Source organism: Lacerta agilis, chromosome 7, assembly GCF_009819535.1.
Source record: "Lacerta agilis isolate rLacAgi1 chromosome 7, rLacAgi1.pri, whole genome shotgun sequence".
Taxonomy (NCBI): Eukaryota; Metazoa; Chordata; class Lepidosauria; order Squamata; family Lacertidae; genus Lacerta; species Lacerta agilis.
This window is the reverse complement of record NC_046318.1, coordinates 25,955,622-26,027,710: the sequence shown is the minus strand read 5'-3', so window position 1 is coordinate 26,027,710 and position 72,089 is coordinate 25,955,622. Positions and strand designations below refer to the sequence as shown.

General features: G+C 41.8%; 2 protein-coding genes across 2 annotated transcripts in view; one reads left to right on the top strand and one right to left on the bottom strand.

Moving 5' to 3' along the window:
• Positions 1 to 2,983, top strand: part of ADTRP (androgen dependent TFPI regulating protein) — a 15,365-nt gene extending 12,382 nt beyond the window's left edge. Inside the window, exons 5-6 of the mRNA XM_033154565.1 lie at positions 976 to 1,127; positions 2,113 to 2,983. Coding sequence (XP_033010456.1) covers positions 976 to 1,127; positions 2,113 to 2,159 — 199 coding nt within the window. The 3' untranslated portion in view covers positions 2,160 to 2,983. The remainder of the gene's footprint in view (positions 1 to 975; positions 1,128 to 2,112) is intronic.
• Positions 2,984 to 29,886: 26,903 nt separating this feature from the next.
• TMEM170B (transmembrane protein 170B) lies at positions 29,887 to 41,437 on the bottom strand (the record flags this gene model as incomplete). The annotated part of the gene is made up of 3 exons (XM_033154659.1): positions 29,887 to 34,012; positions 36,387 to 36,557; positions 40,987 to 41,437. Coding segments are annotated over 3 exons (753 nt in total), but the record flags the coding sequence as incomplete, so codon positions are not given.
• Between the last annotated feature and the right edge of the window lie 30,652 nt (positions 41,438 to 72,089).

Sequence of the window (72,089 nt, the reverse complement as noted above, 5' to 3'; positions counted from 1 at the left end):
CGGTCCTTGCTTAACCCTGCTGAAAGAAATCCCGACTATGCAGCTACAATAGACTCCTGATCAGACTTTAGAGAAGCTTTGGAACTGTTGAACAAGTGCATTATACAACCATACATTAGGCCTCATGAGGGGCCTTTTTAGCCTAATCAGATCCTAAACTTAATGAGATTATTTATGCCGCTTATTGAAATTCCTTTCCCATGCACGGGTTTGCTTGCTGTGATTTGTGCTGTCTATTAGTTTGGCTGTTGTGAGCATGGGGCAAGGCCTCTTCGAGATAACCCCAGAAAACTTGCTTTTAAAAAGGTGTCCGTATTCCAGAAGGAATGGAACTTCTGGACCATAGGTGAAGCTCCTCCTAATGCAATGTGGCAAACAGTGATCATGGTGGGGCGTTGAATGTTATACTCTGTACCTGGATGGAAGGCCTTGAATATTCTTAGCCTCCGCTGGTACCCAAGCCCTCTGCCATTCAAGTCTGGTGTCAGATCCCAGACAAGAGTATTATGGGGCTGAATTACCTCCTCAGAACTACCTCTTTACCCCATCCCCCTTTACCTAAAATTTACCATGTCAGACGACTCACATTTATGTTTTTGCTATTTCCTTTCACTAAATGGTGTTGCCATATAGAGATCTGCATAACAAAACATCTGGCTACCCCAGGCAGAAAAAAAAATCTTTTAGGTGTTTGTGTACTTGTGAATAAATGCAGGTGTGTTAAAAAATAATAATAATCTCACCCAAGCTATTTGCCCCTTAAAGTGTCTTTAAGGGCTCAAAGTAGCTGGGGCATGGTAATGGCCGCAATTTTGGGCAAGAAACTGGAACACCTTCTGAGCTAGAACCCCATGACTGCATTTCTTCTTCTTCAATGTGCAGTTTGAGCAAGCCTTTAAAATGTTTGTCCTAACTTGTATTTGGCCCTTAGATGCCACATTCTTTCCAAGGAAACTAAAATGCATTCTTTTCTAGGCTTCTGTGGATTTACTCGGTGACTGGGAGGTGGGTGTACCCTATATTTGAAAAGCTAAGTGTACCCGGCATAGCTGCCTTTTTTGTGTGGAACACTTTCATCGCTCTCTTTTGCTACAACACAGGAGAATTCCTTTGCCGCATGATTTGGGGTGAGTCCAGTCTTGTAAACAAATCCTCAAAAGTTATCAGTCTGACATTTTTTTTTAATTAGTTTGCACACGTTCTTCTCATATACATTTGTGGAGCATTGAAAGGTTAAAAAGGGAAGGGAGGAAAGAAAGAAAATAAATTTCCTTGGCTTCTCTCGGTTCCCTGCCTGGTCACTTGATTCTTATTCCTCACAGTTAAATCAGGGCTGGTAGAACTTGCACATTCACTTGTCAGGCCCTAGTTGAAATTCCGCCCCCCCCATGGGTGGTGGGTGGGTCCAGTGCTATAAATGATAAGAAGACATTGCACTGAGGCTAAAAGCAGAAGTGAACTAGCAAGCAAGGTTAGTAATAAGCAGAAAGCCTATAGTCACCATACATGCAGGTGCATATGTGAAGGGCCAAGTTCCAGTAATTACCATTTTCAGAGGGAGGCTATCCCTGGTCATATGTTCCTATATACATGATAGAGATAAGATGCATGGAACAAACTTCAGTCTTTCGCATGGTAAGTAAATGTGCAAAATCACCCTGAAACTAGATTATTATGGGCCATGGGCCAGGGAGTAAATGGGACCCCCCCAACCAACATGGGGGTGCTGAGGTATGTAGTCTGTCTCTCAGTTGTGGATAATGTTGCCTGTTCATGGGGGAAGTGAGACCCCCCCCCCACCTTGGTTAGCAGATAATCTTGCTGCAGAGCTACTCTGAAACGGGAACAAAGGGCACTGCCTCTCCCAGTCTCTTGTGGCTCACCAGCAACACCTTCTCCTGCAGCTCACTCTTACTTCTAGTTTGGCAGCGCAGAGAGTGGCTTTTGGCTCTGCTCAGAGGCCAGATTTTGCTCCAGGGCTGTCAGCTGCTGGCCCCGAAGTGAGTTCGCTTCTTTTTCCCCAGTATGGAACAAAATCAAGTTGTGTTTGGATTGTTACCATTCATCTCACCAGTAAGCCATTTTTCTTCTTTTGCTTATGCCATTGCACAGGTGACTCCGTAGTAATACTTGACATTTACAAGAAGAAAAGCAAATGAAACTTGGATGGTGCCAGAGCGAAACCTAGATGAATTAAGAATGAAGCCAGCGAAGTCAAGCAAGAAGATATCTCTATGCAGAACCTTCTCATATGCTTGTTCAACACCTTGTGTCTTCCAACGAATCTAGATTCTAAAAATTACTGGATTCTGGGGATGGATTTGAGGGTCTGCCTGGGCAGATCCCTTTCAGGATTCCAGAGGATTAATTTGATTCCAGAAAGCTTAAGATGGATCCCCAGGCACATCAAGCCACAGGTGTGTTGTATGCCAATTAAATAAGTGGTACATACCTTAGGACAGAATCCTCCCAAGGCTGCTACAAACTGTCTGGAGTGGATTGCGTCAGTCCTATCAATGAGCCTAAACTTCACTGGGAGAGCCACAGCAGCTCCTGAGGCCTTGGACCTTCACACTTGTGTGTTACATTGCTATGGAAGCTGCAGTCATCACAATGCTGTGCAAATCTAGATGCCTGTTGCAGCTCTTCTGGTGGAGACTGGGCCCTTCTCCCCTCTCCTGAATAGAGAGAGAGATGGGGGAAGAGCCTACATTGAGAGGAGTGCTGCAGACATAGGTTTTTGGCTTGTGAATGACTGCACCAATGTGATCAAGACGCTTGGAAACCCCTGTGTAGGAAAGGCTGGGCTCTAGGCCCGGGAATACCTGATTCAGAGCCAATAAATTCAGACTGACAAGGGCTGCCTATCTTTAAATGAATATTTTGTACTACATCATGAAGGCTAACCTGATGGCATCATTTCAGGTGATTAAGAAAAAGAATTTACAGTTGCAGATTAATGAAATGCATAGCATCCAGTGCTCAAGCTATTCATCCTTAATGATCCAGTGCTCAAGTATTCATCCTTAATGATCTAAAAAGCAGATCTGCTAAGTGTCCAGTGAAATCGGCATGGCTGCAGCTTGAAATATGAATTATTAATAGGCGTTTACAAAAAAGGAAAAAAAGTTAATGAGATTCCTGACATTTACATGGTTTCCTCTTTTGGGTTTCAGATGTGAATCAAAATAATGTAATTATGCTTAACATTATGTTAACATGAGGGTTAACACAAATCTCTCTGCCACATTTTCCATTCATTTACTAATCTCACTTGCTAGTTTATTTCTTCTTATTAGCCTCGGTGTCTTATTAAGTCTTATAGAACTGGAGCAATTCTTTGAAAAGATTAATAAAATAATTAAATGAATATGTCCCATCGTTTCCTTCAATGGTCAGCATTCTCAAGCATAAAAGGCAGTGCCGTTATTTTAATGGTGTGGTGATTGTAGCTTTTTCTTTTTTGGATTAGCATAAATGGGCTTGTCATGGTAAAAAGGGGTAGTTTAATGACCTGCAGTTTCTTTCCTACCTTAGGAATGTGAAACCCCTCAGAATTTGGGAACAGGCACCTAAAGTCTGCGGCAGCTTTGAAAATGAGACAGACAGAAGTAGAGACAGCTGAGAAAATTTTAGCTAGCCTGGAAATTATGGGGAATACACTGTTGCTTCGGAAAATCTGGTGCAGAATCAGCAGTTTAGCTGTCTCTTTTCACAAGTCTGCTTGCTTTCATTAGGCTCTGCTGGTATAATTCCAAATAAACCAAATACTCTGTAAATATCCACTATGCTCTCTCCCCCCTCCAAAGGAAGTGAAACCATGAAGTGTTGCCCTGTATTTCTCACCTCTTAGGTAAGTGGAGAATACTGGTGCTTAACCATATTGATTTTGTTATGTGTTTTCTCACCGCGTGACAGTAAATATGTAAAAATGCACACACACACACACACCCTGGACCACAAATTGGCTAAAGTCACTGGAACAATTAAAAAAACATTCAGTATCTCTACTGCAGCAGAAAAGTAGGTGGATCTGAAAACATATATTACAAGAGTTTCGTCCTGTTCCACAGGATTTCACCAGGAGGGGAAGTTCAACCGAAATAGCACAGAGATGCCATAATAACAACATCAACACTAATAAAAAATTTTAAAAAATCAGAGAAGTACCAAGAAAGTCCAACCACCATTCAGGGGGTTCACATTGTGAATCAGGATATTCTTCAAGAAAAGCTATAGGGTGGGGGAGATCTAATTATAGACCACTAATATTATCATCTTTTTTTAACCAGCCAAACAACAACTAAAGTTAGGATTCAGAATTTATATCAGTTCTGCACTTCTTTACATTTATTTACAGCTGTATTCTCTCTGCCTAAGTGTGGAACCCCTGTATAAATTAGAAGTTTTTTATTGAACAAATGCCCACACACTCACAGAGTCTAGAGCTGGGCATGAATGCTTTCATGATACTTGACTGCTGCCTACAGTATGAAATCTGAGAATTAAAAAAAAACCTGCTCAGTAATTAAATTAAAAATGAACAACATAGGAACATAGGAAGTTGCCTTACACTGAGCCAGAACACTGGTCCATCTAGCTTAGTATTTTGTCTACACTGACTTCCAGTGACCTTCCAAGGTTTCAGACAGGACTCTTTCTCTACCTGGAGATGCTAAGGATTGAACCTGCGACCTTTTGCATGAAAAGCACTTGCTCTGCCACTGAGCTACAGCTTTGCCTCTTCTCATTACCTGAACACAGGGCTTTTTTTAAAGGTGGTGATTGGTGAAAGAGGAAGCGTTGGGGCACCAATTATGGAGGGCAGGTGGACAGGCTCCCTGCTTTTCTCAGACCATGTAGACTTCTCCTTCTGGAATACCAACATTTCTGGTTACTATTATGTATATAACATGCGCCCAACCAAACAAACGCTGTTAAGAGAGTGGTGCCATTTTGCAATGTACACCTGAACATTGAATATATATTGAAACACAGACCTTGGATTTTTGTTGAAAAGAGCCCCCCACATCTCTTTGTCCTTCTACTGGAAAATCAGCAAATGAAGGCCTTCAAAATGTCAGCACAAAATAATTCTGACCCTAAAAGAAAATGTAATGTCATGAATATTATGAAATGAATGCTGGGGGAAGCAGAGTGAGTCCAGCGAAATTACTTGGTGTTATTTAGCACCATCTTCTGGTGAAATGATCGTATTGTGGGGTTTTCGTTTTTGTTTTGTTTCTAATGCAGAGACATCCTATTTTGCTCTCAGGCTACGGTATTTAAATGCAGATAGCTACTTAGGCCAGGGAAGGGAACCTGTGGCCCTGCAGCTGATGTTCAGCTTGAACTCTGTCCCAGCCAGCATAGCCAATGCTCAGGTGGTGGCAGCTGAAGACCAACAACATCTGGAGGGGATTAGGTCCCCTTCCAACAGACTAAAAACAGCACAGTCCTAACCCAGTCTGAAAGAAATAAAGGTAAAGGGACCCCTGACCATTAAGTCCAGCCGTGGATGACTCTGGGGTTGCGGCGCTCATCTCGCTTTATTGGCCGAAGGAGTCGGTGTACAGCTTCCGGGTCATGTGGCCAGCATGACTAAGCTCCTTCTGGTGAACCAGAGCAGCGCACGGAAACGCATGGAAAAAAATAAGTCCTATTGAATACAGGCTGGTTTACTTCCAGGTAAATGGGGGAAGGATTACAGCTTTTGACACTTTATACTCCCCTCCATGAATCATATAATCTGAGATCAGGTAATAAGTCACTTAAAATAATAAAGCAACACATCAAAAAACAAAACAAAAGGGAGAATTTAGAAAGCTGTGCATTAAAAAAAAAGCATGCCTGCTATTGTTTGAAGACAAGGCTGCTGTTAAAAGCAAAGCTTCAACAACAACCGATGGAAAAAGGCTGGATGCATCTTTTCCTTTGGACTAATTGACATGGAAGTAGGGGGTGTGGTGATAGACTGCAGCCAGCAAAATGTCAGAAAATCCCATCTACCAATGTGCTTCAATGCATCCAGTTGAGCAATACCTATAGAGAAACTAGCAGCTGCTTTCACACACCAGACACCTCTAACAATTCTCCAGCACATAGTGCTTGCCAGAGATTGCTCCACTTCTGGATTATGCTTTATCTTGAGCTCTCCTTCCTCCGCTCCTCTCCTCTCTTTCCCTTTTATTTCTCTTCCTCCTGGTCTCCCTACCCTTTTTCTCTCTCTTGCTTTCTCCCCTCTCCTCTCCCTGCATCTTTGCAAACACTGAGGGAGGTGGGCAGCATGTCTACAGTGCCATCTACAGGCAAATCTGACCTCTGCAATAGAGCCTCTGGAGTTTGAATGCTTCCAGACTGTGGGCGCTTCCAGACCGTCACTGTTGCAGGTGGGATTCAGTCCCATGCTGGCAAGTTCAGGTTGTATAATTATGGTTGATTGTGAAGAACCGACATGGATCCTGCAATCATCATCCGAGGCCTTTGTTTGTGTGCCTCCTCCACAAAAGGTTTGGAGGGCGGCAACACAAGAAGGGGCCTTTTCTGTGGTGGCTCCCTGCTTGTGGAATGCTCTCCCCAGGGAGACTCACCAGGCACTTTCATTGTAGATCTCAAGGCGCCAGTCTGTATAAGTGCCTGCCATCAGGTGATGACTCCGAAGGCAGTTGATCATTCAATAAACAAAAAATGCTATTCTTCAAAGAAACATACTTTTAAAAATACAGCTACATTTATGTAGTCATCATCAGAGCAGCCACAGAAACTAAACAAGACTGCTGTCCCTTTTTTGCCCCAGGGGCTGAAATGCACCTCCTCACCTAATGGCCCTCCACAACAAATCAAGAGCTTTAGCTGATTCATCTACTAAGCAGGGCTCCCCAAACTTGGGTCTCCAGCTGTTTTTGGACTACAACTGCCATCCTCCCTGACCACTGGTCCTGCTAGCTAGGGGTGATGGGAGTTGTAGTCCAAAAACAGCTGGAGACCCAAGTTTGGGAAACAGTGGTTGAGACTAAAACCAGACTTGGCCCAATAAGAAACATCTTGGACATTCGCAACAGCTACATATTCTAAACAGCACTCTGCTGTCAGTAAGTGGAACAATGGCCCTTGTGCCTAGCTCAGAGAGCTGCCAAAACCAATATTTGGTGCTAATGTGTGTGCTCCCACTCCTGGCTCAGGGACAGCTCTCGAAAACAAAAGGCTTCTAGAGCTGTGTAGTCCTTTGTATGCCCTCCCCCATCCCGTGCATCTTAATCCACACACAAGCCTCTTTTTCAAAACCCTGGTTATAAATATTCACAGAAGCAAGGGCAGGAGGAACAAGGTAACAACCAAAAATCTGTGGAAAATTTGTGGGAAATGTGTGTGTGTGTGTGTGTGTGTGTGTGTGTATGTATGTATGTGTATATATATATATATATATATATATATATATATATATATATATATATATATGAATGTTCGACTCACAAAGACCAATGGAAATGCCTTTACTTGGCCCAAACAATTCTGGTCTTGTGCTCAAGCATATGCAGTCATTATTGCCCTGCCTGCACATTCACTTGGCACTTGATGCTGCGGCCTCCCGGTTGAGATCTGCACATCTAATCTGGGCAAGCCTTAAAGCATTTGTGCTGATCCCAGTATTGTGACCAGGCATGCAGAATTCCCTGGAAATTCTGATGGCAGATGGGAAAGATAGGAAGCTGTACTGTCTATTTTCTGACTAGTGGCATAGCGTGGGTTGGCCACAGGGGTGGCTGCCTCAGGTGCAAAATTGTTTGGGGTGCAAAATTTCAGTTCCATCGCCGGACTCGGTTGAAAACTGCTTCTCCATGCGAACCAGGAAGTGATCTCTCCAGACAACAGAACAAATCTTTTAATATCTCTGTGGCTACAGTCTTCTGGGTGATAAAGGCGCCGTTAGGCAGTTGAATGCATATGCATATTCCATCCGTTCCCCTCCCTCCCACCCCTACTCTGCAGCTCCAGGCGCTAGCAACCCACGCTATGCCACTGTTTCAGACTACTTGTCCACCTGCTCCAGTATTAGGGGGCAGGCATGAGTCCCACCATCTGTGTTGTATCTGTATGGGTGAGGATTTTTTCTACTCAGAACAGACACACTGAAATGTGTGGAAGTGGCTAAATAAATACCGTGAGTAGCGGAGGACTATGAGTTTCAATGGGCCTGCTTTCTTTGTTGGTGGCAACACATAGGTCTGTTTCTGAGTTGCTCTGTGCTCTCTCTGTGTCTGAGTTTTGGGCTTTGAGCCTCCCTGTATAAAACAAATCTCTGCATTCTGTTATTCGCTACAATGGGAAATATACAACTGTCTAGTATTCCCCACCCCATTGGTCAAAGTGGATGAAAGTCCAGAAGACGAGCCCTGTCTGAGTCATTCATTCTTAACCTGAAGGTTCATTTCCACTGGAATGTGCATGGTCGTCCTACAGATACATCTTGGTGTGCAGCTTCTTCCTGTTTGAAGCGGTCACCATCTGCTGTTGTGGAGAAACATTTCCTGCACGTTAGTTCCAACCACCTGAGTTCATGCAGTGCTGCCTGCAAAGCTAAGCAAAGGGGAAATGCTTTTGAGGAACCACATCATACGTCATTCATAGAATGTAGTGTCATCTGTGATGGAAATGAAGTTCTGGCCACCTGCAGATAAAAGAGTATTCCCTGATCTTTTTTTTTTTTTTTAATAAACCTTCCATTCCACTGCCATCTTTTAAAATCAGAGATGGAGAATGCTGCTGGACTCCTTTCAGCCCCAGTCAGCAAGGTCAATAGTAGGGATGATGGGAGTTGTAGTCCAACATTCAGATGCACCACAGGTTCCCTATCCCTGTTTTAACTAAAAGATGTTTGAGGCTGCCTAACTACACGATAACATGTCCCATTGAACACAATAGACTTATTTCTGAACAGACATGTATATTGCAGCAACACCAGGAATATATGTGTCATGAACCACTACCAATCTCTTTCCTGAGTTCGTGCACCTGCAATAGCTTATGTACTCTCATCTGATGGGTTGTGCGCAAACAAGCTGAGGCTTCTCCTACAGAGAAGCTGTCGCTGCTCTTTCTTCTTCAACCCCCTCCTGGTCCTACGAGACAGCGGGTAGGGGGTGGGAGGGATTCGACTGGCCCATCCATCACCTGAACAGACTCCAACATGTCCTGCTCACCCATTTCCAACAGCTCTGACCATTCCTCTTCCCCTTCGCCCTGCCTCCTGCTGCCCCCACGGCTGGCACCAAACCCCATAAATAGCTGGCCGCCTCCCCTGGGTCAATCCCCAGGCCTCCTGCCTCTGCAACAAGCTCCTCAGAATCACTGCCTCTTAGCCTAACCTACTTCACAGGGTTGTTGTGAGGATTAAATGTGGAGGGGGAGAGCCATGTACACTGCCTCAAGCTCCTTGGAAGAAAAGGTGGCCTACAGATGCAACAAACGAAGGATATAAATAAATAAATAAATAAATAAATAAATAAATAAATAAATAAATAAATAACTTACTCAAGGCCAGAGGAATTATTTTGGTGCCTGAAGCAGAAAATAAATCCCGGAAGCATCTCTTCCCCTCCCAGTAAAAAGACAACAGCAAAATATTAAACAATTAGCAATTTTCTGCTCTTTCGTGACACCCAAAACCAGCCGCCTGAGGCAGACACAGCACTCTTGACTAGTAGCAGGGCTGGATTGGCAAGCCTACTTTGCTCAACCATTTTATGTTTCCCCCAAACACTGCAGAAAACTGATTGCATGAACAGGATTTGCCTTGCCCAGTATACCTGAAGGAGCGTCTCCACCCCCATCGTTCAGCCCGGACACTGAGGTCCAGCGCCGAGGGCCTTCTGGCAGTTCCCTCGCTGCGAGAAATAAAGCTACAGGGAACCAGGTAGAGGGCCTTCTCGGTAGTGGCGCCCGCCCTGTGGAACGCCCTCCCACCAGATATCAAGGAAATAAACAACTACCTGACTTTTAGAAGACATCTGAAGGCAGCCCTGTTTAGGGAAGTTTTTTAAAGTTTGATGTTTTGTTGCTTTTTATATATTCTGTTGGGAACTGCCCAGAGTGGCTGGGGAAACCCAGCCCGATGGGCAGGGTATAAATAATAAATTATTATTATTACAGTTGCAGGCGCTCTGGTTAGGTGGCGCTACTCACCTGACCACCATGTTGCTGCTGCTGCTGCTTACCGGGAGGTAGCGGGAGAGGCAGCGGCGAGATTGCCTTTGCTGGTGCATTGGCCTCCATGCTACCCTGCCCCTCCCCTTCTACCTCCCAGTAAGCAGCACCAACGCAATGCATCTTGAGGGAGGTCCAACCGCCACTTACTGTGTGCCCGTAACCGTGCAGTCAAACTACTGCCCCTTTGCATTTCAGTTGCTGGGTGTGTAAACACTAGCGCAGACAGTCTGAAGATCAATCAAAACATTCACTGTCTGTTCTTGCAGGGAGCAATTCGGGGACCAGTTTGTTTATTTATTTTTAACCTGGGCCTATCTGCTGAGCAGGTTGGGGGAACAGATTTGCGACCAGAAGGCTACATTTGCATGTTCTTTTCAGGCCAATGTAAATAACGCAAGGCCTAAGCAAAATGGATCTAGCCATCCCTCCCCTGTGCCGACCCCCCCCCCCCAATTATAAAAGGAGAAGTTCCTGTCATTTTGCTTTGCTTGCCTTGGACCCCAGGTCTTCCATTGTGTTTGGGGAAAATCACAGCATTCCAGTACAAAGAAACAGAAAGCTGCCGAATGCCAGCCAAGTCTTTCAACAATCCTCTGCAAGAGACTTGCTGGCAGAAGTCAACCCAAGGAGCTCCCCCTCGCCCCTCAGGTTTCCTGCCATTGTTATTGCAGAGAGACTGGAATTCCACCTAAATGGATTTGACCCTTTTGCTAAACAGCCAACACATATTTCCCTGATTACTATATTCCCGTTTTACGAAGGGGACACGCTGCGTGTGGAAGAGGAGGAGGCGAAGGCAGGGGGGAGAACCATAACCTTAGTATATTCTTAGACCTGGGCTTTTCCAAACAGGTCATTGTTGTTCTTTCTTCTTTGCTTCAGAAGAGCAACAGCTCGCCCATCTGACCAGGAGGAAAAATTTCAGCCTGCCTCTCAACAGCGGACCATAATGCTGTTGCATAGTCCTGTGTATGGTGGAAAATGCAGTGGCCCTCGAAGATAGGAACATTTCAGGCATGGATGCTTGGCCACAATCCTGAAAAAGGGAGGCACCTGCCCATTGATTTCAAGGAGAGAAAGCTAAGCAGTTGCCTACCTACTCTCTGATTTTAAAAAGAGTCAGTAGGAAGTATCCCCCCATTCACATGTGTGTCCTGGCTTTCTCCCACCATGGAAACATAGTAGGAATGGATGGAGCTGTCAGTTTCAGTGAGTTTCTTATTTCCCCAGCCTTAATTCAGTTCTCTATATTCCAGGGGTTAAAAAAAAATCCTCATGGAAATTCATCAGCCTTTCAGTGCAAATTTCTTCTCATAAACACATTTTTGTATGATGTTTTGACTATGATGCACATTTTTGCAAGCAATTTTCCCTAATCAAACACATTCTTGTATGTTGTTATCGCTAATATATGCAATTTTGTGCACATTTTCCCCAGTATAAACACTTTTCATACATACTGTTTGGCTGAAGATCTGCCTTGCAAAATCAGAGACTAGTAACTCTTGAAGGATAGCTGGATTTCAGTTCATGTATTGGTTCGAGAAGTGCAAATCAAATTAAATTTGGTTTTCATTAAAAAAAAACCCCAAAGTGAGTTTCTTCTCCATCCCTAAACCCGAGGAACATGATTCCCAAGCGGTCTCCTGCACTGGTTCAAAAGACTACTTGCTGGAGGTGAAACCACTGCTTTGCCCCCAAACTGAACCCCTCACTGAACCCCCTCCCCCATTAAATGCCATTGCATTATTAAACTGTAGCAGCACTGTTGTCTTTTTCAGAAGTGTTGGTTCAAGAATCCAAACAGCTGAGGTTGTAAAGGCATTTCAATATAAGAGAAGTGTTTTAGATTTATGATATACTCACCCTCAAACTGGCAATGAGAACCAGAAAACCAACTGAAAGGGGTTTCGTGTGTGTGATAATGCTGATATCCAAGTGAAACAAAATGTAAGGGGTCAACAGCCAGTCATGGCACAGCATGAAAAATTCATTCTGAGGTCGATGACCATTTTCTCCATTTCCAAGGTTATTAGTAGCATGGAGAACACATGTCAGAAAAACCAATGCTGCCAAGTCCCCTTTTTCTCCTTAGCCCTGCTGAAACCAATAAGATTGCAGCGATAAAAATCTGGCCCATTTAAATAATTTTTTAGAAGCTATTTTCTTGTCCAGCTGGTGGAAGGGATAACGAGGGTCACGTCCTTTAGATTCTCTTTTATTTTCCTTTGGTACAGGATGAGTTCAATCAAATGTGAAATATTCAAACATCCCATCCAAGGAATCTGAAGAGCTAACACAATGCACTTTGAGCCAGAAACAATGCCGCTCGTCCGTCTCTCGGGTGCCTCCTCTCCACAACAAGCCTCATTCTGTCTTGGCAGGGCGCACCCTTGCAACTCCCTTGTCAGAATGTCAGATTACATGTCGCTACAGAAATAAAACTTGATTCAGCCGGCCAGATGGTATACTGGCCGCAACAGTCCCATGGTGCAAGCCCTGCCAAGCTAAAGTGACAACGAACTTTCTCCTGTCCTCTTTCTTTGTAGTGTGTGCAGTGAAGCTGCCCCTAATGCATTTGCTCGACCTGGTGAATTTTGTGATCAGGTGATGGCTTCCTGCAGATACCACCAGAAGGTCTCTTCTGCTCAATGGAGCAATTGGGCCTTCAGTGCTGTGGCATCTGCCCTTTGGAATTCCCTCCCCTTGAATACCAGACTGGCATAATCTCTGTGGGGTTTTATTGGCTCCTCTTTCAACAAGACTTTTAAACTGAGATCATTTAAAATGATTATTATTTTTTAACGCTTGTTTGCCACCCTGGACTCCCTTGGAATAAACGGCAGGATATAAATTCTGTAAAGAATCCTAATCATTAACCTGTGTGGAAGTAGCTGTTAAATCTGAATGATCTCCCTCCCCATTTAAGAGCAGGCTAGCTGCAATTTTTCCTCCAGTATTGCTGCGACTGCATTGGTCAATCTTAGCCTGAGTTTGGAAGAAGGAGCTCTCTTCACCCTGCGCATGTGTGAAATTCATCATTGTCTCCCCAATAGTTCCAAAACCAGGAACATAAGCCTTTCCCCCATGTGTCTTGAACCGTGCGTGCATGTGTGTCACTAAAACTTCCCAAAATTAATGCCATTCTTCCTTGCCAGCCACCACACAATGCTTTCCTGAGCAGAAGGGATTTTCTCTCCCCCACTTTTCAGCAGCTTGAATCTCTGAAGGCAGAACAGGATGTCAAGAGGACAAGAACTCAAATGGTGCTGGCTGGTCAGGAGAGGCTGTACAAGTCAAGAATGCAGCACCCCCCCTCCCCAGGGAAATTATTTACGCGCCTGGACCATAGGATAAACCAAAGGCCTGGCTTTAAGCAACTATAACAACAATGGGTCACATTCCAGAAGAGCCAAAAACAAATGCTGCAGCCAAAGAACGAACGAACGGATGAAAATACACTCAAGCATACAGGCAAGCGATCGAGGATCTCTGTCTGGTGACCATGTTTGCCGCAATCCAGGAAATGAAACCTAAACCCCGTGCCAGGCCTTCCCAACAACTGCAGCCTTTCAGTTGTGTGTGGCAAAGGTCCCAGCATAGCTCAGCAATTTGTAAGCACCCCTGCTGTAGCCTCCATGTGCTCAGCCCAGGAGTGAAGGAGAAAACACAATGTACAGAAAAACTTCAGCATCCCTGGAAAACCTGGATCACCCACTCTTGGGACTATTTGTGTTCCTTTGGTCATGTGATGCCCGTTGAGTATTAATTTCCAAAGGGGAACAAAAATATTTTTGGGTTTGTTCCAGTCTTCCAGGAAAGGGAAAGAGCAGAAGCACTTAGAGGTAATTAATGTAAACTTATTTCTCACTTCTGGAGCTGATCTGCGGTATCTCCCTTTTAACATTTCCATCTCTGTTTCTTTTAATGGTTAATCCATAACTTCTGCAGATGCCAGCTTCCTTTTGTTGATTATCTATATGCTTATAATAAACAAAGGCTTGATTCCAACCCAAGCTTTTTCTATTTTCATTTTTGCAAAAAATTATTGGACACCGCTGCTTCCCTTGAGCATGCAGACTTGGATGTATTATATTAGCAGCACCTAAATCAGAGAAGAAGGGCTGTGGCCTTCTGGACTACAACTCCCATCATCCCTCACTGTTGGCCATGCTGGCTGGTGCTGATGGGAGTTGGAGTCCAACAATATCGGGGAAACCACAAGTTTCCCTTCATTGACCTAAATCAACCAGCTGTGCTGATCTTCTCAAAGCCTGTGATTCAAGAAGATCACTCTATAATGTGGTTGCCATGTCAAATTGCTGGATAATTATGCCTCAGTATCTTGGAATGGGACTGTAGGACTTGGCTAAAACAGAACTTGTCATTTAGGAGGTCAACCTAGAGTCCAAAAGACAATCTATATCCTGAAGAAACTGATTGTTCTAGAGGATTTACATGGATCATAGAATCATAGAATTGTATGAAAATATGCTGATGCTGTAATTATCACCATCACAGTAATTGTTACACCAATCTTGTGTCAGAATTGTGGCATCTTGCCTGATACAACACATTCAAAAGCATCCCACCATTCTATCGATCACCAGGTCCCTGATGTAGAAAAACTATTAAGAATTTATCTCTTTCACTACTGGGAGAGAAAACACCTTAGCATTATTTTGTCCCTTTTTATCTTTATTATTCACTTTCTCAATGGAGGAGAATACTTTCCCAAAGTGAAGTGGGTGAGTTCACCATCTACTACACTTGGTGGATAATCAAATCCATTCAGAGTATGGGAATTCTTCCTGAAGAGCTTTAAGCACTCATTCAGTATTATAAACATATGGCGCAATTGATAAAGCAAGTGTGGTTTCCTGCTGCTCTTACACAGGTCATCCAGATGTTAGGGAACAATTGCAGTCATCTGTCAAAATGAATGACTGAACATTAAAAAGAAAAACTGTGGGGCAATGGCAACATATTTCTGATGCACAAAATTATTATTTTCTTGCACGTGGCAGCAGAATCTAAAAGGCAGAAAGCAACTCATGTGTACTTCTGAGCCAGGATGCTCACTAATTCCAAAAAGACTAGTGACAAGGCTAGGAAGAATTTTGTGATAAGTTTTTTTTGTAGGATGAAGCTCATTTTGTCCAAGGCAAATACTCAGGTGAGAAAGAGATCGTGTTCATTGCTTGTGATATGAACACTCGATCCCACTATCATCTTTGTCGACAACCTTTGCGAGGCTACAGAGTGCATTTAAAACCTGAAATATACCTGTTTGACCACAGTAAATCCATAGCGTGGTGGTGATGAACTTGTCACTCTCCAGATGTCACTAGACTCCAATCTGGGACTGGTGGGAGATGGAGTAGGACATCTGTATTCTCAGCACCTCCTGGAGACATTCTTATTTAGACAAGACTATCAAGGTGTTTAGGAAATTTGTGTGCATTTTTAATTTGTTTAAATCTATTCTATTGTGGTTGTAACTTTCTGTATGCTTTAATTTAGGGCTGCAAAATTTTTAGTGAAGATTTTATTACAGTATTTTATCTTTTTTTGTAACCCGCTTTGAGGTTTTGTTTACAATCAAGTGGCATATCATTTTATGAAATAAATAAAAAAACTGAAGGGCCACAAATCCCCCCCACCATAGAGGGGCAAAAGTAATGAGGGTTCACCCCTTGGTCACTGATGGCTTTATCGTTCCACTGCACATATTTTCCATTGTACATCATGGAAGAGCAATTTATGGGTGTAGCAATTACAAGATGCAGTGATGGCCAAGATGTCTTAGAAAAGGGAATTTGACAATTTCATGGAAAATAGGTTTACTTACAATAGCTATATGGGACCTCTAGACTGGGGAAATTACACTGCTGAATACCATTTTCTGTGGGGGAACAGCTGAAACACTTGCCTACATGCCCTGGTTGTGAGCTTCCCTGAAACATCTGGTCGGTCACTGTAGGAAACAGCATATTAGGCCAGATGGACCTTTGATATGATCTGGGGGGGGGGGGAGAGGTTTGAAAGAAATAGGTGTCACAAACCTGTGTCAATATTATCCAAGACTTTAGTCCAGGATAGCAACACCATGAGTAAAATACTGTACGATCTTGCAAATAAACCTTCAGCAACCATCTCTCAAGAAAGTTATTCAAATTATTGTTGTTCTATGGTGTCTGTTTCTGTGTGTTATATGCTTGCCATGAAAAAAGGATGATCCATTCCAAATCAGATTAAGATATTTACCTGGTATATGATTAGTTTTCTTGTTGATTTATTCATACTATTTCCCATTGTAATGATGATGCAATATGACTGACTGTTACTTCTTTCTGCCCAATTTCAGCTCCTAGCTTCCTAACAGAGGGATGGATTTCTTGGACCTTCAGTCGTGTGGGTGGGGTATCTGACAAATCACCCCAGGCAAGGCTTCTCTTCCACTCCTGTCTGATATTTTGTCTTATTGGCGAGTTGACCATAACTGACATCTGACTTGCTCCTGCCTGATGGTCAGTGTCTGGGTTGTGAGAGCTTGTGCTTCTGAAGCATCCTTGGCATATGACCAAGTAAGATGGTAAATCCAGCCATGTCCCCCATTAAGTAACTTGTTTTTGACATGTTAAGATGGAAAGAGAAGGTCAGTTTTCAGTTCTTATTCTATAGTTGTCAGGAAAAGATCAATTAGTTTAACCCGGTCATGACCCATCTCCTGTTTGCAGGAAGTAATTGGACAGATAGTATTACAGGCATTCCTGCTTCCACACAGGTGTTGAGCCAGCTGCTGCTGCTGCTCCCCATCTGGCAAGGGACTAGCAGACTGAAGTCTGAATCACCCACTACAGAAGTTGTTATACCTTAGGAAAAAAAGTTTGATATTTTCTCTTTCTATTAGGACAGCAACAAGAGCTGTAGCTTAGTATCGTGGCCAAATGACACATTATTACATCAGGGAGAGTCAATGGGGTGCCCTCCAATTATTGTGGAACAACTATCGTCCCTGACCGGTGGTCATGTTGGCTGCGACAGACAGGAACTGGAGGCCCACACAGCTTGCGGACACCATGTTGGCTGTCCCTGCATTGCACACAGCCATGTATATATTTTATCTGTTTCCTTTTTCCACCTGAAAGCAGACTCTGTTGTTTGACTCAAAGTTGTCCCTGATATTCACATTTGGATAACCCTCTCGAGACTGTAGAAGCTCCAGAAAGATTTGCCCATTTAAAAAATCCAGTACATTTAAGAAGAGGGCTCTGGGTTCTTGAACACCCTTCTGTGCTATGTTCCCTTTCCATGGAGAAATCTTATTTATTTTTTACACAGGGGAGCTTTCAACAAGGATTGAAATGGTGCAGAAACACTTCCGGCGGCGACGCAATCGCCGGGTGGTCGAGGGCTGCTTCGGGTCCGAAGCGCCCTGTCCATCCCGGGGGTTAGGAGCCCCGCCACCGCAAAGCGGGGCTCCGGTTGGGGTGCGGGAAGAGCGTCCCGCACCCTGGGCTCCCCGGCAGCGCCCGCGGAGGCTCCGAACCCTTCCCTCGCTCCCCCTGTAAAGGGGGAGCGGGGGTGAAGGGACAACGGAGCCGGGCTTCGGGGACATGCCCCAACCGGGATGCAAATGCGGCGACAAAGCCCGCGGTGAGCGTCTAAGTTCTACCTTTGAAGAATGGAGCTAAAGGAACCCGGTGGTCGTGAGTAAAGAATCTGATTAGAAATCGTGCTTTTGGAACGATCCGGGGGGAAGGAGAAAGGCAGCCTGCCTCCCTCCCTTCGAGCTTAAGAATCTAACCAATTTGAGTGATTACTGCTACAGAACTGGCTACAATGTATTTAAAATTGACACATGAGACTGGCAAACTCTTTTTTCGGGAAGCTAACTAGAGGAAAATATCTCCATTTAAAGTTGCGGTATTTGCGCTCCAGCTCAAGAAAATGGCGACGAACAAAGAGGGGAGCAGAAATATGATACCCACTTCCTCCTCCTCTGCCAGTATGCTGGGTTTCGTCCTTGAACTGGTATTGAACTCTGGACTAACGGATGAACAGAGACTCACTGCCTTGAAGGTGGAACTGCTTTGTAGAAAAGTCAAAGTCTTGTGTGGGGGTCTGAAATGGAACCAATTGCCCACAGAGGAGGCTTTTAAAACTTTTGACACTTTGGAAGAAAGCCTTGCCAAGGAGCTGAGAGGGTGGATGGAAAGATGGAGAGAAATGAGTGAGCTACTTCGGAGAAGAAATTCGCTTTTTGGGGGTGGCAGCCCCAAGGCGACGTCAAGATTTCTTATATCCAGTCCCCGAGGTGTGAGCTCGGGGGCCAGGGACAGAGAATTAAGGTATTTACAAGAAGAAAAGGAATGTTACAAAGAACCGAAGAAGCTGAGAGATGATGAGATGGACACCTCTGAACTCGTGGCAAGGAGAGGTTTGGACTGTGCCTGGATCTGTGGACGTTTGGAGAGGAAAGCTACATGGAAGTTCAGTGCTGATGCCACCAGGAGAAGAATAATGGACAGAGGGGGTGTGGGGTGAAGCATTAAGTAAAACTTAAAGTAGCCTGATATGGTAAATTGAAATCGGAGGGTGAATACTGTCAACAATATTTTGTTATATTTTTTTTATTTGAACATGAAAGGAGATATTTCAAGTTTTTATGTTATTAGCAGCAATCTTAAGGATAGAAGAGATAGATTTGATGCGAATGATTTGCGAAGATCTGTGAGGTGGAGTATAAGTAAAGTGAATTTAAGTGGATTAAGTTTATGGATTAAGAGGAGTAAGATTAAGATGTAGATTAAGATAAGAAATCGATAAGAATAACGAAATGGAATATAGCATGTTAAATTCAAATATAGAAATAGAAGAAATTGAGCAGATAATAAGCAATCTAAAAGTCGGAAAATCTCCCGGACCAGATGGTATCTCAGTCTCTTATTATAAGAGAATGAAAGAGATAGTAGCCCCCAAATTAAAATCAATTATGAATGACATTTTAGAGAAAGGGGAAATCCCTGACTCGTGGGGAGAGGCCTTGATAACGCTCCTCCCGAAACAAGGGTCAGATTTAAAGCTAACAAAAAATTATAGACCAATCTCCTTACTAAACATAGATTACAAAATTTTTACTGGGGTATTGGCAAATAGGATAAAAATCATCTTAAAAAGAATCATTGAGAAAGATCAAGCTGGTTTCTTGCCAGAAAGGCAAATAAAAGACAATACCAGGATAATTATTGATCTATTAGAACATGTTGAAATGAATCCTAGCAAGAAAATTGCAATGATGCTGGTCGATGCCGAAAAGGCATTCGACAGCATCTCATGGAGATTTATGATAAAGACTCTGGAATATCTGAAAGTAGGAGAGAGAATACTGAAGGGAGTAAAAGCAATATATAAAAAACAAAAGGCGAAAATAATTATAAATAATGAAATATCAGACGAGTTTGACATCGAGAGAGGGGTGAGGCAAGGCTGCCCCATGTCACCACTATTGTTCATCACTGCATTGGAAACCCTACTTATATCATTAAGGGGAGACAAAGAAATCAACGGAATAAAAGTGGGAAGGCATTGCTATAAAGTCAGGGCATATGCTGATGACGTGATAATAACAACAGAATCACCATTAAAGAGCATCCCCAAAGCATTGGAAAGAATGAAAGAATTTGGTAAATGTTCAGGCTTCAAATTAAATAAAGAAAAATCGAAATTATTGATAAAAAATATGGGAGAGAAAGAGAAAGATGAATTGGAAAAGGTCACGGGAATAAGAATAGAGAATAAGGTAAAGTATTTAGGTCTATGGATAACGAACAAAAATACGAATTTATTTAAAGACAATTATATCAAGAATTGGAGAGAAATCAAACAAAATTTAGGGAAGTGGGATAAACTAAAATTATCTCTATTAGGTAGGATATCCATGATTAAAATGATGGTTCTTCCCAAAATTTTATTTCTCTTTCAAACAGCACCAATCATAATTGGAACAAAATACTTGAAGGAATGCCAAAAAGACCTTGCAAATTTCATCTGGCAAGGGAAAAAAGCTCGAATTAAATTTGAAATGATGATAAGTCCTAAAGAGAGAGGAGGGTTCGCGGTCCCAGATCTGAAAACTTATTATGAAGCAGCAGGCTGGAGTTGGTTAAAAGAATGGATAAATCTAAAAAATAATGAGATCTTAGAATTAGAAGGTTGGGACAAGATCTATGGGTGGCACGGGTACCTAATGTACGGGAAATTACAGGTTAACAAAAGATTTACAAATCACTTAGTAAGAAAGGCCTTACTGGAGATTTGGGAAAGAACAAAAGACAAAATTATAGGCAAAACACCATGGTGGGTATCCCCAGTTGAAGCAACCTCAACACTTAGAAATGACGCAAGGAAATCATGGCCAACATACAAAGAACTAGTGGTAGAAATGAAAGAAAGTCCAACATTAAAACAATATGAAAATTTAAAAGAGAACGGAATGAGTTGGCTTGAATATTTTCAATTAAAGGCGACTTTTGAGAAGGATTTAAAAAACAGAGGGTTTGAAAATAAATCAGGGAAACTAGAGGAATTTCTACAGAGTAAGCAAAAAACATTAGCAAAAATATACAAAATATTAATCAATACCCAATTAGATCAAGAAAGTAAAGGGGAAAACATACTAAAGTGGGAAAGAGACTTTGGCTATGAAATCGAACATAATAAATGGAAGAGGTTCTGGACAAGGGATATTCTTTTTACAGCGTCTTATCAATTAAAAGAAAATTTTATGAAATTACACCACAGATGGTACATGTCACCGGATAGGATTGCAAAAATAAACAAATCAGAGAATGACAAGTGCTGGAGATGTAAAAATATGACCGGGACACTGTTCCATATGTGGTGGACGTGTCCCGCAATTAAAAAATATTGGAATATGATTCATGAAGAAATTAAAAAAATAATAAAAACAGCACATAGTAAGAAAGCAGAATCATACTTATTAGGAATAGTTAATGGGGAAATACCCAAAGAGAAAGTGGATTTTTTCCTGTACGCGACAACCGCGGCTAGAACATTAATAGCCCAACATTGGAAGGATAACTACATCCCAACTAAGAAAGAGTGGCTGAGTAAGTTAGCGGAATATCTGGAATCGGCAAAGCTGACCAATATAATAAAACAAAAGCCAAAAAAGGTAATTCAAGACCAATGGAATTGTTTCAATGAATATTTGAATAAACAAGGATCTAGAGAAAGGTTTTGGTTATGTTTAGAATAGCATTTAAGTGGATTTATGGTAACTCTGATGTTAAAGGGAAGAATGGCAAAAATGTTCAGATAGTGTAGGTAGTGAAATGCAGCAATGGAAGTTGATTATTGTAACTTTAACAATAATTTACTTTTCTTTTTCTTTTTCTTTTCTGCTTTTCTTTCTTTCTTTCTTTGGCCTCTTACTTTTTTTTTCTTTCTCTGTATTTTCCTCTTTCCTTCTTTTCCTTTATTGTTTGTAATGTAAACTGGTTTTTTTTTATTGTGTGTAATGTGTATTTGTAAAACTTGTAAAAATTTGTAAACCATTTGGAAATAAAATAAAGATTTTATATTTTAAAAAAAAAGAAATCGATAAGAATAAATGAAGAAGAATTATGACGAGGTATTACTATGACGATGCATTCTTAGTAAAATGTTGAAGATATAATTGAATGTAACTATACAATTGAATTTAATTTCTTTTTTCTTTTCTCAGGAGAAATGGTTATAAAATAGATTAAGGATATAAATTCGAAGGTGAAAAGGCAGGGGAAGTCAATGGTCAAGATATGGAAATAGAATTTTTTTTTTCTTTTAGAAAGATGCAATAAGAAAACTTGACATTGTTTGTATTTGTTTTATTTGTTTTGCATTTGTTTAATTGTAGGTGTGGGTGTGGGTATATGTTGTTATAGAAAAATGCCAATAAATTCTTATAAAAAAAAAAATGAAATGGTGCAGAAACAGCTGAGCCCACAATATTTCTGATTGTGCAGACTTTGGCTCCCTCCAGATGGGAGATTTATTACGGGTGTATTTGTGACACAATCATACTGTATGCGTGGGGGGATTTATTCTGCATCAGTTTGTTCCGCAATGACGCCCCAATGCTACAACATTATTGCTTCCTGGAGAGGCACCGCAAAAGTAGCACAAAAATAAACCAGGACTTACTTTTGTGGTAATAAAAAATTACAGGATTTCAGCAGAAAGTGGAAGGATATGCACTGATTGGAAACAAAGCAGTGTGACCACAGCAAAGCATCTGAAGGCACAAAGTGTATTGAAAGTGGGACTGTGTGTGACCATTCTGCTAGCATCATCAGCACAAATCATCATGGATAAGCATTAAAAAGGGACATATGGAGAGGTCCTAGCTCTCAATACTGAATTGATGCTTCTCTGGGAGTCCATTGGAAACAAGCCTCAAGTGTGCCTTGTCACAAGAGACAACACCTAGAAAATCACTATTCCCCTTCAGATGGCCTCTGTGGGGGGTTGGGTCTCATTTTTGTTGCACTTTAGTGCAAGAGTACTCCTCAATTGGGCAATAAAGCCATAACATTAGGGAAGCATTACAGAACTAATAAAGCAGAATGTGTGAACAGTCCAGTATAAATCCACCATGAATACATTTTTGTAGCACCAGTGACATGTTCCAGAATGCACCTGCAACCCCACCCACACCAAAAAACAACAACATAACAGTGTGAAGGAAGCACACTAGATTCCAATGGCATCAAATTGGTTTTCAGTGGAAATGAACCAGCTTAACTGGGCACGAGTTGCAACATCAAGCCTCACAGAACAAGGCTTGGACGATAGCTACCTGGTTGAATACAGAATGTTCTGTGCATCTCATTGTCTTTCACTTATCATCATAATCATCATTTAAAAAAACACTACATTAATATCCCACTGATGTTCTGAAGTGTGCCCCCAAGCCTCATGTTCTGAAGTGTGCCCCCAAGCCTCATTCAGAGAAATGATTAAGAAAGTACATCTAGATCTTGCATTTCCCAGCTACCAGCAAAAATGTTGTTCTGAAAGATAGGAAGAGTCAGCCCTGTTCTTTTTGTTACTTGACAGCAGCAAGACCTTGCCAGATCGCCCTGGGCTTCCCTTGGAAGTTTCCACAGGAAACTTTAATGATGTTTACTGAACGAATTCTACAGGTCGTTCTGTCCAAAAAGTTAGGAGCAGGACTTCTGCGAGTGCATGTTTTTATCAGAGTCGTAAGGAAATAGGTCAAACTACCAAATAATTCTTTTTAAAACCACCCCGAGAAGAAACATGAGTGGGAACAGCAACAGAAAGATGTTGTGTGGAGCACTTCTGTTCCGAATACTCTATTCCGTTCCACCTCACCATTTTCCATTCCTCATCCCTCCAAAGACAGCATCCTGCATCCAGTGAGCATGCTCCGTCCTCTGGGGGCTTCCTCTGCTTAGTCCCCCCCCCTTTTTGTTCTTCAGCAAGCCTGGAGGTTTCTCCAAGCCAGCAGATGCCTCTCATCTAGCATGCAGGCGGGGCTGCGTGGGCTACATTAGTTTTCGCACTAAGAGGAATTAAGAGTTTGCTACTGGTATATAATATATAACCACCCAATTAGATATGATAAAATGATATATGGTGATAAGCAGTGCTTTGTTTCTTTAAGAAAAAACGGTGCTGGTACTCTGGGCAGTTGCCTGGAACAATTACATGCAATTACATGTCTTACTGGAACTTCATTAAGATCTGGCCATGCTTGCTGGGGTTGATGACAACTGGAGTCCAACATCTAGAGGGCACCACACTAGTCCTGTCTAGCATCATCAAGAACTGCTTGGAGCACTCCTGCTGGCTGAGAGGTCAATGACTCTGAGGAAGAGGACCCCCTCTAATGGTGCTATACCTGTAGAGGTCCATGCTGAAGAAGGTTGGTCAGACTAGGCCACTTTTCACAGGCTGTTAAAGACTTCTATTGGTTCATTATTAATGGAACTTATTAGTCACTTTTACACAGTCTTTTGGGTGAAAAAGGAAGCAGCTGATAAGGGTGGGTGTTCCATCTGTTTCAATGACTCCTCTGGGCTTATTCCATTTTAATATCTGTTAAGAACCTGTTTATAGACTAAAACAGTGGGATGTAAACTGCTAAGCCCTTGAAGTATTTTGAGCAGGTAGGGTTTAAAAAGAAAACACATAAAGAAACAACAGTTATCCTAGGTGCAGAGAATAAGAACATATAGCTCAGTTGGTAGAGCATGAGACTCTCAGGGTTGTGGGTTCGAGGCCCACATTGGGCAAAAGATTCCTGCACTGCATGGGGTTGGACTTGGTCCCTTCCAACTCCACAGTTCTATGATTCTAGAAGAAGAGCCCTGCTAGATCAGGTCAAAGACCCATCTAGCCTAGAATTCCATTCACACCTGTGGCTCCAAGAAACTGAGACAGTGGCCACACCCCGGGAACAGCTTTGACTGGCCAGCTAAACCAGGTGAGGGTAGCCAATGTGTCTCAAACCCTCAGTGAATTAGGGACTTCTGCATGCGAAGCCAGGCTCTGGAGGATTGAGCGGACGAAACCAATAGGGTCCAAGAAAGCTGGTCTCGTAAAGAAAGCTGTTGTAGAGGGAAGTGAGGGGCAGATGGGGTTCTTCAACCTGGGAAGGTAGTCCATCTAGAAGGAAAACTCTGGTCCTAAACCTCTGCTGCCTTGAGGGACGTCTTCAGAAGAAGAAAAGACTAAGGAGTAAATCCTACACAAATCTGGATTGGAGTCCTTAAGACAGCTTGATGGTGCCTTGTACACCTCCACCCAGCAACTCTTGCAGCTAAGCTGGTGCCAAATATATTGCTCCGCTTTCCTTTGGACTACATCAGCGAGGCTGAGGGGTGGGAGGGGGTCTTGTCATCTGGGCAGACCAGGACCTCCATGCACACTGCCCAGGCTTGTGTCCCAAGGTCACAACAGTGCTGCTAATGCAGCGGTTTGACTTCATCCTAACATGTGCACCCCATTGCCTGTTGAGAAAGATGGAGGCTGCCAAGAGCTGGATCAGGCCAGTGGTTCCTTTAATCCAGCATCCTATTTTCATGGTAGCCAGTCAGGTACCTATGGGAAGCCAGAAAGCAGAACCTGAACACAGCAGCACTTTGCCTACTTGCGATTTGCAGCAGCTGGTATTCAGAGGCATACTGACTCTGACAAGAGAGGTAAGATCTAGTAGGACTCTTCTGATGAAGATACAAAACTTGTTGAAAAAGATGAATCACATTGTGTCCGAATCCTGTAGGAGCACTGTCACAACATAACATGCAAACTATTCAAATGAACTATGAGATGAATGGAAAGTTCAGTGCCATGCATTTGTTGAAAATGAAGAGACAAAGTGCACCACCTAGTGACAGATCTCATACCCTACAGATCAGGATGCTTAGTTTAACTGATCAGTTGAAGCTAACTGGTCCTCATCATTTTTATTATTCAAATTGCCCACCAGGCATGTTATGTACCTTTGTGTAAAACATCTTAATAGTCAAATCAGTTTGTCATCTACACTGATGCTCTACTCAAATGTAGACTCTTCCACATAATTCCAGTAACCACTACTTATGGTACTGGAACCCCCCCAATCAATTTCAGGGAGTGAGCTTGGGGGGGGGGATGTCCCATAGCGCAGGTGAAGTCCTTGCACAGGGCTTCTGCTGATGGGTCTCCTTGGGTGAATCCTGCCTATCATAATGGAAAATACCAGAGCAGTTCGTCCAAATTAAAAAAGGAAACATTTCAATGGAAAACATTTATTGTTCAAGAAGTTATTTACAAGAAATTATTTACATGGTAGTTTGTACAGACTGAGAAATTTAAAAAGCTGCTTTTATAAAAAAATATACATTTACAACATATTATACACAAAAACATTTTATCCCTTTTTCTTTAGAGCTAAACTATTATATAAAACATGCAATATACGACAACACATTAGGCAGCATATATCTTAAAAGGATAATGAAAACATTACCTTTGTACAATATAATATTCTACAGAATATGAACTTCTAATTTAAAAATGGTCCTTCCCATTTCAAGAGTTCTTACCTTCTGGTCTGACTCCACAATTCTCACCTGGGCAAACAAGCATAAAAACCACATACTGCATGCACTTCAGTATACACCAGCACACCCATTCATTTCAATGAAGGAAACAGCTCCTTCCACTGGATCAGACCCACACTATTTTATCTGTGTTTTACAAATGCAAATGAAGTTTCATTCATGTATGTTTTTCCAGTTGGAGCAGAAGAAAGGGAAACATCCTCATTCATTTCACTGTTCCTAGACACACAGATTATTATTATTTTAACAATTACCCCAGAAGTCACACACATTGTTTTTTGTGCGCTCATATTTTGCCGGGGTGGGGGAGAAACAGGTAAAGCAGATTAGAAGCAGCCTCATTAGTTGGGTCACATGCTGCAAACAAATTGTAAATGACAAATAGCAATTTCCACATTCCCTTGAGGCTCTGCATATATATAGCTAATGGAATGATGCTTACTTGACAGAACAATCTCTTAAAGAAATATCACTTCCCTATATCAAAATGTGTTCAGCATAAGTGACCAAGGCTTAAGTATCTTGTGGCATGTACATGTAGCAAATAAAGCACATACACTCCGAGTGGCATTTCTACACAGAAGTGATGCAGGGATATAAAACAGCTGCATGTGCAACATATTTGCTTTCCCTAAACTTACATATTGTTCATTTGTCAACTTGCTAGTGCAAGATGTCAGTTAAAAAAAGACTAAGGTTGTGCACACACATTACTGTTTATTCTGCATCAAGTGTGCTCCTACTGCTTGTTTTTGAAGCCACGTTGGCCACAATCCTTATCTATCCTGTAGTTGATTAAGCAATGCTGTGCTTTGATACATTTCCCCCCAAACCAGCTTAGATCAGGTGGCCCAGCTGTGCCCTTATATGGACAGGGATAGCCTAACGACTATCCTCTATGCTCTGGTAACTTCTAGGTTAGATTACTGCCATGTGTTATACTTGGGACTGCCTCTAATGATGGTTTGGAAACGTCAGCTGGTGCAGAATTCAGCGGCCAAGTTGCTCATGATTTGAGCATATACTGCCAATCCTGGCCCAACTACACTGGCTGCCAATTAGTTTCCTAGCCCAATTCAAAGTGCTGGTTTTGACCTATAAAGCTCAGGACCACAATATCTCAAGGATCACCTCTCCCCTTATGAACCAATCCCAACCCTGCAATTATCATCCAAGGCCCTTTCTTGTGTGCCTTATTCAGGAGAGGTCTAGAGGGTGGCAATTCAAGAACGGGCCTTTTCTGCAGTGGATCCTCATTTGTGGAATGCTGTTCCCTGGGAGGCTTACCTCAGGGGTTGGCAAACTAAGGCCCACGGGCTGTATCAGGCCCAATTGCCTTCAGGATCCAGTCCATGGATCAGCATGGGCCGTGGGGATTCTGTGCCATTTCCCCCTGTGCCATTCCCCCCCCCCCCACGCACCAGCTACGGACCCGCCCCACAGCCCACTGAGGGCTGCCAGGCTACGGCCACCATCCTGCCTGTGGGAGCCCTGGGGAAAGAGCGTGAGGAGCCGTGGCGGCGGCACTGCGAGCACACCACTTGGTGAGCTCCAGCCCTGCGGGAGGGGCCGGGCGCATAGTGAAGGGGTGAAGCCGGAGGGCGGCTGTGACAAGTCCCAGCCTGGTGGGCCAGCTCCCAGTGGACCTGAGCATAGCCCGCCGCTAGAGACGGTGCCTGGCCAGAGTCCTCGAGGCCGAAGCGCCGGGGAAGGGCTCCTGGTTCCCCTTCCCGGGAGAGGGGGAAGGGGCCAGGGGTGCTCAGATCATGGGTCTGGGAAGGTAAGCGCAGTGACTGGGGCTGGGGCTGGGGAGGACTACTTGCCCCCCTCGCCTCTTCTTCCAGCTCCCCGCCCCCATGCCGTTTCTCCGGCCCGCCACAAGGTCTAAGGAACAGTGAACCGGCCCGCGGCTAAAGAAATTTGCCGACCCCTGGCTTACCTGGTACCTTCATTACGTATCTTTAGGCACCAAACAAAAACATTCCTCTTCTCCCAGGCCTTTGGCTAATTAAACAATCTATGGCCTTTAAAACTTTGGGGGAGGAGGGTTACTGTTTTTGTTTGTTACAATTATACTTTTTCTGTTTTTATATTGTAAAATGAAGGGCAATATAGAAATTTAATATGAACAAACATTTTTCCTCCATGATTTAATGACTAACTGAGCAACTTATAATGCATAGAATGGTATTTGCTACTCACACTGCAAACATTTATTGCAGTTGTGTGTGTGTGTGTGGGGGGGGAAATAACTTGATCATTGTGTTGAGTAATCACATACAGAGCAGGGAGGATTTTAAAGCAGCTTATAACCAGAATGCCAGTTCATGTGCAGAGGCTATCTGATTAGCCTATAAAGTAATTTTCGATGCCATATGGAATGGAACAGGTGCCTATGATGCACCTGACCAACAATTTCTGGGATCATTTAGAACCTTTCAGAGAAGGCTACAAGGTTTTCATTCCTTTCTCTCCAAGACAAGAACTTCTGATAAGAGAGTTGTCTGATAAGAGAATTGTTCATAAGCATCATGGAGCAAAGTGGCAGATTCATGCTCTTGTAAACGAAAGGGCACAAAATACAGAAGAAATCTGTATATGAAAACATTCAGTAGCAATTGCCAGACATATGATCCAGAATGCCTTCAGCATTGCCAATGATCACTTTAGAAACATCTTAGCAAAAACTCAAAATAAAAGAGTTGGCCTCAAACAGGTAATGTCCCCCTTTCAAACTTCAATAATTTTATATTAACTTAAAATAAGTTTTAACTTTAAACTGTGTTTGTCAAACCTATGTGATGGTTTCTCAAATGTGTCTGGACACTTTTCTCACACAAATCTTTGAAGTAAATGTACCAATCTGATTTGCATAGAATAAGGGAAAAAACCTGCAGTTTGTTATATGTTGGGAGCTTTCCCCCCCAATATTGTGGCCCCTATTCATAGTCTCTGCACCTTCAGTCACAACTGAGTGCAAGTTTGGAAAACCTGGAGTTCTACAAAGCAATTTTTTTCAGAACCAATTTGTGTCTCATGTTTGATCGGGAGCACAAGTACAGAATATGCAGTTTTAAGGCTGCAATCTAGTCAAGCTCATAATGAAAGAACCATATAGCATTGAGGATTCAAAATCTCTCAACTACCCACAGTAGCAGTAAACATGAGGCCTGAAGTAGCATCATATTTTTAAGGAGAAGAAGTTGTATGTGCTTGTTGGATCTGGATCCACATTTCTCTTATTTGCTATAGGGTTGAAATCAATGTGTCTACTCTAAGCATGACTAAGTCTGGATGTAACCCATTGAAATAGCTGTCAATTTTACCCTTTTCTTGCGAGGAATCCTATTCGGAATAAGGGAATTTCCCTTAAAAAAAGGGAAAAGTTGACAGCTATGCCCATTGTGTGCAATTATGCAAGAATTTGGATAAAATGCTCAAAAACAATGCCTTAAAATATCACGCTTAAACATATTGGGGGCAGGAAGGCTTAAGAAAACTGACTTATCCATGCAAATGGATAATAAACTTCAAACATAACTAATTTTAAAAATCTGTTTAATTATACCGAGAGCTGATTGCTTGGTTATACTACAATACAACAAAAATATGCAAGCTTCAAGTAAAAATAAGTTTATCATACTGAAACAAAATATAGCAAAGTGCAAAACTGAAGAGGAAACACTACTGCTTTCCTCAGATTTAATCAAGAAAAATATATTTAAAATGCTATATTACAGATAAATACAATGAATACTTAACCACCTCTTTGGTCCTTATGTTCATAAATTAAGCCAACATAATGTTACCTATGGTTTTGAATAATGAAGTTTTCTAAAATGTCATTGCTAAATATGTTAAGAGATCAGTTCATGAAACTTAAACTGGCTTAAAAATAAAAAACTTGCAGATTATCTGGAATTTTAAAAAAAATACGAAATTTTCAACTGCTCTCAAACAGTAATTCAGTTCATGGTCAAATACTGGCATTGCATAAACTTTACACTGGATTCTTTTTAGAATGCTTCTTAAGTAGCATGTTCAATCACTTCCTCAGATAAATTTTTGAATATTGGTGTAGATTTCCTTCATTTCCTGTAGCAGCTGAAGGTATTATTTTAATTCTATTCATACAAAGTGCATTGCACCCTTAAGTAAAGCACACCACTCTAAACTTGCATGAAAGAAGAAACCCACCCTTTTTAGCATATGAAAAAATGGCCCTAGTAACATTACTCCTTACACGTTACTTTCAAAACCGAATACAGAATATTGCTATCAGAAACTTTCATTTGTTATTTCATTGTTTTTTTAAAATATAAATTGGTTTTAAAATGCAATAAACAACTAACTCTGCAATCGCTTCAAAATACAAATGTTACGTATTCTATTCAAAGGCATAGTGCTGTACTTATCCTTGGCTAAAGCACACCTTTTTAGTATTCATTACCAAACAGTGACTGAAAGAGAAGATTTTATTTACCATTTTTTATAGAAAAAGTCATTTTATACATTGATCTACCGTAAAACACAACTCATTAGCTGAGTTCAATGAGTCATGATCTACGATTGCTTCCTGTTACAAAGCAGTTCTGGGCAGACCCTTTTCTAGATGGCCACTCAGAACCTGCTGTATTGTTGCTGCCCAATGAATGTGTTGCAATATTTAACAAAGTGCATATCTAGCCTTTAAGTTATTCCTAACCTAACCTTAATACTGATGGGATTTGTTTCTCATGAAAAGTGTAAGAGTTTTGTCAGAATGAGGCAACCACAAACAACATAGGAAGCATCTGAGCCTCCAGTACAGAAATACATTTCTTCATATAGCCCTAAAGTCAATCGACTTAGAAATTTACATATATAGTCTTCATAACTACTTCAGTACTGGGGCCTGAGAAGTGTTTGCTTTGCAGCTTCATTACACCACTACATATAACACTAGACATCAGACAACTTCACATACAACATTCACAACAGTATCACATACAGCATGTTCTGATGCTCAATAAAATATGAAACCAATATGGAGTTTTATAACTCCAAAGGCTTGAAGATACAGTGCTTAATATTTAAGTCAATAAAAATTGTAATTAAAAAACAAAAACTTTTCTGCATTGACTTAACTGGGGCAGGTAGCACTAGTGATTTCTCCAAGTTTTTTCCTATTATTCATTTTAACACCACTACCACAAGCTACCATCAAATGCAAGCCAATGGCAGAGACAAAACAGCAGTAAGTTGACAATGGACTAGAAAATTCCTTCTAACATATACTCAAGGCACTATAAATTAAAATAGCATTTTATACTAGTGTAGGTTTAGAATGTGCCTTGGCATTTAAATTAAATTACCTGAAACAAAGAACAAAATATATCAATGTTTCTTTAAATACCTCCTAGTATTAATGCTATTTCCTTTCCCCTATGACTTTGATTTAGAGTCTTGGGTGAGCACAAAGCTTCCGTCTGTCGGTATGGCAAACAAAAGTCTGCAATCACACAACCGTGAAGAAGCTCCAGTTATACATAGGTCTTTGCAGGATAGCAGTCTATCACTACAACTATAAGAATGAAGACAGAATAATAATGAATGTCTTAAGTGTTTTCGCTAGACCAAAGTAGGCAAAATAGCCTCTAGTGATAATTTATTAGTATATACAACTACAAATTGTGATTTTGCCACAATATTTAGAAAGGTTGTGGAACAAAGCACTGTGCTGTCAAAGTGTTATTGCTGCAGTTATGATTTCTGTAGGCATTAACTTCTGCTGTCATGACAACCTGTGGTCACACACCCGGAAAGATGGTAGAGACATGTACAGACTGCCAATTTTGAACAGAAAACTAAGGGCTAATTCACACATTGCACTCTTGAGTGAAGGAATACATAGATTCAAGCCCTACTGCCACCTGTATTAGAGCAGCCAAAAGTAGTAGAAAAGGCAATGTCAGCTAAAGTCGTCCTCTCTTACTGCACATGCCTTGTTTTTTCCCAAATTCCCAGTAAAGGGATTCTTGGCTACTGCCACTCTACTTAGAGAAGAGCACCAGCAGCAGAGTGACTGAGGTGCTGTTGAAAAAGGTGCAGTGGTTGAGCAGCGACAACATCTAGCAATTTCTGGTAAATGCAGAATTGGGTTCTCCAGCCACTGCCACTTGCACTGGTTTCCGGAAGTAGGGAGCCTGCTCCCTTCTTTCAGCTCTTAATACAGGCATGTTTGTGCATGCTGATTACATGTGCATACTCACTGAAAGGACAGCGTGTGAATCAGCCCAAAAATACAATTAATTCACTCCTTCCCAATACTTACATTTAGATAGTGTCTTGTAGTTTCTCTCTATTCACTTCATAACATGTTACAGTAAAGACATTACAGTCACATCACCGCTGCTGCTCTTGCTAAAACAACACACACAGAACAGGTCTACTGGAAGCTAAGCATATGAAAGTCACATATAATCATCCCCAAATTATCTCAAGGTTGGGAAATAGGAAGATTTTAAATTCTCTCCCTTTTGATACTGATAATCTACTAGAATAAACATTTGTTCAGAATCCTGGCATAATCACATAGAAAAACTGCATCCCCCCCATCTATCTTTGACTTACTTTAGATTAGACCATACTGTAAACACATACTTTTCAAGATTTGTGGCTCCTCCTGGTCTTAAAATAGTATTACTGAATGTTTCAACAATCAAGGTCAAAGCAAATATATTTTCGAAATAATGTAGGATTCCTTTTGTAACCTTTTTTAGTCATCTGACCCATACAGCCTTTGTTCCAATCCATGACCATGAATTTGGGACATACCATAACTTGATAAAATATCAAAAGCATAACATGTTACTAAAAGGCTGCTTTTAGTGAATGTGACATATCCTAATTAAATCCATTCATAAGGAGCTCCTATATTGGATCAATCACATTCATGTCCTTACCAGACTGTTGTTTCAGTCACTAAATCCCAGCAATGCTAATAAATTCAATACTCAAGCAGCTTTCTCCTCCACAGGCTTGATAAATTTCTGCATTGAGATGGAGTTAGTTATTAGTAATAAACAAGTGCTTTGTTGGTAGACCTGAAATTTTTTTGAACTATGTTTGCTGCACTCAAATACTACACATTTAAATGGTCATACTATCAATATTTTTTTTAAACAAAAACAAATCAACTTTGCATTTGGCACATTTATGATCCATTCTTCAGAAATGCCCCTCTGTATTTCTCCCAATACCGTTATGAACAATGATCACATCACCATTTGCCTGATTAGCAGCTTCACAAGGTGCTTTATCTTGCAGCTTCTCCTAAATTGATCACACCTTGCCTGTGACAGAGGCACATTAGGTGCAGTGCAGTTGTGTGTCATTTTTGGACTCTAGAGGGAACTCCTTGGTGGAACCTCTAGGTTTGAAGTCTACATACCAAATACTTCTCCTTGCAATTCAAATCCAGCAGCTACTGGAACAACTTCTGGGAAGCTTCACTGCAGACCATTTCCTTTTATAAACCAAGTTTTCACAGAAGTTTCAAAGTGTAGCAAGAATTCTTGAGAAGGATATAATTAGTGTCAGTACAGTCTGGCCAATTCCAAACACCAGTGCTTGTAAAGGAGCCATGCTTTTTCCAGCTACTCTGAAAATTCCAGCTACTGCTGCACCTAGAGAATCACAAGGAAGGGGAGAAATATGAAGTTACCTCAAAAAATAGTAAAAGGTTTGTATTTTAAGACATTTTAGGACCAAAATTTTCAAATGTTACTTTTTAATTACATTTGGCCTGATCCTGCTAATATTAAGGACTTGTAAGTCCCATTGAACTGAATGGGAGATAAGTATGTTTAACTCTCACATTCAAATTAATGGGTCCTGAAAGTGCTTATCTTTAGCTAGATTGTGTCCAATATTTTGTTGTAAGCCTGACCAGGGGGGATATATAAATGTCACAGATAAATAATAATCAAATAAACCAGTAGTTTACATGCCCTATCCAAATGCTAGTATCTGCAAGACTGACACTGTAAAGCCTTAAGTTAGTCAATAATGTGTTGGACTTTGTTCTTCTCCTTGAACTTTCCTAAGAGAGAACCCACTTCTACAATGAATATTAATGGTGCGGTATCAATAAATTTATTAAAAATTGTCCAGTAGCACCTTAGAGACCAACTAAGTTTGTTCTGGGTATAAGCTTTCATGTCCATGCACACTTCAGATGCATGCACATAAAAGCTTATACCCAGAACAAACTTAGTTGGTCTCTAAGGTGCTACTGGACAATTTTTTATTTTTTTTATTTATTTTGACTTTGTCAGACCAACACAGCTACCTACCTGAATAAATTTATATATACCCTGAACAACCAGAGACAGACATTGATCCCCTTGCAGTGGAGGTAAAACACTGCCATCATGGTTAGTAGCCATTGATCACATCCTCCTCCTCAAAATGTATTCTAATTAGAATGCCATTGGGGGGGGGGGAACCCCCAGGAAATTATATCTTTTTTCCTCCTGTTTTTTTCTTCCAGATGACACTTTGGGTTTTGAAAAAAAGGAAGAATAACATTTGGTGGGACACCAGAGGGGAAAACTACAGAATATTTTTTAATTTTATAATAAGTGAAATGACAAGGGTGTTTTTCACTCAACACATGCTTTAAAATTTTTATGCAAGGCATTGGAGAATGATAATTTGTGTATACTGTAGTCATATACCACATTCAAATCCAAGATGTGTTTCTGCATCTAGAATTCAGTATTTTCAGTGTTGTATATAAAGTTATGCTTTGTATTTAAATATGCTGCTATTCTTTAATATTGTGACTAAATGAAAGTTTCTGTCCAAATGACACACAATTGTTTTAGCAAACAAGAGTGTTTCTATTTTCAACTCCCCGCACCCTTCACAAACAGGAAAAAAAACTATTATATATTTGCTTTGCATAAGGTGCAGCTGTTTGCAACCTTCCATCTCTAATATTTTACATTTTATTTGTAAAAATTGAATGTCTTTATACTTTCTAGTCTAATTCTTTGTGTGCTTACCAGGGAGTAAAGTCCAGTAAACATAAACATGCTCTGCAACTGCCATAAATATGCCAAGTTTTACAATGGTAACCAAGTTAAAAAAGATGCATTTTATATTGTTTAAAAAGAAATTTAACTTTGTTTGATAATATATTTCAATTTTCTCCAACATTCCCCCCAATGTATGCCTTTTTCTCAAGATTTCAACATTTCTGGAAATTTCAGATCTTTAACTCTAACTGTCAAACATTAAGCACTCACTGGCATAGCTCTCACATAATGTTAGACCATGGTTTGTTTAACAGACCAGGAGCTAACCACAAATTGACCTGCAGATGACCAAACAAACCATGATTTGATTTGTGCAAGTTTTGTTTTTTCCAGAGGCTCTTGTCTCAAGCCTTTTGTAACTTAATGGGAATCTGGGCTAGGTGGCCAATCAAATCATAGGTAGAGAAGGATTTATGTAACACCAAGCCATAGTTAAGGCAAACAAAAGATCATAAGTGAACTTAAGCCATGCCTTAGAACAGAATTAGTTGGCAATTAACAAACTATAACCTCCTAAATTCAGGGTTCAAAGGATCAAACAAAACATGGTTTAAATAAATCACAATTTCATAAACCACAGATTAGCATTATTTGCCAACCAGGACTTCGTTTCCACAGCTAACTGTTAACAAGCTCCAAACAAAACCTGACAGAGGAGTTAAGTGTTGCAGATTTAAAAAGCTTGTTTTAGAAAATCACCCTGCCCTACCCTGGGAAGAAGAAGCGACACTACTACTGGGAGACTGGCTCTGTGGTGGCACCCTGCTTCTCTTCCTCCTAAAGCTGAGACATATGAAGAATCATGGCTGCCAATTTTATATGGCCCTTCCCTCAGCCACTGAACAACCCCAGCAGCTGTAAGCCTCACAGAACTCCAGTGTAATGAACCAAAAATCATTTACTACAATAGCTAAAAAATAATCTTCAAAAAGAAGTATTTGAACATTTTAAGACTTACTGGTTATCATAGCTCCAGTTACAGAACCCAGAAATCCAATGCTGACTGCAATGATAGAGATTACTCTCCCTTGTCTATGCCTCTGCAGCATCACAAACATTAAAACTCCTGCAGCACCGTGGACAAACAGAGAGGAGAAGAGAGCCCAGAGGAAAACCCAGTACCACATTTCTGGAAGAAAGCAATCAAAGAGCGGGTTAACGTTTGAGAAAAAATGATTAAATCAAAGAGAAAGAAATCCTTGCATATTTTGAGGAATTATAAAGAGATACAAAAGCATGCACAGACATAATACTTATTTAATAACTTTATTCTACTTTCTATTATGCTGTCCACTGCCCATTTCTCTGCACACTTAAGGTCACCCTATTAAACTATTTTGAGCAAATTTAAAATGCTCCAATTTTTAAATCTATGTTATACTTATAAACAATTTCTGACAGCTAGCCAAAACAAATTACCTTAGAGGGAGAAATAAGCAAATACTAATCCCTTCTGAAATTTTACTGGTCGTTCACCTTTAAACATGTCAGCATCTCTAAAAGTAGCAAGCTGCCAAACTAAGAGCTTTTTTCCCCCGATGATGCCAAGAACATTTAAGTTACGAATACATTGCTTCCAATTGTTATTAAAGTGGAAACAATATTTAAACCCTGAAGAATGAATGAATGCTACATAGCAGCTATTCAGACCAACTTGAAATTGTGAGGAAATTCCAACAATAGTTTTTTATCACTGAATGTCCTAAATAACCAAATTTATCTTTCTAGGACATATTGTACACATGCTGGATAAAAATAGATTTTGTTCTTTAGTGTTAAATGCAACTAACACTGAGAAAAAGTGTCAAAGTTGTGGAACTATGAGAACAGAAACTAGCTAATTGAGGGAGAACTGATTCTGAAGCAGCACATGCTCTCCAAAGGAGACAAAATTAGCTGTATAAAAGGCATAAATCTTTCACCAAAGGAAACAATTCATAAAACTACGTATTGCATCACACAGAGAGACTTAAGTTAGCCGAAGGCTGCTTTAACAAAACTTACTTCAGATCACAGACAGTTCTCAAATTTAAGTATTATATTATACTGCATGTATCAATTTCTATTCCATTGTGAACTGCCCTGAGATCTGTAGATGAAGGGTGGTTTACAAATAATACTAATACTACTACTAATAATAATTTATACTATGTCTGGTTTATTTAAAAGTAGTCTAAATATATCCCTCATATCTCTTGATTCAAAGAACCTTAAAAAACAAATAATGTAAAACACACCAAACAAAAACATACTTGCTGAATGCTTCCTTGGCAATCAGGCAGGGAAACGTTCCAAAAATTTGTTTCCCCACCCCACTCTCTTTTAGTTGTTTAGGATACAATTAACTAACAGATAAAATGTAAACTAGCACTAAAAATTTGCAGTTATTTCCAAGAGAGAACCCTGGAAGTTTAGCTAGAAGTATTGTACTGTATACCAAAACTGTTAACATGTGTTCACCTTTGTGAGCTGGAGCCATAGAAGCTGAAATCCTCAGGGCCCGAGACCCAGTGTGGTATAGTGGTCAGAGTTTTGGACTAGGGCCGGGGTGACCAGGATTCAAATATGCAATCAGCCATGAAACTCACTGGGTGACCTTGGGCCAGTCACTGCCTCTCAGCTAACCTACCCCATAGGGTTGTTGGGGGAATTAAATGATATGGGGAGAATCATGTACACTACCTTGAACTTCTTGAGAAAAATGCTGGGATACAAATACAATAAGTAAGTAATGGTGAATCATGAGATTCAATTTAGAAATTAAATGGTACCCAGTGGAATCCTTTATAATCCTGACCATGCTGCAGGCTGCTGTGGCTGCAGCATGCACTGCCAGTCTTCATATGTCCAGACTAGTTGATTGGGCAAGAAAATAGAAGACAATTTCCAAGAGAATATTGGCATGTTGACAGCAACAAAAAGTCTTTTGGCATCTTAAAGCTAAAAAAATATTTAAGATTTTGTGAACTAGCATCCACATATCAAATGGAATGGAAAATGAGAGTCAGGATGGAAGTACAGTATGCACTAGGGCAAAGAACATGTGAAGTTCATATATATGCTAATGGAATCTAAGCTGACTATAGCCACACAAAATAGGTATTAGAACAGTACAGTAGTTGAAAGCTCAGTCTATGTGCCAAGGTAGAAAAACAGGACAATTCAACAAAACAAATTAATATTGAAATAAGTATGTTGCGTAACATTTATGAACAGACAATATAATGTTATTTTATTTTATTTAACAAAATGTATACATTGCTTTCTAAGTGGTTTAAAGAAAAATCCAAAACCTTCATTAAAAATGATAAAGGCAAAAAAATAACATATGTTTAAAAATATTAATAAGACCAGTAATTTTAAAATAATATACATAATAAAATTACATGTTTGGGTAGGTTTGCTGAAGCAAAAAGTTTTCAGCAGGCACTAAGAACAATAGTGAAATGCCTAATATAAATGAACAGGGAGTTCCAAAGACTATACACTGCCTGATGTTGTAGTAAGTAGCGTACCAGTAAAAAGAATGACGCATTTTGGTTGTATACACACTTCCACCTGAACACCACATCTAATCCATTGTTTATTGATACAGGGCCACTGTATTCTGTGAAATAGTACTAGAATCAAGTATCCAATACTCATGTAGTTTCCTTAGTGTGAACTAGTTTCCTTAAGTGAACCTTCTTTTTACTAAGAAAATGCTTCAGATATGATTTATTATCCAGGCAAATAGATATCTGTGTCAGATGGAGTGCTAGCTAGATGCATGAAACTTATACTGTACAGCACTTTTACCAAGTGCTCAAAGAGCATCACATAAATTAGATCAGTAATCATCCTAACTGCACTACCAGAAAGACTAGTATGATTACAGATGGGGAGCTCAATCTGAGAATGTAAGAACGGCCCTGCTGGATAAGACCATGAATCACATTTCTGTGAGTGTCCCAATCAGATGCTTTCAAAAAGCCTACAAAGAGGGAATGATGGCCACAAGCTCTACTTCACTGTTTGTACCAGTTGGAGGCATCCTGCCTCTGAACCCTGAGGTTCCACATTTAAATATCATTGATCATTGTTGATGGACCTATCCTCCAGAAATCTGCCTAATTCCTTTGGCCAGTGGCCATAAACACATCTTGTGGCAGTGAATTTCATTTAATTATGCACTGCATCCATCAATCTACAACCCTAAGGGTTTCCCATTCTGTACACCTTCGACCATGCCATCCACATAACCTTTTACACTGCAGAATTTAGAAGAGAAAATTGTTTATATGGTTCTCTCTATGCATGTGCAAAGACACTAGGTGAAATCACTTAGGTTTACAGTCTTGGGATTATATCCAACTCTGTACAAGCTGCTCACACAGGATTTCCTATGCTTTTCCGACTCCTTAAATCTGGAAGAGATTTTGAGGGTGCACTGGGAGCTGTAGGACAGAAGAGGAAGCCCCACCATGCAGGCTAGAGTTTGTTCTGCTTGTGTAGCAGCAGTGAATGCAATTCTTAACCTACAACTGTGCACATTTATTTTGATGTCAGTCCCATTTAACAAAATAGGATTTACTTCTGAGTCAACAGAAAAGTCAACTACCAAGCAAGACTTGGTAGTTACTGTGCAAGGCAGTGTTTCTTTACAAGATAAAGAGCAAATTATAACTTCATAATTTTAACTGAACACATTTGACAGTTTGGGTACTTGGCGGGCATGAAATAGGAGCAAAAAATGTAGCTTCTCTAAATGAAAAAGCATAGCAAGAGGAATGCCAACAAATTTGACATTAAGCATACATTTTAGTATGAATTAAACAATAGTTATGAAGAAACAGATATATATTTTTGATGACACATACATGCACTAGAATCTTTAAACAGGCTTTCACTTGCTGTGTAACAAAGCAGGGTCTTTGAAGGCTATGCTTGTCAACTAGAGTTTAAGTGCTTGTATTAAAAATAATGTATATTTTTACGAAGTCTGTTGCTTCACTAATCCCCATTAGGGGGGAGAGAAAGGAAATACATTTTTAAGTGCCCCAAAAGTTTTTAAATTGAGGCAGCATTTAGTTGATCAGACAGCATAAGCCCTGTACCTGTTTGGTACTAGGTCCTGCAGGAAATACCCGGATCAGATGCCACAGATCTGAACAGCAGCAATTTTCCAAAAAGGCCCAGCGAGGAACATAGGAAGACAGGTGCCCAGTCAAGTCCTTTGGGTTATTGGAGCACCCCATAGATCTGAGTCAGAACCTGCACCTACTCTAACCTCCAGCCTGCGTATTAAGCTCCAACCAAATGCCATCCGTTACTCTCCATTTATGATGCCACGCACATTTTCACCTGCCCTTTTGAACCAGAAGCCACTTTACATTCACACGTTCCCGGGTACCATTTTCTCTGCCCTGCTCGAGTGTGTCCCCGCCCCCAGGCTTCCCACCTAAGACTCTGGCGACACCTCTCCTCTCCCTCCGTCACAGAACACAGGCCGCTTTACGAACCTCGCCCGCCCCAGCCTCCGAACGCCTCCCCCGCCCGCCCTGCGCCCGGGCCGTTACCGGTGAGGTGCCGGAGCGAGGTGCCGTGCGCCCACAGACTCAGCACCTGCTGGACCGACAAGTTGATCATGCTGCTGTCCCCCGCCTCCGCCTTCATGCCCGCCGCGCTGGTGGAGGCGGCGGCTTGGCCGTCTCCGTCGTCGCTGGGCCGCCTCCCGGCGAGTCGCGGCTGGCTCCGCCACCAGTCTCGGAGAAGGCGAGGCCGGGCTCCCGAGGGGACGCTGCGGGCCGAAGGGGCGCGGATGGGGTGGGCTCCCCGCGGCGGGGGAGACATCGAGGAAGGCAGGAGGACGAGCCAGGAGGAGGCGGCGGCGGCCCTCGCTCTCCGCTTCTCCAGCGGCGGGACGCGCGCCTCAGGGCTGGCAGGTGCGGAGAGCCCCGCGGTTTGGGGCCGAGGGGAGGAAAGGAGACGGAGGCAGTTGCCGGGCGGCGGCAGCAGCAGCAACGGCCATCACCGCCCCCTTCCGAAGCCGCCTTCTCATGGCCTCCTCAGCTGCGAGGGGAGCGCGAGAGGGGGAGGCACCCGCGCGAGGCTCCAACGGGCAGCAACCGCCTCTTTTCCCCCCCCCCCCACCGGCCGGACGGCCGACCAACGGCTACTCCGCGCGTGCTTGAGCACGAGGCCCTACCCCCAGCCAGCCTCCCCCGCCCGACGGGACGCGCGCGCGCCTCCCTCAGCGAAACAGTAGCTGCCGAAGGAGCGCGCGCGCACGAGAGAGACGGCTCCTCCTCTCCCCAACCAGGCGAGTAGGACGCACGCGTACCAGCCAATGAGGGAAAGATGGCGAGCTGACGTTAATCGGGCGGGCCGTGGCAGGGCTATTCGTTATATAGTCGGTTGGGGGCGGGGTTTCGGAGGAGGACAGAGACGCAACCTGTCTCAGGTTTCCTCTCAGGCGCTGTTATCTCTAAGCCGCGGCGTCACCTGTTATCACCGCTCGGAGCAGCCGCCGTTTCCAGTTTTAACATTTTGCCTGCCTGCCCTTTGATTTGCTTGAGCCTGACGCGAATCTCGTCGGAGCGAGCTCGTGGGACGGAGCTGCATTAACGCTAATGGTGCATTTATTGCCCCCCCCCCCCCTTCCAGTAAAATCAGCAAATAAAGTTCTCGAATTCATCATAATGAAGCGAACCATTTCGGAGACCGTGATCCTCTTAACACTGCACCTCGTCTCCCAAAGGTTGACCAGCCAGGCGGATGCCGTGAAAACGCGCCTTGTGCAATAAGGATGCTGCCTTGTTTGTCCCCAAGTATCCAGATTCCAGCTATCAGGTACACTGCCTGTAATCATGAAGGCTCCATACGGCTTATCATATCAGATATGGCATATTGATTAAAATAATTTCTATATGCCTCCTAAAGTTACCATGGCTGTGTACAACAACTTAGAACAATCTGCATGCACACGAAAGCTCATACCAAGAACAAACTTAGTTGGTTTCTAAGGTGCTACCGGAAGGATTTTTTATTTTTTTATTTTGTTTTTAATAAACATAGTACATGCTGCCCAAAGGAGCGTCAAGAGGCTTTTCCATCGCTTTGATTTTTTAGGTGAACAAAGCTCTAATAACAGAAAGTAGCCTAAGGGAAAAGTTTGAAGATATCCCACTTCCATGGTTGCTTGTGTAGGGCCACCTTGACCTTTTTAGCTAGTCCAGGGATTAAGGGAAGTGTGACCTGTAAAACTGTTGAGTTTTGAACATTTTATATTCACCAATTATGAGACCACTAAAAGCACAGTGTTTAGTATTTATAAAATTCTTATGGAAGCATATTTTAGACATGTTTGATGCCTTAAGCTTCTGTGGGAACAAAAGTTGGAACATCGATTAGAGTTCACTGTGGGATAAGTCCTCTTTCCACTCACTTTTAGTACAGTATAGAGAAATCTTGCTGAAATTACCACACAGGTGGTACTTGATGCCACTCACATTGTCTTATATAACCCATGGGTTCTTCCTGCTGTGCTGGGGAGGCTGCCAAGTAGCAGGCACCTACCAGCACAAGTGGGGTTGCAATAGTTAGGTGTTGAATGATCAAGGAAATTGAGGCAATTAGTCAAACAACACATCTTGCAATCCTCACATCTAGCCCCAATGAATTTTTATTTATTTATTTATTTATTTATTTATGGATGGTAAGGATCAGAGTATAAGGAAATGTTCATATGTTGATAGTGGCAAGGCCTACTATTGCAAGGTTTGGTAAATATTTACTAGTAATAGTATTCTACTAGAACAGCAGTTGCTACAATACTGTTATTGTATGGTGTGGGATACAGCTTTATTTTAAAAATGGATGTATAAACAGCGTTATGAGAGGTCAAAACAAGTTAGATAAGTTTATTGTGGTTTTATTTAATTTTGTAGACTACATCAATAGAAAAGAACATAGGCAAGCCTTGCCACCAGCAAACAAATGAATTTGGTTGCAGTATTAAACTTATTTAATCCAATATGGTAACTCTGGTTCTGATGAGCCCTGTGTCTCTTCCCATCCTTGTGAGAAAGCATGGTATTGATTGGAGTATGTTTTGTTGTGTACAACTTTAACATTGCTGATTCTAAATATTGTTGGAGTTCATCAAGATTTTTCCTGGCTAATTTTACTTTATTTTATTTTTCTGATATATCTAATTTTGCTTTAAAATGAACTATTGTTTATTTTATTTTGCTTAGTTTATGTTTAAGACAAAAAAATTCTTGTGCTATATGTTAAAGCCTAATTTCTTTATTAAAATAATTAAGATAATCCATTAAAATGCTTTAAAAACCATTGCAGTATAAACATTTATATTTGCCATATCTAAGGAACAATCAAAACTGTTACATCATATGAAAGGTCTATTAGTGAATAGATAAGGTTTTATTGGCCTACAAAATAATCTGTTGATAGACATACGTGCTATCAATTTGTCTAGCACTTTAAAAAACCCTTATGAGTTACTGGCTATCTCCACAAGCTGAAGCAAATTAATTCTTAAGCAATATTTGCTTTTGCTTGCCTGGGATTTAAGCTGGGATAAAAGGTGCAAAATCATGATGAGACTGCTTCTCAATACACCTTTTCACTGATTTTCAAAGCAAATAGACATTATCGACAGAATTTTACAGGCTTACCCAGAATGTTATCTTGCCTGATTGCCAAAGCTAGAGATGCAAGGACAGAAAAATAAATCTAGCTAATATATTTTTGCTCTTAGTGTAGATTTGTGATCTGCAATAGCACAGGGCTGGTGGTGGCATTTGTAGTATGCCATGCCCATGTGCATTGTGAATGTGTGTGTATAAACATTGTGCAATATCACAGATGAGACCAGTAGTTTGACCCATTTTTTTACAGTGCAATTGACAAGCTTGCATGTGGGTGTGTTGGTTTGCCAGGTGCTATGCAGATTAGCAGGGGTGTAGCCAGATGGTGTGGCGGGGGGGGGGGACTGCTCCCCTAAATCAAGTACCGGTAAATAAATAAAATTACTTAACTAACTGACCAATTGCAACATAGGTAACTTGGTTCTGCCGCCCCACAACATAAAGCCCCCCCCCCAAATAAATCCTGGCTACGCCCATGCAGATTAGCCAGGCCAGAACAAAATCCAAGTCTTTCTCCTTGGGTTGAATGATTTATTGCTGTATCTCAGGTCATCTAGCAGATAGTTCAAAGGACTTCAGCAGCTTAAAGTCTTGACAGGCTCTGGAAAAAGCACAAGGAGGGATGGGGAACCTGTGGATGTCCAGATTTTGTTGGACTCCAGCTCCCATCAGCTCCTGCAGCATGGTCAATGTCAGAGATAATAGGAGTTGTAGACCAATAATATCAGGAGGGATAATGGGAGATATATAGCAATATCTGGAGAGCCACAGGTTCTGCACCACTGTTCTACAGCTGGAATGAGAAAAGAGGCAGTCACTTAAGTGTGTGGCAGGGATAATTCTTACATGGCCAGCTGCTATAACATGTTAAAGACAATTAGACAGTGTTTGATTAATGGCTTTTGTTTTCAACAGAGGGTCAAAAGTTGAATAATAGTGCTGCAGCACTGTGACTAGGTGTCTCCTACTCTGAGAACTGTGACCCCATAACCCAATACTAAATTCTACTCCCACTGGCAAAAGGGTGACATACTCCAAATCTGTTCGTGTATAGTTACTGTTATCTCACCTGTGTCCTTTACAGTGCAATCTTATGTACCAGCTGGAATGCTTTCATTGCAGCTGTCTATACACAGGCATATAATGGAAATATAACCTATTACAGAGATATGCTGAGATACGAGTTGGGCTCTGAAAATGAAATTCCACTTGACCATGGGGATTGGAATTCCGTGTAGTTTTAAAAGTGAGTAGAAGTGCCACCAATAAGGCAATGGGAAGACAAATTCTGGTAAGTAATAAGAGGTTTAAAATTGAACTATATCCTGAGAAGAAGTATCCTGCAGACTCAGTTAGGTTAAACCATAGTTGGTGCAAAAAGATCTCAGATTGCACTAGAAGTACTGGGACAGAGAAGTATTGCTCTCTACAGTGTAACTAGGAACTTGAAACAGGAATGTCTTACGTTGAGAGGGTCATGAAGATGATCTCTATTAGTCAAGATCCATAATGATCTAGTTTGGAGGCAACAGCACATGAACATACCTCCATGGGGCAGCCAGTGTGACACCTTCCAGGTGTTGCTGGGCTCCAGCACACATCAGCCTCAGTCAGCATTGTCAATGGTAAGAGATAATTGTAGACTTGTAGACTAATAACTTCAGGAGGGCACCAGGTTGGCTACCACTATTTCATGTATTTTTACTCAGTAGTGAAAAGAAAACATCTGATCTGAAGCAAATGAATAAAGAGTTTGTCAAGGGCAGAGTTAGGCCGTTAATGATCTCCACTGAGACGCAAACTATAAACAAAGTGAACCCAAACAAAATCAGGGAGGTGGTAAATTGCGCTAATTATTAGAACTGGGAATAGATTGTTAAAATGTTTTGACTATAAGAAAAATATTCTGCACCAGCCTCTTGATCACTTTAAAGATATGTTGTGTAGTCACTTAAAATAAAATATAAAATCTCTCCTGAAACAGCACATGTTACAACAGCACATGTTGTAAATTTCATATGCTATTATCAGCAGAGAACAACATCCATCAGGCAGGGCCGGTGCGTCCATTTAGGCAGACTAGGCGGCCGCCTAGGGCGCCGAAATGGAGGGGGCGCTGCGCCGCACCGCACCGCGCTGCTGGCCTACCTGCGCCCACACCTCCCGCTAAAGCAGACTTTGGCGGGGGCAGGGCGGGCGAGCGAGCAGCGGCTTCTCCGCTATAGCGGAGAAACCGCTGCTTGCCTCTCCACCCCCCACCTCCCGCCTAAGCAGGCTTGGGTGAGGGGTGGGGGGGGCGCCAGAAGATTGGTGTCGCCTAGGGCGCCAGAAGCCCTAGCACCGGTCCTGCCATCAGGTACCCATACAACTCAGGCAACCATATTCCACACAACTTTAATGGAAACAAATGTACAACTCAAGCTCTCATTCATTGCTCCCAAGTGCTAGAGAAGAAGAATGCGGCTCTACCACACTAGTTGTGGAGGGATGAGTGGCTAGGTAGAGGAGAGGAGAGGAAAGACATTCAGCATATGTTCTGTAAAATCTTTGTGTCAAACATTTATTGAGCTTGTGAAGCCCATTTTGGAAAATTCATTTGGGTGGCAGAATCCTCTGTCTCTGCAGGACTATGGGAAAGAAACACTTCCAATGCATTAGCAGTGGGGGGGGGGGATAATTCATAGTGATCTTAAGAGTGTCTGGTACCAAAGCATGGGAGGACATTTCCCTTTTCCTAAGAGGATATCACAATAGTTCAGACTCACAACAAAATGTTAGCAAAGGTTTGCCTTCTGATGAATATGGATCTTATTTGATTTAACTAGTCTATTGGTCAGTCCCCCCCCCCGAAGGTTCCACCTTAAGGCCTAGGCTACTGATAATCACATCTAGCATAAAGAGGACACCTGACTTCTTCCAAGAAGCAACAAGCGTGTGTGTGTGTGTGCACGCACACACACACACACACACACACAAACACCCACACCTGCCTTTTAAATGCAGATCCCAGATTGGGTTACAATCATGAAACAGGCCAATGCAAGTCACCTTAACCAATTTTGACAAAACAATTTTAAACAAAAAACTATCAAAAACCATTTAAATACAATTTGTAATATACCAGGTGGAGCATACAGTGAGAACAAGCCACATTATATTACCCAAAAGCCTGTGTAAAATCACATTTAACTGACACTGAAAGTCAATCCAAGTTGTTGGTCACACAGTAAATCACATATGGGATACATAACTGTTTTGCTGGCTACAATTACATTACAATTTTTCTGGCATCAGGTTACAAAAGATTATTTACCCAGCGATTGTGTGACCTCTGTTCGACTTCAGTAGTTTTGTTTTGGTTTATTGCTGCCTCTCAATCTTATTTTTGTTTGAAGGATATTATGTTGTTTTCTTATATTTTTATGACTGGACACTGCACTGGAATCCATTAGATGAGAGGTAGCCTAGAATTGTTTTAAGCAAATTAAATTAAATTGCTTAATCCATTTGAAACCTGTAGCAACTACTATTAAGATGAGCAATGTCTATTGTTAAGCAAGGTTTCTAGGTAACAGGGGTAGGCAGCCTAAGGCCCGTGGGCTGGATGTGGCCCAATCGCCTTCTAAATCTGGCCTGCGGACAGTCCAGGAATCATCGTGTTTTTACATGAGTAGAATGTGTCCTTTTATTTAAAATGCATATCTGGGTTATTTGTGGGACCTGCCTGGTGTTTTTACATGAGTAGAATGTGTGCTTTTATTTAAAATGCATCTCTGGGTTATTTGTGGGGCATAGGAATTCGTTCTCCCCCCCGCAAAAAATATAGTCCGGCCCACCACATGGTCTGAGGGACGGTGGACCGGCCCATGGCTGAAAAGGTTGCTGACCCCTGTTTGTAACTATCTATGAAGACACAGAATCAGATGAGACCATCCTTTTCCTGTCATGGCTGGATTATTTTCAAAACATTTTCCTTGTGACCAGTTTAAATGCTTCAGGTAAATTGGCTTGCCTTTTTTTTAGTGGACATACTTGGAACAAGGGCATATCCATGTTTTGGAGGGGCTTTTGATAAGATGTCCTCAGTCTGTCTAACTCCTTGCTGCATTCTCCACAAGCTGCTAATGACAGCTAATTCATAAAAAAGCTTGAAGCATCAGGTTCATGAAGACACTGCAACCTCAGTTTCCCACCTTCTCCCTGCTCTGGCCTAGGTTGCCAAAGCTTTGGAAACTCATAAAAAGCAGCATGCCAAGGACGAGTCCTCCAAACTTAGGAGGATTTGTTTCTTCCCAATAAAGAGCTCTGCAAAGATGGAGAGGAAAATCAATTTCTGGCATTGCTGCTGAAAGTCCATCTCTTGGCCCGGATGTTTGAGCCCAAACACTGTGTCGTTTTTGAGTGACCCAATGCAGTAGGAATGGAAAGGACTGCCTCAGATTCCTCAGGTAAGGAAGTTAATTATGCTGATGGGGAATTGTTGTAAGGACAACAAGAATCTGGCTAATTGGGCAAGAAGGAGGCATGTCTCTGATTCAAGAAGACTTCAGAATACTTTCACTTGACTTGCCATGGAAAGAGGCAGAGAACACTTTCCTCGCTGCCTTTGAGGTGAAAGCATGGCACTTAGTTAATGTGGTGCAGGGATCTTTAATATAAACAATTAGTACATTAAGCACTAAACAAAGTGAGGTTACAATCCTATAAGTACATCACTGCTAGTGTACCTAGTGACATGTTTCTTCAGGAGTGAGACTTCTGAGTAGGCCTATATACAGGTGATACTAAAAAAATTAGAATATCGTGGAAAAGTTCATTTATTTCAGGAATTCAGCTTAAAAGGTGAAACTAACATATGAGATAGACTCATTACATGCACAGCGAGAGATGTCAAGCCTTTATTTGTCATAATTGTGATGATTGTGGCGTACAGCTGATGAAAACCCCAAATTCACAATCTCAGAAAATTAGAATATTGTGAAAAGGTGCAGTAGCTACTCAATCCATAACACCTGCAAAGGGTTCCTGAGCCTTTAAATGGTCTCCCAGTCTGGGTCAGTAGGAATCACAATCATGGGGAAGGCTGCTGACCTGACAGCTGTGCAGAAAACCATCATTGAAACCCTCCATAAGGAGGGAAAGCCTCAAAAGGTAATTGCGGAAGAAGTTGGATGTTCCCAAAGTGCTGTATCAAAGCACATTAATGGAACGTTATGCAGAAGGGGAAAATGTGGAAGAAAAAGGTGCACAAGCAGCAGGGATGAACGCAGCCTGGAGAGGATTGTCAGGAAAGGACCATTCAAACATGTTGGGGACTTTCACAAGGAGTGGACTGAGGCTGGAGTTAGTTTATGCAGAGCCACCACACACAGACGGATCCTGGAGATGGGCTTCAGATGTTGTATTCCTCTTGTCAAGCCACTCCTGAACAAGAAACGTCAGAAGCATCTTACCTGGGCTACAGAAAAAAATAACTGGTCTGTTGCTCAGTGGTCTCAAGTCCTCTTTTCTGATGAGAGCAACTTTTGCATCTCATTTGGAAACCAAGGACCCAGAGTCTGGAGGAAGAATGGGGAGGCACACAATGCCAGATGCTTGAAGTCCAGTGTGAAGTTTCCACAGTCTGTGTTGATTTGGGGAGCCATGTCATCTGCTGGTGTTGGTCCACTGTGCTTTATTAAGTCCAGGGTCAACGCAGCCGTCTACCAGGAGATTTTGGAGCATTTCATGCTTCCTTCCGCAGATGAGCTTTATGGGGATGCTGACTTCATTTTCCAGCAGGACTTGGCACCCGCCCACACTGCCCAAAGTACCAAAACCTGGTTCAATGCCCATGGGATTACTGTGCTTGATTGGCCAGCAAACTTGCCTGGCCTGAACCCCATAGAGAATCTATGGGGCATTGCCAAGAGAAAGATGAGAGATATGAGACCGAGCAATGCAGAAGAGCTGAATGCCGCTATTGAAGCATCCTGGTCTTCCATAACACCTTAGCATCCATGCCACGCCGCATTGCGGCAGTAATTGATGCAAAAGGGGCCCAAACCAAGTACTGAGTACATATGCATGCTTCTACATTTCAGAGGTCCACTGTTGTTCTATTTGCAATCCTTGTTTTGATGATTTCATTTAATATTCTAATTTTCTGAGATTGTGAATTTGGGAATTTGAGATTGTGAATTTGGGGTTGTACGCCACAATCATCACAATTATGACAAATAAAGGCTTGACATCTCTCGCTTTGCATATCATGAGTCTATCTCATATGTTAGTTACACCTTTTAAGTTGAATTCCTGAAATAAATGAACTTTTCCACGATATTCTATTTTTTTTAGTATCACCTGTATGCACAAGATGGGTCTCCAGTTGCACGGTTTTAAGAGCAGTGATAAACTCTGCCATTAGATGGCAGTGTCTTACATTCTATAGTGGTTGCATCTGCTGTCCTTTTTTCTTTTAGAGACACATAGCTTTCTTGACTGAAAATAGCATCCTTCTGGTATTCATTATATGGAAAATCTCAGCTTTAAAGACTTTTTCCATCTTTACAGAAAGTACAGGCAAAGATTTGTTCCAAGGGTTTGGGTCTGTTCCCCCTCCCCTTTATGATTGTATTAATCACTTTAAAATTAATATGTTGTTGTTTAGTCGTTTAGTCATGTCCGACTCTTTGTGACCCCATGGACCAGAGCACGCCAGGAACTTCTGTCTTTCACCGCCTCCCGCAGTTTGGTCAGACTCATGTTGGTAGCTTCAGGAACACTGTCCAACCATCTCATCCTCTGTCGTCCCCTTCTCCTTGTGCCCTCCATCTTTCCCAACATCAGGGTCTTTTCCAGGGAGTCTTCTCTTCTCATGAGGTGGCCAAAGTATTGGAGCCTCAGCTTCAGGATCTGTCCTTCCAGTGAACACTCAGGGCTGATTTCCTTAAGAATGGATAGGTTTGATCTTCTTGCAGTCAATGGGACTCTGAAGAGTCTCCTCCAGCACCATAATTCAAAAGCATCAATTCTTTGGCCATCAGCCTTCTTTATGGTCCAGCTTTCACTTCCATACAAATTAATATAGTAAAGCTCAGTTCCATGCAAGTACATTATGAAACCTGTTGGCTTTAGCAAGAATGGGGGTCATGCAACTGAGCTAATAAGAAAGTAAGGAGGAAACCCTTGCTTCATTCTAATCTGCTTTGATAGACTAGAGGATAAAGGAATGGAGAAAGAGATGGGAACAAAGCATACTCAAATATTTTGGCAGTAAATTCCATTGCAATTTGCTGCTGCCATGGAGTTCCTGTTCTCTATAACTTGAATGGTGAAGTGAGTGCTCCTTCAAAGGGAGCAAATGAGCAAAACATCCAAATGTATGTGTAAGTTGTGGGAATATGCTCCTTTCATTCATGCTGTGGGTATTCCAGCTTGCATATGTTGAACCCCCTCCCCTGCCAGTAGATTATTTTACATAGACAGAATTAAACACCATATGAACATCACTGGAGCATTATTAGAGTGTTGCTGTGCTATAGAGAAAGTCAGAACTGAGGAAAGGTCCAGCCACAGTTATGTTCTTTTAAGGCCCATCTGGATAGCTCAGTTGGTTAAGAGTGTGGTGCTGATAACACCAAGGTTGCAGGTTTGATCCCTGTATGGATCTCTGTATGCCATCCTGAGAGAGCAAGCAAAGCATCAATGATGGTATAACAGAGCTGAATCTCAGTTAATCTTTCTATTTTGAATTTATGTAGGGTGACTTTGAAGCATTATTAATTTTATTTTAAATTAGTTAGCCCTCTGGCCCATTCAGCAGATTTTTTAAACTAGTCTTTCCCCTGATTGTTTCTAGCCTGAGGACAATCAGTTAATCAGTGTTTGGCTATTTTTCACATAACATTTTCCCCTGCTATTTCCCTTCCCTAGTTCCCTTAATCCCAGAAATATTAAGTCTAATTCTACCATTGTCACTTCATCTTCCCCTTTTTTTTGCCAAATGCCCACAATCTGTGTTATTTATGCTTGGATTTTAATTTACTGATAGGACAAAAATCTTTTAGAGCTGTACTTAACATTTTTTATTGATTGCAGGCTACTATATGGTTTTAATTTGCATTCCAGGCATTTTTAAAAACAGCTTTAACATGCTCTTGAATTCCTGTCATTCCGTTTTGTTTCTTTTCTACTTGAAAATGTGATCTAATCTTTTCCGCCTTTGTCCTCCCCCACTAAATGATTGAAGGGGGCACTGTGGAGATGTCTAATTTGGAAGCCCTAGTTAAAGGGCTTGTTTATGTTGTTGATTTAAACCATTGACAAGAAAGCCCCAGGACCAAATTCTTCCAGCAGCTGAAGAGGAAATTGCTGATTTCCCCAAGTACCTCTAATGAAGGAGAAGCCAATATAGTTATCTGGTTCTTTTCATTGTCCACACCCCTCTACAAAAGCACAGAATTTTAAACAAGTCCCCTATTACATCCCCACTGGAGGTCAAAAAAGCATGACTAGCAAGGTTATTTTGTTATGCACCAAAGCTACATTTACAAAATAATTTAGGGTTCAATTTTATATTTGTGAGCCATAGATTAAGAGGCCATCAGGTTTGGCCATCAGGATGCCTTCAAGCTGGGCATGAGCACATCAGCACCCTGCCCACCACTCTGCCAGATACACCAGTGGAATGACTAACATACAGTAGAGTTGTGGGTGAGAGACACGGGTGGCATAGAGGAAGGGCATATTTATACCATATCCTAGCAATCATCCAGGACATCCTAGGCAGCTTCCACTGCTTGCTTAGGCATGTGAGATGATGTCTCCACCTAGGAGCAAATACACCTGAAGGTTTAAAAAATCTGACAGGGCCTCCCCTTCTAGTGGCTCTGTCTCCTAGAAAGAGCTGTATGCTGCTTTTAAAGTCACATGTTCTTGCATGGTTATGGAGCAGGGGAAGCTTTGGGGAGTCAATTCTCAGATCTGAGGGTGATGAGAAAGCCACATCATCAGGCTAGGCACTGCGGTGTCAGAGACTGGCAGCAACTAGTTCAGAATCTGGGTCCACTTCAGGCAAACATTGAGGCCCTATCACTAGGAATATGACAAAAATGTCTTCATGGAAGTCTAATACAAGACTCCTTGAACACAAGAGAACCAGACAGTCATTTTTTCAGTCATATATATAGCCAGATTATTATTTTCCTCCCAGCCTTTTATTACCTGGTCTTCAGACCCACAGACAGGACCACAGACTTTCTGAATATATTACAAAGGGGAAATGTCTCAGTACTTGCCTTGGTCAGACAGAAGCCTGGAGCAGGGAATGATGTAAACGATTGGTCTCTCCATTCATGAGGTGTGTATACATTCTATTCAGTTCACCTCATAACTAAAAAAAGAAGCTGACAGATCTGGAACACAAAGAGAAGGAAACAGCCCAGATGTTCTCATTATGGTCAGGAGCAAACCATGATATAATGAAGTTCATACCAGCCAACATTTTGCAAATAAAAATAAGGCCAGGCTTGGAAGAAGCACCCCAGTTTTATAACAAACATCACCCCCTCCACATTATTAAAGGCTCTTCAGTGCCTGATGTACAGTGCATTGATTTGTTTTGCAATAGCCTATCTTCCACTGTATATAGACAGCTCTGAGCCCTTAAGAAACAGAATACCGTTAGTCCCCTTTGTGTTCTGCCCCTTTCTCCTTGCATTTCACTCCTTCCCTCTGTTTGGTGCTTTAATATCCTTGTGCCTATAGGTCCATATATAAGCCTTAATAAAAGCCCTGCTGGATTAAGTCAAGGGCCCATCTAGACTAGCATTCTGTTCTCACAGGGGCCAACTGTTCTCCATGGATGCCCACAAGCAGTACCTGAGTGCAACATCTCTCTTCCCACCTGTGATTCCCAGCGGCTGATATTCAGAGATAAGACAAGATCAGAGGCAGATTTAGGGCAGTGCGACTGGTTCTTCCACACTGGGCGCCAAGCCTAGGGGGTGCTGCAGGGCATCACAACTATGAACTGAGCAGAACAGAAGGCAAAAGTCGTGGGGGCACTAAATTTTGGTCTTACACAGGGCACAGTTGAAATTTGAAAGACCAAAGTCCACCCTTGACACCCTACTATCCACTGAGGCATTTGACTTTTTCAGACCAGGAATTTACCAGGGATAGGGACAAAACTTAGGCTCTCCTACAGATGACATATTTATTGAATATTCATTCTGATTTAATTGCACGGAGCTTACACAAAGCTTCCATTACATTTGATCTGATTTGTTTGCAGGAGGGCTATTATACAACAATTCATCCTGATTTGTTTGCGTCTTGCTAGTAGTTATTTTTTCATTCCACAGTTCTTGGTGCATTTCCCCATCACTTTCCTAACTGAAAGAAGCCTATTTTCAAAGTGGATTTGTTGTTCTAGGGCAAGAGAGCCACTTAATCCACCATAATTGTGCAAGCTTAAACTTCCAGTATGTACCTGAATCCTTCCCAGAAAATACTGAAGTCTGCAGGTGCCATAGGAACAACCCCTGTGAGAAAGGTAGGCACAGTTTGAACCTATGGAAGCAGTATGGAAGTAGAGATTTTCTTAAATTATTATGATTATGATTATGATTATGATTATGATTATGATTATATTTCTCACATAAATATTACTTTGCCTCCAAATGGAGTTTGGGGAGGTGGGTGTGAGCAAACCATTTATTCAGTAAACTGAATAAAAAGGAAAATAGTATTTTACAAGCTTTGTACTTATTCTGTGCAGTGTTTGTTTCTGCTAAGCTTGCAAAAACAGTGAAACAGTGCAGTGCTGCACTCTTAGGGTTGTATCCAAGGAAGTTGTACACAGAGTAGACCCACTGAAATTAATGAGCCTAAATTAGGCATGGTCTACTCTGAGCAGGACTAGCATTGGAGATACCCTTTAATATCTAGTGGCCCTTTTTATGACTATTCTCCCCAAAAAGCAGTCAGTTGTAAATTGCTTTAAAGAAACAGGCCTGCTGGATTTGTCAATACTTGGACAGGCATGATATCAATCACAAACTCAGCAGGGTACTTTTCAGGCTCTTAAGATTTCTTTAAATTACAAGAGCATTCCATTTACATGCAGCAGCAGACCTTTTAAAGGGCAGGTTTAATAATCCAGGTCAAGCATATTTTATGCCCTCTTAGAAAAAAAATGTGTTAGAGTGACTGAGTACCAATATTCAGGGTGGCCATAGATCCTACTTTACAGTGCTGTATTCGAAGGGCTGTCAGAGAAGGAGTCCTTTGTTTGAATGGCTGCTTGGTCCCAAGTCCAGTTTAAAGATAACAAACCTTAGTAACTGGGACCTTGAAGTTTCCCATCAAATGTTAGCACCTAGATGGCAGACTGAGGAGGCACCCAAGTCATCTGGTCACATTCTTCCCCACTCCTGGTGAGAGGAATAGTAGTTATATTTAAATTAGATTAATTATTTCTAAATTTGCATCTCTACATATACATTAGTATATGGAAGTTTTATGCAATCTGTATCCTCTTTTATTTCCTGTTATTTGATGATGTGTTGAGTAGTCAACAACATGGTGATGCTTGGAATAACCAAGCAGCGTTTAATGACTCATTCTCCTGACAACTAGACAGAGGCCAGTCTTAGAAAGATATGATGTTACTCAGTGTTCATCTGGAGAATTTCTACACTTGTGTTGCTTGGAGAAAGAGCTGTTGTGCTTGCAGGAATGTCAAGTTATACCCATGATCATAGAATTGTAGAGTTGAAATGAACCCTGAGGGTCATCTAGTTGACCCATTTTGCTCAGATAGGTGAGAGCTCAAGGATGGTCTCTTCATAGGATGAGAGCATTCTCCTCTTTCTCCTACACATCCCAGGACTATGCCAAAGAATGAAACACATTCTGGAGGGAAGCACTGCCTGACAATATCAGATTTACTGTCTTAAATTATAGAGGGGCTGCTGTATTAAGTCTTACAGCAAAGAAAACAGAGATTCTTATAGTATCTCAAAGGCAATTTGGGTTATCCACGAAAGTTTATGCCACAACAAATCTATTAATATTTAAGTTCTTCTGGATTTTTTTAAAATATATATTTTCAGTTTCTGTTTCATCCTTGTGAAAAAGCCTGAAAATTTGATTGCCGTGTGCAACAGTTGTTCAAACAGTAGCTTGGATCAAAAGCATCTCTTATTTATTTTGGAAATGTGGCACTGGCATTAATTGCTGTAAGTGAAGTGTTGAGACCAAGAGGGTGGTCCTTGGCTCTTCACGAAGGATGATCCTGACTCCCTAAGAAGAAACAGCGGAGAATGTTTGTACTCTCAGTGGGGTGATGTCAAGCCATCAGTCACTCTCTCAACTGTTAGCAAACGGAGGCCCAGCAGCAGAAAGAACTAATATATAGCAATTCTTATTACTCTTTCAGTATATCCTATTTCATATTACCTCTGGGTTTAATTTTTAACCATTTGACTAAAAAACAAAACAAAACCCCATCTCTGGATTGAAATAAGAAAAAGGAGTCTTATTAAAATGTGTGAGTGTGCCAATTGATTTTCCCTGCTGAGGTTTATCAGGAAGGCATGCTAATGAAAAGCTTAATAGGTTAGATCAGTAGTTCCCAATTAGATAATTACTGAAGATCCCCTACTTTTGGCTTTCAAAAGCCAAGCCAATTTTGCAAATTTTGATAACTCTATGGTAGTTACCTTTTTATGAACAATTTTATGAACAAAATGTGAGGTAGCCCCTAATAAGCAAAGGATTTTAGGTATACTAAAAAACAAACTAGGGCTGAGCGATATCTGGTTTTCAACATCATGACATATCAGCAGCTAAACATTGCAATATTCCGATATATCACAGTGTCTCAAATTGGAGATCAGGCATGGGTAATGAGGGAAGGAGCAGCCCTGGAGATCGGATGGTGGGAAGGAGAGGAAGCAGAGTCATCTCCACTGAATGGTTTGAGTTGGAGGGGATGGGGATTAGGGGTGCTTCAAGCCGCTGTCAGCAGGGCAGCCAGCGAAGATGCATGTCCACTATGGCTGCTGCTGCTTTCCTGCTGACTGAGAAAAGCTGCTCTGCCTCAGTGCCCAGGGGAAGGTAGTGCCACAGTGCCTTGAAGTGAGGGTGATCAGCTGCCCTGTTCTCAGTCAGTGTGAGAGTAAGGCAGCACCTCACAATTGGCTGCCCTAGTCTCCCTCAGCGTGAGGGAAGGCAGCTCAGATCAGCAGTGTTATCGGCTTAGATCGTTGTGCAATATCGGTGGTGCCTTGAAACTGGCTGCCCTACTCTCCCTCGAGTAAGGAGTGATGTATTGCTGGGTCAAAATTGTTACTGTAGTGTGATTTCAAAAACAGATTTTGGCCAATATATTGAAAAAATTGCACAGTGCTAAAACAGAGCATAATATTTGTGACATTACCATGCAAAAATGATAAAAAAATTAGATGGGGGAAGGCAAGGGATGGGGCTGCAGATACTTGAGTGGACCCCCAGGAGTCCCCGAACCTCTAATTGGGAACCACTGATTAGATGAAAGGTAGCTGCTGCTTTTTTAGAAGCCAAGTTTAAGTAGCACAGGAGGATCAGCCTGCTCTGGGTGGCTCTTTGTTACCAACAGTGTTCTCTTGTGAGAAGATCTTTTGATGTGTCTTGTCCTGTCAAACTCGGTAACCTATTCATATGATACTCTGCAGCTGCTGTAACTTTTCTCTCTCTTTTAAAAACTAAACCACAAGGGTTTTGTTCACATCTCCCCATACAGCTGTTTTCCTGAATGGCTAGAGGAGAAGAGAGAGGGTCAGAATCAAAGGCCTCAACTTCAGTTGGTATTAAGTCTATAGAAGTCCAAAGAGGTTGCATGTAATTAATACCAAAGATGGGCAATGAGGCAAGAACAGTATGCCTTACACTGGTTTTCATCACTGTTGACATTTATGCAAATAGATGCAATTAAATCATATTTATAACAGTTCACCAACTATGGGGCTATCCAAATATTCCTAGAAATCTTTCAGAGAACAAAAGGACAGGTCCCTGTTCTGAGGACCAAATAATCAAAAATTTGTCACAAAAATGGATAAGGGAACAGAAGTAGAGGCACGATGACACATTTTTAGTTACAGCAGACTGCAGGATTTTGATCTTCCTCATTATTTCCAGTGATATAACTGGCTCTTAAACTGAGAAGTTCTAGGGAGGTAAAATGCCCTACAACCAGACAGAGCCCGAGGTTTGACATCATAGCCCCCAAAATGCTTACCTAACCATGGAAGCTGGGAAGCACAAGGACAAAAAGGGAGTTCCTAGCCATGTTTTTCATCTGCTTCCCTAGCTGGTTTAAGGACCTGCTCTATTCCAATTTTCTTGTAATGCCATTGTTGACTAGCTCCAGTCTAGACATTCACACCCTTATGCGCACAGCAGAACATGGTATTTTGTGTGTTTGTATGCTGAAGGGATACAAGAAGAATGGCTGTAGATAAGTGGTAGAGCACCTGCAAAACGTCCCCGGTTCAATCCATAGCATTTCTGGGTAAGATTGGGAAAGACCGTTGTCTGAACCCCTAAAGAGCCACTTCCTGTCAGAAACAAGACTGAGTTACATGAACCAATGGTTATTTATCTACTGAATTTACCTGTATATACTTGTTCATAACAGTCATTCCAGTGTATTTTGCAATGCAAATTAAAACAAGAGAAAAAGTCCCAATGATAATGGAATCACACAATTAAAGTCAATATACAAATAGCACTATTGAAATAACCATTAAAACATCAGAGAGATATTCATTTTTAGTGATTAAAATACAGTATTTTTCTAATATCTAAAATGCCTAAAAGAATAAAAATGCCTTAAGCTGAATGCCTTTAGTTGTTTGTTTGCAAAAAAATTCCATGCTTCCAGCATTAAGAAGAAATATCATGGCAATGAAAAACATAAAACCAACAATACAAAATACAACTTAATACATTAACATAGCTGGATTACCCCTCAGGGAAAGCCCCTATGCACAGCTGAGTTTTAAGGCAGGTTCCTAAATGCCAATACTATAGCTGTCTGCCCTATGTACCGGTACCTTGGAACACATTTCAAAAGGCAGGTGCCACCACACTAAAGGTACTGGTCTTAATGGACATAAGACAAACCTTGCCACCTGCTTGATCTCAGATGGTGGTGGCAGTCTGAAAAGAGCCACAGTAGAAGATCCTGGTGTTCAGGCAAGTTGATGGAAGAAGGCAGTCCTTGGCCTACTGAGTTGTGAAGGGTTTTAAAGGTCAAAGCCAGCACCTTGAATTGGAGATAGAAACTAATATGAGACCAGTGTGGATTTCCAAAATGGTGGTGAGGTAAGTTCTCAGCAAGCTGTCTGAGTCAAACTTCTGGCTGTTGTATTTTGAACTAATTGTAATCTCCAGACTGAATTCAAGGAAAGCCTCGTGTACAACGACTTACAGAAGTTAAAGCAGGATGTTACCCAAGTTTGGATCACCATTGCCAGAGTCCGTGTTTGAAAATAGTGAGAATATGAACAAACCACAAATGCTCTCTGTTTAGAATTAGGATTATCAACACTTATCACCTGTTAATGTGGCGCAGCAAGCCATAACCAAGTAACTACACCAAGTAATGTGGTCTACATCTGGGATTTGCATCATGGACAGCATCATTCAGCACCTCACTGGAGAAGAAAGCAGGGCACTAGCCTATGTGAAAACAGCATAAGATGAAAAGGACCACGGAAAACAAGCAAAATGGATAAGTGACAGACAAAACCTTTGCACACCCCTCTCACTGATGTATGCCATCACTAAGGACGGGAAAGAAATTTGATTTAGTTCACATTTAAAGGAGAACCTACCTAATTCACACATTCCAAAACAGGATGAAAACTGAAACACAACCATCCTGCAAAATTCACACAACTCCAGATTTTTGCAGTGCAGTTCTTCAGTGAAGTTGTGTGTACAAAAATCCATTTACTAAGGTAACGTATGCATAAAGATGCCTACATTAGTGACAACAATACACAAAACACATCATATTAGGGATACATTAGGCAAAGCGTACAAAGCTGTGTGTTGCACCCAATAATGCACATGAATTTTCATGATGACTTTTTGAAAAATTCTCCAACTGATGTGGAAATGTAGTGAAATGAACTTAAGACCAAAAGAACGAGAACTTAAATTGACAGATTCCCCCATCCCCTGGCCTTATATAATACTGTGGCAGTGCTTGCTCCGGGATTTGGGGGGCCTTCGAACGTGACACCCTAAATGCTTCCCACAGATTTGAAGAGTTGGGACATGCAAGCTTAGGATTCTCTTAGACTGCATATCTGATTTTCTTTTATAGTTTTTACCAAAGTAGGAATGCTAGCATAGGGCGGTGAGCTCACTGATGGTCTTGGGAACTCCACAAAGGCCTTGCCACCCTCTGGAGCTGGTTCTGCTCCTTGAAGTCACATTCTGTATAAATATCACAATGTTTTGTTCAAGTTCATAGACAATGATTAATTATTCTTTGCAAAAAGGAATGTAGAAAGCTGCCTTATATTGAGTCAGACCATTGGTCTAGCTTAGAATTGTCTACACCATTGTTTCCCAAACTTGGGTCTCCAACTGTTTTTGGGCTACATTTCCCATCATTCCTGACCACTGGTCCTGCTAGCTAGGGGTGATGGGAGTTGTAGTCCAAAAACAGCTGGAAACCCAAGTTTGGGAAGCACTAGTCTATACTGACTAGCAGCCCTACCTGAAGATGTGGGAGATTCAATCTGACACCCTCTGCATGCAAAACAGATGCTCTGCCACTGAGCCACAGCCCTTCCAAAAGACGGAATTTCCTTTTAATTTTATTTTAAAAATTATTCTCTTGTTTGCACTATTTGGCTATCTCTCAACTGCTTGCTGCTGCACAGCATTGGTAGACCTCATGGAACAGATGGAGAGCTGCCTTGAGGTAGGGTGGTTTTTGGCTGCAAAGTATAAAAATTAGTCTCTCATAAAATTAGTGTCTTGCTTTTAGGGCTGACACCTGGCCCACATAATTCACATCAGCTTCTTGAAAAGAGTAATTGGATCAGCCCCTTGATAAAGACGTCCTCAGGTCCTGCTGAGCCATAGGCAGCCTCAGCCCATATCCATGCTGTCTTGAAATAAACCGCCAGGCTACATATTATGTATCATAGAGCTGCAGCTTTGTAAAGCCTGGGTTTTAGAAAAGGGCCAGGCAGGTGTAACCAGACAGATTATGTTCCAGCGACATCAAAGAAAAGAAACATTTACGGAATAACCACAGGCTGCAGACGTTTTTCTAAAGCCCTGTCTTCCTTCAAGGTACTGTGTACAGTGGGCTATCGAATTTCAGTTAAGGATGGTGGGAGACCAGCTCCCAGTGATGTCACAAGGAATTTGGCCTGTGATTTTTAAAAAATGAACAAGGTGCAGGCCCAAACAGGCAGCATGAGAGATCAATGGCTTCCACTGAGAGCAGCAACCTCAGTTTTCCTTCTTGTCTCGGCTTAGTAACATCTAGTTGCAGAACAGAAGCAAATGCCTTATACTAGATCAGTCTGTTTATCCATCAAGTTCAATACTATCTATTCTGGGTTGTATGCAATAATGTCCCTTGCCTCGATGGAAGACATCTTTGATCCAGTGGAGATTTCCACCTTTGCAACTGAGACAGAAGTTATTTAAATTTATTCTTTCCCTCTGCACCTTCCAGGCCACCCCCCCCACTGTTTTCTGAAGGGTCCTCCTGCCCTCTGGAGGACATGGGAGGGGCAGGCTGCAGGAAGAAGGTGAGATTGCCAAAAATCCCTATTTTGCTCAAAAGAGCCTCCACTCAAAGAGCCTGCCATCAGTGTGAGGGACACCATTAGAAGGGCAGTAGCGCTCTAGGGTTTTGGACAGAAGTCTTTCTGAATTGTCAACAGATGCTGCTTTTTAAACCAACTAACCAACCAACCAACCAAGATGTCTGGGATTTGATTTGGGGTCTTCTGCATTCAAAGTGTGTAGTCTAACAACAATACAATGAATAATAATTTATTAGTTATATCCTGGTCTTCTACAATGACAGTGTTAAAAGCCTTTCAAAACAAAATTGTCTTCAGTTTCTGATGTAAGAGGAAGACCAACGCGTCTCAGCTGGGAAATAGTTCTAGACTCATGACCCCATCACTGAAAAGGCCCTGTCTCTTCTTATTATCCAAATGTGAAAAAGAGCAAGTCCTCTGACAGTGATCTTCATTCCTAGGCAGGTGTATTTGAAAGCAAGTGGCTCTTAGGGAAACTTTGTCCTAAGCCTTTCAAGGGCACTTTGAACTGAACTCAGAAGGAAACCATGGAAATTGACACAAGATGGGACATACGTTCTGACCTGCAAGCAGACTGGCTTGCAGCCCCATGTAGAATGCACTAATCCTGTCTAAAGATAACTGAAGCAGAAGCTGCTAAAGTCAAGTTTGTGTAGCAACTGAAACTGATTCAAGGCACTCCAGACAATCTCCTCCACCTGAGCATCTAGGGAAGTGATGGATCAAGGAATGACCCCCCAAGCCACATACCTTCTCCTTCAAAGTAACTGCTGTCCTATGCAGAACATGTTGATCCCCCTTACCTGGATTGCCAGTTTTCTTGACAAATAGTGACTCACCCCATCTTGCCTTGTAAACTGTTACCCATCCTTATCTGACTCCAGATAATGGTTTCTCACTTCCACTGCATCCCTGGACCAGTCATTGGGAACAAGAGGAAGATGTGTGTGCGCCATTGCCTACTTGTGACTTATCTAAAACTTCCGGATGACTGTACCCAATAGTTTCATGGAGGTATGAAAAACATGGAAGACAAGATGAAACCTTGTAGTACCACACAAGCCACAGGTCTACCATTCAGTTATGGCCCCTTCCTTGGTGGAAGAAGATGTATGTGTGTGAAGATGTATCACACAAATTTTTCACTAGACCTTCATGTGTTGCTGCTCCCAGGCAACCATGTAGCCCTAATAACATCTTGATTGACTTGCGGGCTTCAACTCAAAGTACAAATATGTTTGCTAATGTTCTGAGTATTTTTCATGCTTGTTGACAACACGAGATGAAAATGTAGAGGCTGTAGATGATATAAAATCTTATGCAAATTTCACATTGGTTTACCAAGGGAGTACTGTATAGCAACCTCATGATAAGAAATGAAGGGCAAACATATTCCAGCATTTCTGCATGTTTACATTCACTTCTTTACAGATATGCTTGAAATAGCAAGCATAGTTAGGATTCGTCATCAAGTATTTGGAAGGCAAATATTTTCATATTGCCTGAGATGGTTAATCTGATTCTGAGCTGCACCACTTCAAACTAGGTGTGGGTGTGTTTGGCCCATACCATTTCAGAGGACGCTCTATTAGCCCCAAATATCTCCAAAGCAGCCCACTTTGGTTTGGGATTTGTCCAAACCAAATGCATACCCCTGATTTGAAATGGTACCACTCAAACACAACTTGATCATTCCAGGTCTAAGTCCATATTGCATGGAGTTTCCTCAATTCTTTTCCCTGATGTCCCCCAAGCCACCCAATCATCTATGTTTCTCATCAGTCTTCCTCAAGATTCTAGCTTCTGGTGAGTGGTTTTTCTTGGGGGCAGGGGAAAGAAAACCTTTTTGAAAAGGAATCAAGGAACAGAGGACATGTAGTTTGGTTCTCAGTGAGAATTTGGTCCAGTATTATTGGACAGCAAAAAATGACCCTTCATTTCCCTGCAGTAAACAGAGAAAAAGCTAATGCAAGGATGGGAAACTTGTGGCTTCCAGCCAGCCTTCAAGACAAATGTTCAAGGGTGATGAAAGTTGAACATTGAAGGCCACAGGTGCCCTACCCCTGCCTGAGTGCAAGAGAAGCAAGCAGAAAATGTTCTACAATGTAAATGTTGCTATATAGGACAGCTATAGTTCAGGATGAACCTACTCATTGTACCAGAAAACTGATGTATCTCAAACACATGATTGCAGGGTGGTAGTGGGTATTCAACCCTTCATTGCCAAACCATGCACTCACCTAGGCTGCGTCTCTGTCTCTCCCAGTGCTGAGTTTCTTCTAGTTTTGGAGTCCAGGTGGGGGAACAGTTAAACACACATGTAGTTCAGCTGCCCTAAATATGTGTGCCATTCACCAACTTCTGACTTGTAATGCTGCCTACTTTCGGAGATGTTTGCAAAATATATATTTGTACTAGTAAAAGTAAACATATTTAGAACAATGGAAGTATGCTTTCATTGTAAAATCCTAAGCACACTTAATTAGAAATATTAAGTTACAGGCTTGGAATTTAAAATTGTGTGTAGCAAAAGATCCAAAGCTATTTGTGTATATCTTTTCTTACAAGGATGAATCTTAAGGCTTAAGACACATGCAAGTGTTGATTAAGGCTAGTTGTTCATGAATCTTTTCCAGTAATCAGGTACTCTTTGAAGAAACTCTGAAAGCCAGCTAGCTGATTGTTTGTCTCAGCAATGAAACAGACACAGTACAAGTTACAACCATTCTCTTAAGTACAACTACCACATTTCTTAAGATACAAAGAAGCCTTTAAAGCTACGCTCTTCCTCTAGTGCTCTGGAGATTATAATCTATAAACCTGGGCTCATACTTGCATGGTATCTTTCCTCTTCCTTACTTTTCCAAAATTGAAATAAGTTACATTCTGTTTTCTTTGATTCCTTCTTCTGTTTGAATGCAGTGGCTAGCAGGCATCTTGCAACTCTTTCCTATAAAAATGTTATGCTGAACTGAACCCATCATAACATTTACAAAACATAGTGGGTGAATGGTAAGTTTATACTAGGAAAGAGACATGTGACATATGGAGATGACATGGAACACATTTTTTCAGTCCAGTCATTCTTCTGTTTCTGAGAGTTTACCAGGTGTTGCCCACATACTTCCAAGCATTTTCTTCGCAATGCTAAGCTGAGAGTCTGAGGAACCTGAATCTGGCTCCCAGTATCACCTCCTGCATTTTGTCTGCACTAGCCTAGCATCACAGCACAGTCCTGACCATGTGTTTAATTCAGAGTTAGTATGGTATAGTTCACTCCATCAGGTCAGGAATTATTTATGGGAGTGAGTGTAATGTACGCATTTAAATTTACAGCTTCAAATACGCTGCCTTTAAGTCTTCATGTAAACAAGTGCCAAGAGCAAACAGATGCAAGCACAAAATCCACAAACCTATGTAATCATCGGGATCAAACACAGTGAATTATGTTGTTACTGCGAACAACGTACTCCATCAATCACTGCTGCCTTCAAAGAAACCTTTGCCATGACCTCAACAGAGCACCTGTTCTAGCTCTGACGAGATGAAAAACGGTCATTAGATCCACAGCTATAAACTTCTGTGTACTATTTCCACCCCTGATAAATTCTGACCACATAAAACAATCCAGCCTGTCAAAATGCTAATTAAAGAAATGAATGGAAAGCTCCATATCCTGCCCCTAACACAGCTTTCGTCTCATTCCTGTCGACCCAATAAAAGTGATGTTAGCACTATAACCTTTCTTTGAAATTATACTTAACACTACATCATCTAATCCACTCAAAGTTACTGCCTTGTGATATTTTAATTAAGAAATAAAATGCAACTACCCACTACCAACACACGCGCACTAGCATTTTACAGGCAAATATACATTTTGGGCATGGCCAGAAATCCCACCTTGCCCAGTCTGGAATTTGCTACATTGAATAAAAGGGGAGACTTGTGCTCCCTCTTTCAGATGTGTGGCTCTCCCAGTTTGCAGATTTACATTCCTTAGTGCCACTTTGATTCTCTCTATCCCTGACATTTAGAATGGTTCAAGTGTGTGAAGGAGCAGAGGTGGATTTAGGGGACTGCAACCGGATTGGTTGCATGAGTGCAGAGCTTCGGGGTGCTGCAGGGGTTGCCACAACTATTATGTAGAATGGAAAGCAAAAGGCAGGGGTTGCCAAATTTTGGTGTTGCATAGTGTGCCGCTGAAATTTGAGACCCCAAGGTCCACCACTGGAAGGAGGCGTTTTTAAATTCATTTTGTTTATAACGTTTATATGCTGCCAATCTAACTAGCTTATAAGCTTATAAAAATGCAAAATACCACCCAAACATTTGAAAATAAAAACAACACATATACAATAATGCAAGTCATGGATTGATGTAAATAGATATGTTCAGCCAGCATAAACACAGGAGCAGAACATCAATTTAAAACCAGCAAGGGGAAAAACCTTATGCGACAGCATCTTAAATATCCTGGTACCCAGGGCTTTTTTCAGCTGGAACTCACCAAAACTCAGTTCTGACACCTCTCATGTGGGTGCCATTGCCATTATAAGAGAACAAGGGAGGTGTTCGTGGTGAGTTCCAGCACCTCTTTTTCTAGAGAAATAGCACTGCTAGTACCCCTGTGGATCTGGCAGTGATTGAAGTTGACTCCAATTTATCAATCCAGCAGGTGGCAGCAAGCAGCACCTCTGAAAAACAGAGAGTTGCAATACCTGATCCAGCCAACAGGAACTGCAAAGCACAACTCCAGCTGTTAGGATAGCTTGAAGCCTCACTTCCTGTTTGAGCAGTGCCTTGGATTTCTGATGACAGGGTTCCATAGAAGTTCAAACACTCGGACTATGCTTAGCATATTAATTGAAATATGAGACTAGTGGAAGCCAGCCTGCTTACTGAGATGAAGTGTAATTTGAGCCAATAGTAAAATAAGTTCCATCTCTGATGTAAGTGGTTACGGTAACCAATAAGAAATTATTTAGAAAAATAGTTCCTAATGGGTCTGAACTTCCATGACAATAGCCAGAAGAGTTGGTTATTGTGGAAAAGGGATTCAACTTATAAAGTAAATAGGATCTAAAACCCCGTTCATTTATTCCCAGCAGGTTCCCAGATATCTCAGATCGTGCTGTTGGTCTGTATCTAATCTAGTGGTTCTACATGTAGCTCAAGAAACAAAACAGGGCAAGCAAAGAAAGGACAAAGCAGAAACAAGCCCATATTTCTCATTGTATTTTTCCAATTCAGACAGGCAGGGCATGCCTGGTATTTGCTTGTCTTTGCTTCTCATGGAGTCAGGATGGAATCTGATCGTATATATTGTTATATGCTGCCAGGGCTAGTACCAATGCACCTTCTCCATTTAGTGAGCTAGCTGCCCTGGAAATCCCAATTGACCATTGAAGGGGGAGGTACAAATTTCAGAATCAAACCACAGTGTGGAGAATCTTCCTGGCAGTGACTCTGAATTGGTCCCACCCAGCCAGGTTGGTCACCAGATCCTCCTGGACAAAGACCATAAAAGCCTTTCTGTCTGGGCTGGGAACTTGCCTGAGCAACAGTGTATTACTGGCTCTGGTTCATTTCAGTTCTCTGGTGCTGGATCACCTCTGCTCTGACAGCTATACCTTGACAGATGTCGCTCAGGCCTTCTGAGCTGAGAGTGGCACCAGTAGCAATTGGTTCAACTCTGAAGTTGACTGGCTGCTCAGTCACTGATATGAATTGCTTGCTAGAGCATGGTCCTATGGGTCAGAATAATAAAGATGGAGAGCTACTCTATATGCTTGTAGTGCACCAAATTTAGACTAAATGTACCAGCCATGGTGCACATATTTAGGATCAGAGTTATAGATGTGCCCATTCCTTCTTTGTTGCTATCTGTGACCAAGTGCCAGATAGGGAAACGTTAGACCTGTAGGGCTGAATGCCAGCTTAGTTCTGCCTTTTGATCTTTGCTTTGCTTTTCCTCCATACAACCCACCCTTAAAAGATCAGCTTGCAAAATCACAGAATCATAGAATTGGAGAGTTGGAAGGGACCCTGAGGGTCATCTAGTCCAACCCCCTGCAACGCAGGATTCTTTTGTCCAATGTGGGCTCAAACCCACTGTCAGTGGCCCCTGGCTGGTTGCCCAGGAAGGAAAAGTTTCTTACAGGCCTTTTTTATTTCAAACTTTACAGAAAGAGGCTATAGAACAGGGGTCAGCAACCTAAAGCCCACAGGCTGGAAGCGGCCCGCAGAGATTGTTTGACTGGCCCACGAGCCGCCCCCGAACCGAGTTGCCCGCTCGCGTGCTGCTCTAAGCCAGCGCAGCATGGCTCAGGGACTTGCTTCCGTGGCACTGGAAATCGTGTCTGCGCATGCGTAGATGCTGGAAATTGTGGGCACGTGTGTGATCTGGCCCACGGAGGGATATATGTGGAACTGATCTGGCCCAGGCAAGATAAACCTTGCTGACCCCTGCTATAGAACCCAGCCTCTTGGATAATGGTGTTGTCCCGAGTGAATCTCCGCTCCCCCTTCTCTCCCACTTCCTCATTCGTTGTCAACATCACCTCCTCTTTGCACTCTTACTTTTAAGGCTCACTGGGTTCTGGGAAATGGTGGGTCTGAAATGCTTTTTAGTGACAATGTGTCAGCCAGCTGCTGCTCCAGCTCTGCCTGCTCCTCCTCCTCCTCCGATTATTTCCCAACTTTCCCCCTCATCTGCCTCTGAGCTATGACCTCCCACAAACCACTGTTGTAAATCTATACTGTCTTTCTCTTCCTCCTCCCTGGAAGGGTCAGGATGGGGAGGCGGTCTCCACCACTCCCCCTCCTCTGCCCAGCCCCTGACATCACCCCCATCTCTAGTGTCCTTCTCCTCTGCTTAGTCCCTGACAGGCCCTGAGATTAAGAGTCTCATGCTCTACTGACTGAGGTATCAACGGCAAGAGAAATCATATCAGCTTATACTGTGTAGAACAAACAAGTGATCTGTCTGAAATGCCTGCTGCAAGGTGACAAGTAACATTCAACAAAGAGACACACCCAGATAGCCCTAGCATGTAAAGCACCATACAGGCAATAATACAAGAGAGCGAAGTTATCTCGTGTTAAGGGGAGCTTCTGCAGTGTGTGCTTCCATATCTTTCTTGATTTTGAAAACAGACTTGGTTAAGTGCTTGCAAACATTACTTTATAGCAGGGATACCCAGTATGGTGCCTTCCAGATGTTGTTGGACTACAATGCCCATGAGCCTCAGCTAGCACAGCCAATGATTCAGGATTATGGGAGTTGGAATCCCACAATATCTGAAGGGCATCATGTTCGTCCCCCCTCCACCCCGCTTTATAGATCATGTGCAATCAGCACAAAACAGCATAACATTTAGTAGATTCCCTAAAGTGAATTAGGCGATCTGATTTTCACACAGAATGAATGAATGTAAGTCATAAGGCAGAGCCTGCTTCTGCAATGCTCTCCCCCAGTCCTGCCCTTTTGTGTTCATGATGCACAATTAGAATAAATGAGCAGGGCTCACAGAGTCTATGAAGATAACACATAATATGATTTGCAGGTAATATGTGTTTACAAGAAAACCAATCAGTTGCAGTGCAAGCCAGTACATATGTACTGTGGGGGGGGGGACCCTAAGTGAAATGGGGCTTAAGCACAGGTAGGTGGGCATAGGATTGCAGCCTAAATTGTATTTAAGGTGTCCATGAGCTTCCTAGATGACAATCTCAGTTTTCTTTTTATTCCGTCATACCCATGCTGAGGGATGCTGCCAAAGAATGTTAGCGTTTAATAGTACTGCTAGATATTTGTACATATTTATGTGGGTTTATTAAAAATAATAATCTGCCAACTGCTGCCTATGTAATAAAAAAAAAAGTTAATATGTGACATAAGATTTGGTGAGGGTTGTTTCCAGAGTTGGTTGAGTGTGTGTGTGTGTGTGTGTGTGTGTGCCTGCCTCTGCCTCTGTTACCATCCTGCTCTCACACGGTAAAACTAAGCCAAACCAGATGACTTTTTTGGGTGTGGGTGTGTATACAAACTGACCTCATAAGCCAAAGGGAACTCTCCTCCCAAAATCTTTTTGAGGGAAACAGAAGATGGGACTGACTTTCAGCAGGCACAGCATGGAGACCACACAGGAGGAATGGGCTGCAGACAAATGTTGCTCCGGTTGCACAACTGGCAAATGTGAGATCCTTTGGTGCACGTGGAAAGTGCAGAAACTCTGTGGCTCTGTGGAATGTGAAGTTGTTGGGCAGCTTGTGTTCTCCATGTATACCATATGGTTGTAGGTGTCTTCCAGGACCATGGCACTTTCCAAGGAGGCAGGATCCTTTCTAAACAGCATTACAGTCTGTGAACCTGGACCTTGCAGGTTATATTCTGCCATACTGTTATCGTGCTATGCTGCAAATACATTCTCCAAGTTGGGATATCCATACCTGAGACGGAGGTCCAAGCAGGCTTGGGGAAGTAGTTAGTCCTGTTAAACTCAGAGATTTTACTCAGAAGTACGGTATGTCTCTGGCTGGATTTAGTAGGATGCTGCAGAAATCATATTTAGGTGTTTAGAATACTTATATCCCTCTTCATAGCGCCAAAGAAACTCTCAAGGTGGCTTACGAAAGACAGTTATAATAAATATATTCAAGTCTGGTATCCGGAACAGAAATAACAAGGTGTCCCTAGGGTGCCAGGATTATCCAAGTTGACTGGCATCTCCTGTCTTCATCTTTGGTCTTCCATGTCATTGCCCTCTGGGTACTACTGCTGAGTGGGATGAACTCTGGGGCCAGAGAGTGGGTCTGAATAGCTGGAACTCCCTCAGCCCATGATGGAGGTGAATCTTGCATTGCTGGCAGCTGCCAAGCAACAGTTCTCACTAAGAAACAAATCAGAATACTTCAGAAGTGCTGCTCAAGCAATACAAAGCAAAATAGCTAGAGATGTTAGGATTAGGCCAGTGGCACAGCTGGTGCAACAACATCTCACAGTGGTCAACTAGATGCCTATTTTGTTTTGTTTTGTACATGGTTCATTTTTTTTGTGATATGTAGTTGTGTTTTGGTTTTATCTGGTTTTTCATGTTTTGTGAAAGAAAGAAAGAAAGAAAGAAAGAAAGAAAGAAAGAAAGAAAGAAAAGACCAGCCTGTTGCCACCTTCTCTCAGCTCTTTGCGAAGATCTGTGGGACTGGACCCTGGTCAGAAGATTCCATACCCAAACATCCAATCAGCAGTTGAGGTGGAACACAAGATCTGGAATGAACTCCTGGAGGAAGATCAGAAATGTCCCTCTTTCTTAATCTTTTGATAGCTAAGGAAAAAGTCTCCTGTTTAGGAATGCCTTGGGAAGCAAATGCTGGCTTGCTGTGTGGGTTCCCTTTTTGCAGCTGTCTTGCAATTCTTTTCTAAGTGGGTTGGTTTTTATTAGGGTTCGAGTGGGAGGAACTGCATATTCCATTATAATCTGCCAGCTCCCTCATGCACTGGAGAAGCAGATTAAAACAACAACCCATAATGCAAGTAAATAAACATGCACTGAATAGCCTTTTCCAGTTATATTAAAAAACAGCATTTGGGAGACAAGGTTGTAATGTGCTTGTTAATCCCACCTGCATTTAAGGTTTGGTGCTGTTTTACAAACACAGGGTTTGGGGTTCATTTAGCTAACCTAGGAATCCTTGGGTCTGTAAAAAGCACATAGATACAGTACAAACTGTATTGAGCCACACTCATTTCATCCCTCTAGCTCAGTATTGCCTACACAGACTGGCAGCTGCTCTCCGGGGTTTCTGACAAGGAGCATTTCCAGCTCCACTGAGGAATGCCGAGGATTGAGGTTCGGACCTTCTGCTAGTGCGCTTTGTCCATTCCCCATATATTTTCTTCATTCTGCAGTTCTGCATTCCTGTGCATAAAAAATAGCCGAGCAAAGCAAGAGCTCCTGCTCCAGCTGTGCACTACAACCAGGTTGTCTACAGGAAGTGGCAACTTCTCCAGCTAAGAAGGATGTTGGCAGCTGCTTCCTGTTTTCAGACACATGTTTAATAACGCACTTGACAAAGTCATCTATAAACAAGGCGAAATGATCAGGGATGATCTGACGCAAAATACTTTCTCCTCCTTCTCTGGTCTTCTGGACCCTCCCTCTTTCCCAGCTCCTATAA